This window comes from Pseudophryne corroboree, chromosome 3 (genome assembly GCF_028390025.1).
Source record: "Pseudophryne corroboree isolate aPseCor3 chromosome 3, aPseCor3.hap2, whole genome shotgun sequence".
NCBI classification, from domain to species: domain Eukaryota; kingdom Metazoa; phylum Chordata; class Amphibia; order Anura; family Myobatrachidae; genus Pseudophryne; species Pseudophryne corroboree.
Window position 1 is genome coordinate 76,023,610 of NC_086446.1, and position 72,089 is coordinate 76,095,698.

At 45.0% G+C, this 72,089-nt stretch overlaps 1 protein-coding gene and 1 pseudogene across 1 annotated transcript; both read left to right on the forward strand.

The window, feature by feature from the left end:
- The first annotated feature begins 4,921 nt into the window (after window positions 1-4,921).
- Window positions 4,922-37,652, forward strand: LOC135057179 (neoverrucotoxin subunit beta-like). Its single transcript, XM_063963078.1, has 5 exons — window positions 4,922-5,090; window positions 8,838-8,935; window positions 31,654-31,677; window positions 35,741-37,543; window positions 37,605-37,652. Exons 1-5 carry the CDS (start codon window positions 4,922-4,924, stop codon window positions 37,650-37,652), a joined length of 2,142 nt encoding a protein of 713 aa, XP_063819148.1.
- Window positions 37,653-38,225: 573 nt separating this feature from the next.
- LOC135057180 (uncharacterized) lies at window positions 38,226-39,596 on the forward strand (annotated as a pseudogene).
- Window positions 39,597-72,089: the final 32,493 nt, after the last annotated feature.

Below are 72,089 nucleotides of genomic sequence, written 5' to 3' on the forward strand. Positions count from 1 at the left end.
GGTACTGCCATGTAAGTCTAGTCCGGTGGTGCTGACACATAAGCTCAGTGGTGCTGTCCTGTGATGTATATTATTTACTCCAAATAATGGGATTATTAATATTAATTCCAAAAAAATTTCACAGCGTTTGCCCTGTGTGGTGTAGAGGTATGTTCTCCTGTACCGCATATTGTTATTTAACGCCAGAAAAATAATGGAGAACAAAAATTTGGAGGATAAAATAGGGAAAGATCAAGAACCACTTCCTCCGAGTGCTGAAGCTGCTGCCACTAGTCATGACATTGACGATGAAATGCCATCAACGTCGTCTGCCAAGGCCGATGTCCAATGTAATAGTAGAGGGCAAGTAAAATCCAGAAAGCCAAAGTTCAGTCAAAAGACACAAAAAAATACATTTAAATGGTCTGAGGAGAAACGTAAACTTGCCAGTATGCATTTACGACACGGAGTGGCAAGGAACAGTTAAGGCCCTGGCCTATATTCATGACTAGTGGTTCAGCTTCACAAGACGATGGGAGCCCTCATCCTACCGCTAGAAAAATGAGAAGAGTTAAGCTGGCAAAAGCACAGCAAAGAACTGTGCGTTCTAAGATGGTATCAAAATCCCCAAGGAGAGTCCAAAGGTGTTGGCGGTTGCGATGCCTGACCTTCCCAACACTGGACAGGAAGAGGTGGCTCCTTCCACCATTTGCACGCCCTCTGCAAGTACTGGAAGGAGCAACCATAGACCAGTTTCTGATATTCAAATTGAAGATGTCACTGTTGTAGTACACAAGGATGAGGATATGGCTGTTGCTGGCGCTGAGGAGGAAGTTGATGATGAGGATTCTGATGGTGATGTGGTTTGTTTAAATCATGCACCGGGGGAGACACCTGTTGTCCATGGGATGAATAAGCCCATTGTGATGCCTGGGCAAACTACCAAAAAATCCACCTCTTTCGTGTGGAATTTTTTCTCCACAAATCCGGACAACAGGACTTGCCATGTGTTGCCTCTGTCAATCTGTAATAAGTAGGGGTAAGAACGTTAACCACCTAGGAACATCCTCCCTTATACGTCACCTGGAGCGCATTCATCAGAAGTCAGTTTCAAGTTGTGAAACTTTGGGTAAGAGCGTAAGCAGTCCACTGACACCTAAATCCCTTCTTCCTCTTGTACCCAAGCTCCTGCAAGCTACACTAGCAACTCCCTCAACGTCAACTTCCTCCTAAGTCAGGAATGTCAGTAGTCCTGCAGGCCATGTCACTGGCAAGACTGAGGAGTCCTCTCCTAACCAGGATTCCTCCGGAGGATCCTTGAGTGGTACACCTACTGCTGCTGTTGCTGCTGCCGCTGCTGTTGTTGCTGCTGGGAGTCGATCGTCATCCCAGAGGAGAAGTCGGAAGACCACTTATACTACTTCCAGTAAGCAGTTGACTGTCCAACAGTCCTTTGTGAGGAAGATGAAATATGACAGCAGTCATCCTGTAGCAAAGCGTATAACTGAGACCTTGACAGCTATGTTTGTGTTAGACGTGCATCCAGTATCGACCATTAGTTCAGTGGGATTTAGAGAATAGTTTGAGGTAGTGTGTCCCCAGTACCAAATCCCATCTCGGTTCCAATTCACTAGGCAGGCGATACCGAGAATGTACAGAGACGTCTGAAAAAAGTCCTCAGTGTACTAAAAAATGCAGTTGTACCCACTGTCCACTTAAACACGGACATCTGGACAAGTGGAACAGGGCAGACTAAGGACTATATGACTGTGACAGCCCACTGGGTAGATGTATGGCCTCCCGCAGCAACAACAGCAGTGGCACCAGTAGCAGCATCTCACAACCGCCTATGTATCACCGCTTTCCGTAAGAGGCAGACCACTGACAACCTCTTACGGAAACTGAGGGACATAATCGCACAATGGCTTACCACAATTAGACTCTCCTGGGGATTTGTGATATCGGACAACGCCACCAATATTGTGCGTGCATTACAACTGGGCAAATTCCAGCACGTCCCATGTTTTGCACATACGATTAATTTGGTGGTGCAGAATCTTTTGAAAAATGACAGGGGCGTGCAGGAGATGCTGTTGGTGAGCTAAAAAATTGCAGGCCACTTTCGACATTCAGCCACCACGTGCCGAAGACTGGAGCACCATCAAACACTCCTGAACTTTCCCTGCCATCACCTGAAGCAAGAGGTGGTAACGAGGTGGAATTCAACACTCTATATGCTTCAGAGGATGGAGGAGCAACAAAGGCCATTCAAGCCTATACATCCACCTATGATTAAGGCAAAGGAGGGGGAATGCACCTGACTCAAGCGCAGTGGAGAATGATTTGCGTCTTCTGCAAGGTTCTCCAAACCTTCGAACTTGCCACACGTGAAGTCAGTTCAGACACTGCCAGCTTGAGTCAGGTCATTCCCCTCATCAGGCTTTTGCAGAAGCAGCTGGAGAAATTGAAGGAGGAGCTAAGACAGAGCAATTCTGCAAAGCATGTGGGACTTGTGTCCTTCCTTCGCTTTGCCAGTATTCAAGGGTGGTCAATCTGTTGTAATCAGAGCACTACATTTTGGCCACCGTGCTCGATCTTAGGTTTAAAGCCTACGTTGTATCTCTCTTTCCGACAGACACATGTCTGCAGAGGTTCAAAGACCTGCTGGTGAGAAAATTGTCAACTCAAGCGGTACGTGACCCATCAACAGCTCCTCCTTCTCTTTCTCCCGCAACTGGGGCTGTGAGGAAAAGGATAACATTTCCTAGCCCACCTGCTGGCAGTGATGCAGGGCAGTCAGGAGCGAATGCTGACATCTGGTCCGGACTTAAGGACCTGCCAACGATTACTGATATGTCTACTGTCACTGCATATGATTCTTTCACCATTGAAAGAATGGTGGAGGATTATATGAGTGACAGCATGCTAGTAGATATGTCAGACAGTACGTACGTATACTGGCAGGAAAAAGAGGCAATTTGGATGCCCTTGCACAAAATGGCTTTATTTTACCTAAGTTGCCCCCCCCCCCTCCAGTGTGTACTCTGAAAGAGTGTTTAGTGCAGCCGGTAACCTTGTCAGCGATCGGCGTAGGAGGTTACTTACACAAAATGTGGAGAAGGAGATCTTCATCAAAATTAATTATAAATTCCTCTGGGAAGACCTTGACCAGCAATTGCCTCCAGAAAGTACACAGGGACCTTTGATGGTGGATTCCAGTGGGGACAAATTAATACTCTGTGAGGAACGGAAGCCTCTGTGTTGGTTCCAGGTGGGATTTTGGTAGGTTCAGAATCCACCCATGATCCTGGAGTATTCAGGTTGAGATGGCAATGCTGTCCAACAACCTCTCCCTGGATGGTGCTTTTATCAGCAGGTCGTCCAGGTACGGTATTATGTTCACTCCCTTCTTGCGGAGGAGAAACATTATCTCTGCCATTACCTTGGTGAACACCCATGCTGCCGTGGAGAGGGCAAATGGCAGGGCCTGGAACTGGTAGTGACAGTCCTGCAGTGCAAACCGTAGATAAGCCTGATGAGGTGGCCAAATTGGAATATGAAGGTACGCATCCTTGATGTCCAGAGACACCAGAAATTCCCCCTCCTCCAGACCTGATATCACCACTCTCAGAGACTCCTTCTTGAACTTGAACACCCTTAAGTACGGGTTCAGTGACTTGAGGTTTAAAATGGGCCTTACCGAACTATCCGGCTTTGGTACCACAAACAGGTTGGAGTAATAACCTTTGTTTTGTAATTGAAGTGGAACTGGGACAATGACTTGAGTTTGCACCAGGTCTGAATTGCTGCCTGCAAAGTTATACCTGCTTCTGGAGAAGCTGGTAAGCCTGATTTGAAGAATCTGTGAGGTGGAAGTTCCTGAAACTCCAGTCTGTATGACTGGGCGATCAGGTCTTTGACCCAGGGACCCTAGCAGGATGTTGCCCAAATGTGACTGAAATAACGCAACCGGGCTCCCACCTTCCTGTCTTCCAGGCACTGCGGTCCACTGTCATGCTGAAAGCTTTGAGGAAGCAGACCCTGAGATCTGCTCCTGAGAACCTGCAGCAGCTGGTTTTCTGGGTTTACCTTTATTGCCTTTGAAGGCTGTAAAAGAACGGTTGGGTTTGCTTTTAAACTTCGCTGTCCGAAAGGAATGCAGAGTTGGAGCAGAGTAGGCTTTCCTAGCTGACGGTGCTGCGGAAGGAAGGTATGTAGACTTACCCACCGTAACCTTGGATATCCACGTATCCAGTTCATCACCAAAAAGGGCCACGCCTGTGAATGGTAGGCTTTCCACGCCTTTCCTGGAATCCGCATCCGCAGTCCACTGGCGCAGCCACAAGCCCCTGCATGCTGACACTGTTATGGCAGTGGTACGTGCGTTGAGCAAACCAATTTCCTTTATGACCTCCACCATAAAGTTAGCAGAGTCCTGAATATGCTGTAGGAGTAAAATGATCTCCCCCCTGGGCAAGGAATCTAATCCATTAATTAGGTTACCTGACCATTTAGCAATGGCCCTAGTGATCCATGCAAAAGCAACAGTGGGTCTCTGGGCCACCCCAGCAGCATTGTATAAGGGTGGTCATTCCGAGTTGATCGCAGCCAGCAACTTTTTGCTGCTGCTGCGATCAACTAGTACACGCCTATGGGGGAGTGTATTTTAGCTTAGCAGGGCTGCGATCGCTTGTGCAGCCCTGCTAAGCTAAAAAATTTCAAGTAAAACAAGACTAGCCCTGGACATACTTACCCTGTGCGACAATCTCAGCGATGCTAGGACCGGCTTTGACGTCAGACATCCGCCCTCCGTTCTCCTGAACACACCTGCATTTTCTTATCTACTCCCCGAAAATGGTTGCCAATGCTTCGTGATGCCCAGGTATGCCTTCTTTCTGTCAATCTTCTTGTGGTCGGCTCTGCGACCGCTATCTTCGTTGTCATGGACGTAACCCGGCGACAGGGGCTGCCTTGCAAGCACATTCCAGACTCGTTTGCACCGCTGCGACAAACCGCTGTGTGCGAATGGGTCAGAATGACGCCCAAAGATCTGAGCATGGTTTCAATCTTGAGGTCAGCCATGTCCTTTAAGGATGTTGCCCCAGGAACAGGTAAGACTATCTTACGTGACAATCTAGATAATGATGCGTCCACAATCGGCGGGTTTTCCCATTTATTCTATCTTCCAGAGGAAAGGGAAAGGATGTAATTAACCTTTTAGGAATCTGAAACTTTTTATCAGGATTAGCCCAAGTTTCTTCAAACAGGGCATTCAATTCCTTTGATGCAGAAAAAGTAGCTGAGGACTTCTTTTTTACATTAAATAAGATTCCTCTACCCCCGCCACCTTGTCAGGCATGTGCAGGACATTTCTGATTCTTCTACCAGGGCCTGTATTCCTCGTGACAGGACTGCATCCCCCCTACTCGCATCCACGTCACCCTCCTCTGGGTCTGATGTATTGTCCTCAGTATCAGCCTGCATGAGCTGGGCCAGAGTACGCTTTTGTGGGCAAATGGTAGGCGTCTGAGATCCTGGTATGGAAACTGAATCTCTATTCATCAGGTCATCCATAGACTGTCTTAAGTATTGCGTCTCTTTCTCAGTATGGGATAACTTAGTAGAAATATTAGATATCATCCCTTTAACGGAATCTAACCAGGGACGTGCAGTCAGGGGAGGCAGTGCCTCCCCTGTGATTATTTATTAAAATAATATAAAGAAGATACTTATGACACATTCTGTGTCATAAGTATATTCTTTATGTAATTCTAATAATTTTCCTGGTTTAAATGTGTTTGGGAGGCACTGATAGCAGTGCCTCCCAAACATAATGGAAACGGGACTGAGCTGGGGGGCGGGACCAAGCTTGGGCTGTTAAAGCCCATTCAAAAAGATAGGCAAAGCGGCACTTCTACAAGTGCCTCGCTGACAGGGACACCACCCCCATGTCAGCGAGGCACCTGTGATTGGACAGCGGATCCAGCGCTGGATCTGCTGTCCAATCCCACACATGCGGCGCTGGAGGCGTCGGGTCCCGGCGGTGAATGTCGCTGGAGGTAGGCGGTAGTGCGGCTCTCCCCCGACCTCCTCCGTCTTCATGCTGACCAAAGCACCGTGATGTGCGGCTCTCCCCCTCCTCCACCCTCCCGCTGACCGGAGCGGCTCTCCCCAGCAGCAGCAGAGGTACTGTTTGTGTGTGTGTGTGTGTCCAGCAGCAGCAGGTAGGGTGGGGTGGGGGGGTGTGGGGGTCGTCCAGCAGCAGCAGCAGCAGCAGAGGTAGTGTGTGTGTGTGTGTGTGTGTGTGTGTGTGTATGTGTCCAGCAGCAGCAGGTGTGTGTGTGTGGGGAGGGGGGGGGGGGGTGTCCAGCAGCAGCAGAGGTAGTGTTTATTTGTGTGTGTTGTGTGTGTCCAGCAGCAGCAGGTAGGGGTGGGGGGGGGGGTCGTCCAGCAGCAGCAGAGGTAGTGTGTTTGTGTGTGTCCAGCAGCAGCAGCAGGTGTGTGGGGGGGGAGGTGTCCAGCAGCAGCAGAGGTAGTGTTTGTGTGTGTTGTGTGTGTGTGTCCAGCAGCAGCCGGTAGGGGGGGGGGGGGGTCGTCCAGCAGCAGCAGCAGCAGAGGTAGTGTGTGTGTGTGTGTGTGTGTGTGTGTGTGTGTGTGTGTGTGTGTGTCCAGCAGCATCAGGTGTGTGTGTGTGGGGGGGGGGGGGTGTCCAGCAGCAGCAGGTAGGGGGGAGGAGGGGGGGTGCAGCAGCAGGTAGGGGTGAGTGTGTGTGTGTGTGTGTGTGTGTGTGTGTGTGTGTGTGTGTGTGTGTGTGTGTGTGTGTGTGTGTGTGTGTGTGTGTGCAGCAGCAGGTAGGGGTGTGTGTGTGTGTGTGTGTGTGTGTGTGTGTGTGTGTGTGTGTGTGTGTGTGTGTGTCGGTCTCGTGCGGCTCTCCCCAGCAGCAGGTGTGGGGGGGGGGGGGGTGTCCTACCAGCTCGATATCTTTTCCCCGAATTTAATTAAACCCCAGCCTGCCACGCTGTCACTTGCACATGTTACACATGACTTCTGCACGATACCTGCTCTCATAGGTAGCCTATTGGTCCACCGCGGGCACCGTATATACGAACGTACGGGACCCATCACCTCCGATCATTAAACGATGGCACATATGCCTGGAGGTGACAGGTCCCGTACGTTCGTACATACGGTGCCCGTGGTGGGACAATAGGCTACCTATGACAGCAGGTACCGTGCCGAAGAAGTCACGTGTAACAGGAGATGCAGAAGCAACTGACAGCGCAGCAGGCTGAGGATAAATAGAGCATACGGGGAAAAGACATCGGGCCGGTAACAGGTTTTAACGCTATATTACTGCTTAATACATCCCGCCCTCACACTCTCTCTCTCTCTCTCTCTCAGTTTGTAGGTATAATGTTCATTTTTACAGGTACCCCTACCCTATTGGATTCTACTGGACAAGTGGACGTGATCGGCGTGGGATGTAGGTAAGTAATCTGTCTCTCATTTTTACAGGTACCCCTATTGGATTCTACTGGACAAGTGGACGTGACCGGCGTGGGATGTAGGTAAGTATGTGTGAGTGTGTAAGTGTGTTTTAATAAATTTTTACTTTCACGGTGTGTGAGTTGTGTTTTTATTTGGGTATTTTTGTTGTTGTAGAACTACAGGTACCAGCGGGCCCGTTATTTCCCTGCATGCTGGTACTTGAGGTTCTCCAAGTACCAGCAAGCGGGGGAGGCTTGCTGGGCCTTGTAGTTCGACAACAAAAAACAATATTCTTTTTTTTACACACATAACCATCAGCCCGGCACCCACCGCCCAGGGGTGCTGGGGACAGCCTCAGGCTTCACCCCTGGCCAGGGAACCCCGGCCAGGGGTGACTAGTTGGGGGGGTAATGCCACAGCCGCAGGGACCTACATAAATGTGTCCCCCGGCTGTGGCATTATGTCCCTGGCTAGTGGAGCCCGGTGCTGGTTTTAAAAATACGGGGGACCCCTACATCTTTTGTTCCCCGTATTTTTGGATCCAGGACCGGACTAAGAGCCCGGTGCTGGTTGTCTAAATACGGGGAACCCCTGTCCAATTTTTCCCCCAGTATTTAAACAACCAGGACCGGCTCAAAGAGCCCGAGGTTGGTTATACTTAGGAGGGGGGACCTCACGCATTTTCTTTTTTAATTTTTTTAACCCATTCAGACCCTTCTCCATTAAGTTAATGGAAGCCCTGGATAAAAAAATTGCATTCGTGCCCTCCTCCCACTCCCTTCCCAGTCCCAAACACTATTTTTATTTTTTTTTCTATAAAAATGTACAATATACAACAAGTATGATGAGCAGGCAGGCAGCGGGCATTGGCGGCATTGGACTGAGATGCAAATTAGTGTCGGAGGGCTGGGTCAGTTGATGGTGGGCGAGTTTGTAAGCCATTGGCGGTGGCAGTGGGCATTGGCTCGGAGGCGGTAGGGGTCATCGGCAGGATGCGGCGTACATTATGGCTGTAGTGCCTCACCAGCCACTGACCTCACCGCACGCCACTGAATCTAACCATGGGGGTTCTGCCCCACTGGCCTGAGAATGTGTACGATTCTGGGTACATGGTATTGAGGACAGACACTCTGCTGTACAGGAAATACAGTCTCTGGGCATGGTAACATGAAGGGACACACACACACACACACACACACACACACACAAGGTGAAAACACAGTTTAACCCATACAGAGCCCTCAGGGAGACACAGAAAATAGAGCCAGCCACACTGCACCCTCTTAGCCAAGTAAAACTCAGCTGGGTTGCCACACTAAGTCCCTTAATAGGGCTTAGTATTCTACAACACTCCCCCCCCCCCTTCTAAGACCCCCAGGTACTGCTGAGGAAATGTGGAGTCTTTGTGAAGGAGCTGCGCTTCCCTGTGATTCCTGTCAGTGTAAGCTTCAGAGTGAAAATGACGCTGGTGAGCTGCTGGATCCGCTCATAGTGAAGCCCACCCCTGTAAAGGCGTGTGGCTTCCCATTTTATTTATACTGGCCTGAAGTCTTAGTGTGCTTAACAGAGGGTTAGAACCCCTGTTAAGTATGTTGGCCAGTGAGGGTAATCATTGGTGGCTCAGCGCGCCCCTCACAGCGGGACACACTTATGTGCATGTGCTTCTGAGCCCCTTGGAGCGCAGCCTGCACTCAGCGCTGCACTCCTACCATTGTGCTGCCATTCCCGCCGGCGACCCGCTAACCAGGATGCCGGAGTTGTACTCACCACTCTTCTATCTTCTGGCTCTGTTAGGGGTGGTGACATGCTGCGGGCGGGTACGTTCGCCGTGGTGGGGCTTACGAATGACTCCCTCAGGAGCTTAGTGTCTGGTCAGCGGAGAAACAGGACCATTAACTCTGTAGGAAGTTGGGCCGTTCTCCCCCAAAAAAATAATTTATTCAATAAATCTACTTTTTCCCTATCATCATTAATCAAGACAGCCAACTCGCCCTTTAATGGCCCAATATTCTCCTTTTTTAACCTTTTAGCGGTTATATACTTAAAACACTTTCTGGGGTTTGTTTTACTCTCCTTTGCGATTTGTTTTTAGTTTTCTATTTTAGCTGCTCTGATTTCTTTTTTGCATTTTTTGATACATTCCTTGTAGAACTGGAATGATTCCGCCTTCCCGTCAGACTTACATGCTTTGACAGCATGCCTCTTTTTATCCATTTGTTCCTTTACCTTTTTATTAAGCCACATTGGTTTGAATTTACTACTCCTGTTTTTGTTGACCTTGGGAATAAACAAATGAGTGTACTTATTGAGCGCAGTTGTAAAAGCATCCCATATTTCAGCTGTATTCTTACGATGAAATACAATTTCCCAATTGATTTCCTTCATTACTTGTTTCAGCAAGTTGAAATTAGCTTTTCAAAAGTTAAAAGTCTTAGTTAGACCTTTATAGTGTTGTTTTTGGAAGCTGATATCGAATATGATCATATTATGATCGCTATTTCCTAAGGTCTCCCCTACTTTAACATAGTAACATAGTATTTGAGGTTGAATAGAGGCAAATTGCCCATCGTGTTCAACCTGTTTTAAGTTGTGATGATTCTACATACTTGCTAAATAATGTTTTATGACTAGTTAGCTACTATAACTCATGTTACCCCCGGATTAACCACGTTGATATTTTAAGTATTATAACCTTGGATAGCTTTTTCATTCAGAAATTTATCCATTCCTTTTATAAATCCAATTACAGAGTCCACCATTACCACCTTCCCTGGCAGGGAATTCCACATCCTGATTGCCCTAACAGTGAAGAACCCTTTCCTCCATTGCATTCGGAACTTTCTCTCCTCCAGTCGCAGTGAGTGCCCACGTGTTCTAAACTGTGTTCTTTTAATAAATAATTCATCTGATAACTCTTTGTGATGTCCCTTTACATATTTGAAGATATTAATAATATCTCCTCTTAGACGCCTCTTTTCTAGTGTATACATATTCAGCCTAGTAAGTCTTTCCTTATAGTCCAGTCCTTCTAGGCCTTTAATCAATTTAGTAGCTCGCCTTTAAAACACTTTCGAGTTCACTGATGTCTTTTTTATACAATGGTGCCCAAAACTGAACACAATATTCCATGTGCGGACGTACCAATGCCTTATACAGCGGCATGATTACATCCAAGTCCCTTGTCTCAATTCCCCTTTTTATGCACGCTAGCACCTTACTTGCCTTCTTTACTGCGTTTTGACATTGTGTACGGTTATTAAGCCTATTATCAATGAATACCACCAAATCTTTTTCCAACTCTGTTTCCCCTAGGCGTTCCCCATTTAATATGTAGGATGCAAATTTGTTTTTAGTCCCAAAATGCATAACTTTGCATTTGTCTGTATTGAACCTCATTTTCCATTTAGACGCCCAGAGTTCAAGTTTAGATAGATCATTCTGCAAGGACTCCACATCCAATTCTGAATTAATTACCTTACACAGTTTAGTATCTGTTATGCACACCAGTGCCTGCAGGAAAGTACTGGTGTCAGAACTGTTATGCACTCCAGTGCCTGCAGGAATGTACTGGTGTTTGAACTGTTATGCAAAACAAATGGACTCACAGACAGACTGGGGAATATGACATAACGTACACAGAAGGTGATAGGGTAACAAAATACACACAAAGTGAACAGAGAAGCCCAGAGGCTAAGGAACTGGGTATCTCCCTTGTATTAGAACTGCTCAGATGGGAAAAGCAAGGTGTTGTGTTTTAATACGTAGAGAACCCGAAATGCTGTTGCTAAGGGCAACAGCAAAACCCTAAAGGGTTACCAACGGGTGTGGCAGTAAACTCCTTGGTCAGAGATGGAATGATAGACACAAGGAGAGTCTCCACAATCCTAATTCTCACTTGCAGTGCACAGGTTCAGCTTACTGCCACTAAACTGACCCCTGACACCTAGCACAGTGAGACAGGATTAGACAGGCAAGTCTTAGAATACAGCCACAAACTTGCTAAGTTCACAGAGTAGTAACAGAACCCCAGCAAGCTAAACGACTGACTCCAGTCTTACTGCTAGGTCTGGATTGGCAGAGTGTAATACCAAATCCCCAGGCCTATTTGCAGTAAGCAACAAATACAAAGCTACACAGTACTGGCTAACTTTCATGAACTGACTAACCAACAAAGATTCAGCAGCATCTGCTTACCCTGAGAAGAGGCCTTATAAAGCAGGTGCTGTCCACGCCCCACTCAGACCTCACAGACTGTGAGCACAAAAACCAGCACCGGATCCCCTGCCGTGCACAGAGCCTATAACCACTGCACAGCAAAAGACCCGAACCGGAGTATCAGCTGCGCTCAGGTTACTCCGCTAGCACTTGTCTCCCGGTTGCCATGACGACGTGGCAGCACAGGGCAGGAGACCCTAACAGTATCATCTGCAAAGATTGACACTGTGCTTTCCAGGCCTATTTCTAGGTCATTGATAAATATGTTGAACAGTAGTGGTCCGAGTATGGACCCTTGTGGTTTTCCGCTGACTACTGGGGACCAGGTTGAGGACTTCCCGTTGACCACTACTCGCTGTACCCTGCTATCCAACCAGCTGCTTATCAATGTGCAAATAGTTTTCCTAGGCCAATCTCTAATTTGATCATCAGTCTCCTGTGAGGAACTGTATCGAAGGCTTTTGCATAATCTAGGAAGACCACATCCACTGCTTTTCCTTGATCAAGATTATTGCTCACTTCCTCGTAGAAGCTAATTAAGTTAGTCTGACATGACCCATCCCTCACAAACCCATGCTGGTTCTTGCTAATAATCCTAGCGGACTTTAGATACTCCTGTATGACGTCCCTTAGAATTCCTTCCTATATTTTCCCCACTATAGATGTTAAACTAACTGGTCTGTAGTTTCCCGGAAGAGTTTTGGATCCCTTTTTAAATAATGGCACTACCTCAGCTATACGCCAATCCTTCGGTACCATGCCTGATCTAATTGAACTATTGAAAATAAAGTATTGGAGTCGTGCTAGTTGTGAACTAAGCTCCATAAGAACCCTCAGGTGAAGTCCATCAGGACCAGGTGATTTATTAATCTTAATTTTTCTTAGTCTCTCCCGGACTACTTCTTCGCTTAAACAAGTATCTAACCATGAATAATTACTGTCACAATTGTTATGCTCTACTCCCACCATCAGTTCTTCACTGGTGAATACTGATGAAAAGAATTTGTTCAGTATTTCCACTTTTATTTCATCATCATTTATCAATTCTCCTAATTCATCTTTTAATGGACCTATATTCTCCTTTTTTAACCTTTTACCGTTTATGTATTTTAAAAACTTTTTAGGATTGGTTTTACTCTCTATAGCAATTTGCTTTTCATTTTCCATTTTAGCTGCTCTTATTGCTTTTTGAATTTCTTATTGCACTCATTGTAATACTTGAAAGACTCCTCTTTTCCATTAGATTTAAATGCTTTGAAAGCCCACTTTTTTATCCATTTCTGCCTTAACCTTCTTGTTAAGCCACATCGGTTTGAGTTTAATAGTCCTGCGTTTTCTGCCCATGGGAATAAAGTTATGAATATTGCTATCCAGCAACCCTTTTAAAACATCCACATTTCTGAAGTGTTCTTGTTATTAAACTGAACCTCCCACTCTATGTCGTTAAGTGCACATCTAAGCATACTGAAATTATCCTTCCCAAAGTTAAAACTTTTGGTGGAACCCCTGTAGCTATGTTTCCTGAAACTGATGTCGAATGTGATCATATAGTGATCACTGTTACCCAAAGTCTCCCGAACTTTTTGTTTGATATAATGTCCACATTACATAGTAACATAGTATCTGAGGTTGAAAAAAGACAATTGTCCATCGAGTTCAACCTATTTGTGGTGTCCTATGCATGATGATTTGACTAAAATTTCTGACTGATGCTGCTGTCAGCCGTTACATTTTATCCCTATTTATAGTAACTATAATGCATGACTATGCACCATACCCCTGGATATCCTTATCCATTAGGAATTTATCTAACCCATTATTAAAGGTGTTGACAGATTCCGCCATTACAACTCCCTCGGGCAGGGAATTCCAAACACGTATTGTCCTTACCGTGAAAAAGCCTTTACGCCGTATTGTGATGAATCTCCTCTCCTCTAACCTGAGCGAGTGACCACGAGTCCTCTGTGTTGATCTAACCAAAAACAGGTCCTGCGCAAGCTCTGTGTATTGTCCCCTTATATATTTGTAGATGTTGATCATATCCCCTCTTAGACTCCACTTTTCCAATGTAAACATGCCTAGTCTTTCAAGCCTTTCCTTGTATTCCATCGTCTCCATGCCCTTAATTAGTTTGGTCGCCCTCCTCTGTACCTTTTCAAGCTCCAGGATATCCTTTTTGTAGTACGGTGCCCAGAATTGTACACAGTATTCAAGGTGTGGCCTCACTAGTGATTTATATAACGGGAGTATAATACTCTCGTCCCTAGCATCAATACCCCGTTTTATGCATGCTAATATCTTATTAGCCTTCTTTGCTGCAGTCTTACTTTGGGTACTACTGCTTAGCTTGCTATCTATGAGGACACCTAAGTCCTTTTCCAGTACAGAATCCCCTAATTTTACCCCATTTAGTAGGTAGGTGTAATTTTTGTTCTTGTTACCACAGTGCATTACCTTACACTTGTCTGTGTTGAAGCGCATTCTTCATTTGGCTGCCCATGCTTCTAATTTAACTAAGTCGTTCTGAAGAGACTCGGCATCCTCCTCTGTATTTATAGCCTTACACAATTTGGTATCATCTGCAAAAATTGACACCATGCTCTCCAGACCTTCTGTTAGGTCGTTAATGAAAATATTGAACAATAGCGGTCCTAATACTGAGCCTTGCGGCACACCACTTAGCACTTCAGTCCAAGTTGAAAAAGATCCATTAACCACAACGCGCTGCTCCCTATTATCTAACCAGTTTTTGACCCAAGTGCATATTGTGCTTCCTAGCCCTGATTCTTGTAGCTTGTAGATAAGTCTCATGTGTGGTACAGTATCGAACGCTTTGGCAAAGTCTAAAAAGATTACATCCACGTCTTTACCCTGATCTAGGTTTGCGCTTACTGTTTCATAAAAGCCAAGTAAGTTGGTTTGACAGGATCTGTCCTTCATAAACCCATGTTGATTCCTTTTAATGACCTTATTGACTTCAAGGAACTTCTGAATACTATCTCTTAGAATACCTTCCAATACTTTCCCCACTATAGATGTAAGACTAACTGGTCTATAATTACCTGGTTCAGCTTTACTTCCCTTTTTGAATATAGGCACTACTTCCGCTATACGCCAGTCTTTGGGAACCATACCTGATATAACTGAATCCTTAAAGATCAAAGATAGCGGTTTTGCCAGTTCAGAGTGAAGCTCCATTAGAACCCTTGGGTGAATATCATCGGGCCCTGGTGATTTATTAATCTTTAAATGTTTTAATCGGTCAAGGACTACTTCCTCGCCTAAATAAGTACCTATCAGTGGGATATTCTCATTATTGAGATTGTGTGTCAGTCCCTGAAATGGGTCCTCTCTAGTGAATACTGTTGAAAAAAACTAATTTAGTGTGTCCGCTATGTCATTATCATTTTTGCTTAAGACTCCCAACTTGTCTTTTAAAGGGCCTATACTCTCCTTCTTTAATCTCTTGCTATTAATGTATTTAAAGAATTTTTGGGGATTCGCTTTGCTTTCCTTTGCTACTAGTTTTTCAGTTTCTACTTTAGCCGCTCTTATTTCCTTTTTGCAAATTTTGTTACATTCCTTATAGTGCTGAAATGACTCTGCTTCCCCGTCAGATTTGTATTTTTTAAATGCTCGTCTTTTCTTGCCCATAAGTTCCTTAATCTTTTTGTTAAGCCACATCGGTTTATGATTTTTATTCCTTTTTTTGCTACTCATAGGAATAAACTTGAGTGTATTTTTAGCTAGCATGAATTTTAGTACCTCCCATTTCTCCATAGTATTTTTTCCTAAAAACAAACCTTTCCATTCAATATCCCAGAAAAATACCCTCATATTTTCAAAATTTGCTTTGCTAAAGTTTAGAGTCCTAGTTGAGCCAGTATAGGGCTGTTTATGGAAACTGATATTGAATGTGACCATATTATGGTCGCTGTTTCCTATGGGTTCCCCTACTATAATACCTGATACCAAATCCCCATTGTTTGTTAATACCAGGTCTAAAGGTGCATACACACGGAGCGATATAACTGAGCGATTTTGACTATATAGTCAAAATCGCTCAGAAAGTTAGTGCAGATCGCTCCGTGTGTACACAGCCAGCGATAGCGATGCGCGTCCCCGCTAGGTCGCTATCGCTGGGAAAAATAGTCAGTGCAGGCAAGTCAATTTTGGCTATGTCGCTGCAAAAGTTAGTCAAAATCGCTAACACTTTAAGAGGCCAGCGATTTTTCCCAGCGATAGCGATGTGCAGGCGGCGGTGGTGCGGGCGGCGGCGGGTTGTGGCGGCGGGTTGTGGCGGCGGTGCGGGCGGCGGCGGGTTGCGGTGGCGGTGTGGGCGACGGCGGGTTGCGGCAGCGGTGCGGGCGGGGGAAATTTACCTTTCTATTGCAGAGTTTGGCAGCGGAGCGGTACCAGTTTCAAAAATGGCGCCTCAGCGTCATTTTTGAAATTCAAGATGGCCGCCGCGAGCCAATCACGTCTCGCCGCGTCATCGCCCCGCCCCCTCCCGCTGACTTATATAAGTCAGCGCGAGGCAGCGGCTGTCAGTCCGACGGCGGAGGAGTAGCGGAGAAGAGCTCCTGAAGACGCCGTGGAAGTCCTGGATGGGCGGCGGCTATGCAAAAGAGCTTAGCAGCCGCCGCCCACCAGGTGAAGATGTTGGAAGTCCTGGGAAGGCGGCGGCCATGCAAAAGAGCTTAAAGGCCGCCGCCTCCCAGGTGAAGACGTCGTGGAAGTCCTGGATGGGCGGCGGCTATGCAAAAGAGCTTAGCAGCCGCCGCCCACCAGGTGAAGACGCCGGAGCAAGACCCCAGAAGCCCTGGGGAGATGGCGCCCCCCCAGGTGAAGACGCCGGAAGCCCTGGGAAGGCGGCGGCCATGCAAAAGAGCTTAAAGGCCGCCGCCCCCAGGTGAAGACCCAGTTTAATAAAGGATTTTTAAAAGAATGTGGTGTTTTTTTTTTTATATTTTCTTTACAGGTGGACTACAGGTGCCAGCGGGCCCTTTATGTCCGGGCATGCTGGCACTTGTGGTTCTCCAAGTGCCAACATGCTGGGGCAGGCTTGCTGGGACCTGTAGGCCTCCTGTAAAGAACAATATTACTATTGAAAGGCTATCAGCCTCCCATCCACCGGGCCACGGATGGGGGGGACAGCCTCGGGCTTCACCCCTGGCCCTTGGGTGGCTGGAGGGGGGGACTCCTTGATTTAAGGGGTCCTCACTCCTCCAGTGTACCCCGGCCAGGGGTGACTAGTTGGGGGGGTAATGGCACGGCCGCAGGGACCAATATAAAAGTGTCCCCCGGCTGTGGCATTATCTCCCTGGCTAGTGGAGCCCGGTGCTGGTTTGGAAAATACGGGGGACCCCTATGTCTTTTGTCCCCCGTATTTTTTAAACCAGGACCGGACGCAGAGCCCGGTGCTGGTTGTCTAAATATGGGGGAACCCTACTCATTTTTTCCTCTGTATTTTAACAACCAGGACTGACTCAAAGAGCCCGAGGCTGGTTTTACATAGGAGGGGGGACCCCACGCAAATTTTTTTTTTAACTTTCAGCTATTTAAATACCAGCCACCCTGTAAAATCGTCCTATATATGACACTCATCCCCTTATTTAAAGGAGATAGTCAAAATCTCCCATAGCCAAAATCTCCCATAGCCAAAATCTCTTGCATAGTTAGACAAAATCTCTGGTAAAGTTAGTCAAAATCTCCTACTGCCAGTTCAAGGGAAAAGTTAGTCAAAATCTCTCATAGCCAAAATCTCTCCGTGTGTATGCACCTTAAGATTGCATTGTACTGATAAAGCCCATTGATTTATCCTATATTAAACACTCTAAAAGGTTAAGAGACTCAGTACGCTATTGGAGTATGTGGTACCGTAACGGTACGCCCTTAGCGTAGCGGACGCTGTATCGGGAGCGAGCCGCTCGAGCGACACAAACGCTCGCGAGAATACGCTGTTGGTATCAAGCACACCATAGGCTGCCGATTACCGTAATGATACGCTACCAGCGTAGCGGACGCTCGAGACCATGAGGAGATCACAAGCGACGCTGACGCTCACAGAATTAAACCTTAATAACTATACCTTAAAGAATGTACTTATACTGTAAACCTTTATGCAGTGATAATATGTAGATGCAACGCAATGTAACCTTGTTAGTTTAAAAGCTGTATGAGCGTCCGTGACGCTCTGAGAACACTTAGCAATATAATAAACACTCAAATACCGGTCTAAGGTTCTAACACCTTTAAGAGAGAGAATGAACGTTCAATTGCAAAAGAATATACAGTACAGTTTATACACTACCAGGCTAACATAAATATCTAACAGAATTACTACACGTTAAAATACAATAGTGACACAATTACATTTAAGGGGAAAGAGAGAGAGAATGGCTTACAACATTAATAGGAGGTAAAATGGCTGCAGAGAACTTACGCACAAGGGGAAACAATCGCAAGCGCCTTCCTGGATATCCAGCTCCCGATTATCAGTGATGAGAACCGTTGAGAAGAGTAGAGTGGAGCTGGCCCAGGTCAGCTTGTCTTTATATACACTTACACACAGTACAGTACAATGGTCCCTACATTCTTATTGTTCATTGGACACGGGAATCCGTCTCCGCATTATAACAACAGGTCATAGGTTGGTTCATACAGGTGGGCTGTGACTATTTCAAACTGCTCAGGTGGGTGGGAATCTCCGGGTTACCGCCGCATGGATAATGAACTGCAAATATAGAATATGTCCAGAAACTACTAATGGTCATAACTACACGCAGGAGCGATTAATCTTTACCTAACCAACACCGGATTATAGCTATTAAAATACTCTTCAGTTAGGTACCAGACACAGCTGTTCAACCTTAATCAGACCCTTTGTACCACGTAAAGAGGGATTCCCAAGTCCGTGAACAAGTCACATTATCCAAACTTACAGTTATCATGAAGGGGAACATTATCTATAAAACGAGCTATTTGGTTCTATTATTAAACGATTGAGTCGCCCGCTAGACGCACACAAAGTCTACCGTAAATGCACACACCACGCGCTCGAGCGCATGGCCGAGGCGCCATCACGCGGCTGCGTATATCCACACGCACGGGAGAGAATGTGCACGTGCAGCAGGCACGCGCATGAGGTGCATATATGGCAACGTGCAGCGTCATATTTTTCTGACTTTGACAGTCCACCCTTTGGCAGTCACCAATAACTGCCACTTCCTGAAAACAGTTCAAAAAGAGAAAAATATATGTCATGTAAAAATACATTTCTATGATTGGGTAAGGGAGAAGAGAAGAAGGTGGGAAAAAGGTATGACCTAGTGAGATAGTAGAAGCATGTATGTATGAGTCCATGTTTTGAGGGGTCATGTATCATCGTGCCGTACGTGTTTTAAATCAAGCTTCAAGGTATTGCGAAGTATACATTTGAATTCCTTCTCATCCCGTGGTACGGGTCTGTGGATGGGCTGTCAAACTTTACCGAGCTCTTTTCGGCTTTTGGTTGCAACAAAATGGGGGAGCACATTTTAGTTGATGATACATGAATGGGGGGGTATGTGAGTGCTGATATCTGTGCCTATATTCCCTATCGACTATGTGTGTCATTACCTGAAGGTTGTAGAGATGAAGATAAGGAGCAATTATGGTAAATGCAGTCATAAACTATGTGAGTTTAATATACATTTGTTGATTGAAGTCTTGTCTGGTGTCTTGTCTTGATGTACATGTTGACTGTAGTCTCCCGATGCTTTTGTTATAATTACTTGAGCAAAAAGCTTTCTCAATGTCCATAGACTTACAAAAGTGTTGGGCTATCGTAAAATTTTAAAATCGCTAGGGATATTGGGGGTCTATGGCATTGTCCATCAATGGTCTGTGTAAAAGGTTGTCAAATTCTTCTTCCAAGCGGATGTCTTTTTACCTTGGAGGAAAACAAAGGAGAAACGGGTGAAAGAAACGGACCGTGGAATCACATTTTCATCACAACATTGTCTCTATTGTTGGGTCATACATCAAATTAATCGTTGTTAATACAGTGTCCTCGCTTCTTAAACTCATCACTCGGGCATTACGTTTACACTTCGTTAAAACCCGAACGCATCTAAATATCAGACCGACCAATATGATGACACCCAGAATACACAAAAGAAATTTCCCTACATCCATGATAATACCTTGGTCCCATTCTCCTAAACCAGGGAACCAATTTCGTGGGTTCAACCATGACACCCAACCGGTCAGTTCATTACCCACAGCAGTAAGGGTGAGATTGTGTTTCCTTCGGAACTCCCATTTTAATTGCAAAATGTCATCCATCTTTTGGTCTATGACCTCGGCTGGGTCCTCAGTGCTGTTGGTAATATACGTGCAGCACTTTATTCCATACTGAGTCGCTAGGGTAACACAATACCCGCCTGTCACAGCCGTGAGATAATTGAGAATCATCCTATGCTGAACCAGTTCTGTTTTGTAGGCTTGTAACTCTCTCCCAGTATACCTGAATGTGTCATCATACATTTCAGTGATATTGTCTAATAAATTTGCAAGTGCAGATATATATTTATAATTTATCACTCCTCTGGCGGTACGAGTGATATCTAACGCGATTAGGAATTGAATCCCGGTGGATTCATGGATCAGGTCAGAAGCCGGATGCTCTGTTCTTTCTATCAGGTGCCGTTTAACGATGTGCTCGTAATGAGTGTGAGTATAAGGAGCTTGGGCACTGCGGTGAATATCTTTCATTTTAGTGTGGGATACAGTCATTACCTCAGGCAGTACTTTTCCAATATAACATAACCCTTCTGAGTTTGGGGCAAGCCACTTATACACCTTCCTCCCGCATATGAAGTATGCATCATCGGGGAGAACATATGGGACGGAGTGTGACATAACCATATTACAAATTTTCCATGTGAACTCTCCTAGCCCTAATTCTTCCATCTGTTTAGTACACGTATCAGTTTGTACGATCTGTGCACAGTATCCTGGTGATACTTCTCCAACTCGCATGATCCTACTTCCTAAGGTGTACCTATACCGAAAGAATTTCCTATGGTCGGCTATCTGGCGTATAAGTTCTGTGTCTATGGGCAATCTGTCGGCTCTATGTGAGAATGTCATGGTTTGATTACTCCATGACACTTCCCAATTTCCCGGCTTTCGGGGATTGGAAATGTTAAAGCACACTAAGGACCTATCCACATGGTATTGGTGGAGCTTCAAACTAGGAGGACTAGAGATATTAAACCTCTTGTCCACCGGCCTCCCACCACTTAGCTCAAGTACCTCTCCTACCGTTAAAGGGAATGGTACTAGTCCTGATTTGCTATGGCCTTGAGGTACTTGAGAGCATACCCAACAGTCTGTCTGATTTAACACTTTACCCACTAAGGAGTGATAGTCACTCAATGGATGCCGGTCCATGTTAATGTAAAAACTGGACTGACATTTCTTGATGCACCCATCCTCAACTAAGTTATCACAATGCCTACAGATGGAATTCTCTTTAGCTAACAATCCTTTACAATGTTTACAAATAACATGGCTGCTAGATCGTTTTCCGGTACTCGCCTTTGCTTGGTGATTGTGTTGTTATTGGAAATTTACACCTCCGTCTCAGTCATCAGAAACTCATTCTGGATCCTTTCTCGACCTCACTGGTACTCTCACTGAAACAGACTGCTCTGGTCAACATCATGGTCAACAGGAAAATCCATATCACAGTCTCTTGGGGCAAGTCCATCTTACAGGAGGAGAAAAGGAGAAATTTGTAATGGGGGTACAGAAAAACAGTTTGAGGGGGAGAGAAACTTGTTACGATAATTAGTTCTCTAGTCTTGTTGTTCTTCTTGTTCTGCTGTCATCTCAAAGATGCTGTCTCTCAGTCTTCTAATCATTCTGGTGATACAATATTCCTTCTAGCTCAGTGCTCTTTCTGTAAGGAGAATAAATCTTGCATTACCATTTATCCAACTGATGTGTGACATACCATCTATAACGTTATGAGAACATGAGAAAGAAGAGAGAGAGAAAAAAAAACAACAAGAGAGAATCGTTCATATATATATATATATATATATATGCGTCACATAAATCAACAATAAACAACAACAGGAAAAAAAATCATTTTTCAGGAGAGAAAAAAAAACATTGTCAGATCTTCCGTTCATCATCAGGCTGTCACATCTACATGTCCTATGGTATCCTTGCGCAGTCCCTCCCACCAGCATTTCCATACTCCACCCTTTGTATCTGGCCAGGATACATTGATGCGGGTAGGTCATGCTGGGGTTTGGTAGACTTCTGCAAAGACCAAGTAGCTATGTAATGTTTGAGTCCTGCCGATGACCGTCAGAGATGGGGAAAAAAAACATTTTACAGATACATTACAAATTTTACCCGGTCATTCCTGTGTCTTCAAGGAATGACCTCCCAATTTATTAACAATAACCTCAGGCTTACCATCAGTCCTAATGATCACCTTTCCTGACTACATATCATGGGTGTGGCCCAAAATTCTTCCTATATGATCCCTGATTATAATTTGGTGTGTCATAACTCTGTTCGTGTTTCTGTCTAGGGGGTCTGATTTTATGTGGGTTGTTACAGTTGTTGGCATAATGCCCTTCTCTTTTACAAAGATAACAAACCCTTGGCTTCCTCCATGTGCCAGCGGCCTGGGGTTTTGGTTGATTTGATGCCTCCTCTACTGCTTGGATGCTCATCACCATCAACCGCTCTCCCTGTGCTTCCCTGGTTCTTTGACTATTATGGTCATGTCGTTGTCTAGGGGGTGTATATACCTTGTGTGTGTTTTTAGACCTACAATCTCGTGCAACATGACCTTCCCTTAAGCAGTTTTAACACCTTCTTACTTTTGACCTATTCACAGGGGTTTGTGGCTTGCTTTTGATGTTCCGGTCATGATTAATAGCGGACTCTTTCAAATCGGCCACTGAGATATCTCTCCAGTTAGGTAGAGAGGCTTGTATATTCGTTCTTAATACTTTCTTTAAACCATTTATTAACACATAAACTGCTACTTTCCTGTAGTGTACATTTGTCTTAATATCTTCTATACCAGTGTATCTAGCCATTTCCTGCAGTGCCCGATGAAAGTAATTAGAAGTGATTTCCCCCTCTCTTTGTCTTATGGAGAAGATTTCTTCCCATTCCACAATGGATGGGAAATATACTTCCAACTGTCAGTTGATCTGCTTAATACATTCCTGATTGTGTACCTCCGTACAAGGTACCTCTGTGTCTAATTTACAATCAGCAATAAATTTCGCAGGGTCAACACTGGAGGGCAAACATGCCCTCAGCACTGTCCGCCAATCTTTGTTGGTGGGTTCTGTGGAGTTTCCTAGTTCTTTAATAAATCTCTGACATAAAGCTAGATCTTCCCTAGGATCAGGGAATTCAGACATGATTGATCTCAATTCTGTCCGGGACCAGGGACGGCGCATTGCACTGTCTTTGACGAGAATGACTCCCTGATCGTCAGTCTTCCCATTGGGGACTGTGATCACCCTGACAGGACTAAGTTCAATTACATCATCTTGTGTTGGTTCTTCTTTATGAGGTACATTTGTTTGTGCGTGATATATAACACCGTACGTAGCTGTGGACACGACCTCACCTGACCCTCCGTTAGGGGGTTTGATTATTGCCTTTACCGATTTGGTCGCATCCACCTGGATGTCTTGTAGGATGGCTACTGGAAACGGTGCCGACATCGTGCTGGTTTCACTTTCTCGCTGGTAATCCTGAGGGGAGTTTAACATGGGGTGCAACTTGCACAGGTTAACATTTGTAATTTTGACACTTTCATTTTTATAAACATTATTACATTTGTTACTTTCAGTCTTAATACAGTTACTAAGTGCATTTTTATCGTACACCATCGTGCCATTCTCTGCAGCCATAATCCTCTCCATTGCCATGTCTCTCTTCCCAAGATGAGAGCCAGATATGTAAGTTAAATTTCTTTGCATTTCACTTTCCTGTTGCCACAATTTTAAATAGTCATAATGTCTAATATGCCTTTTTGAAGATTTAATCAGGCAAACTCTTCTCTTTACATTCTGTAACACTTCTGGGTTAAAAGTACCTACCCGGGGAAACTTCTCCCCGTCATGCACAGTCATCCTTTCCCATTCATTACACAACATTTACCTTGCCGACCCGATTGGTCGGTTTACCAAATCAACCTGAACCTCGGTTGATCGCCCCTTACCTGAACAACTGGCCCCCATCTTTGCAGGTGCTGCTTTCACTACCTCTGACTTCAAATCAGGGTCTTCGGCAACCTTTACAAAAACCAAGATGCCCGGGGTAAGGCTGCGGTGGGGGTTTTGCCTCGAGGTCCGCCCACTTAACTCCGCCCACGCTGGCCAATACGGCGACCAAAGTTCCCAGAGGTTCCGTACCCAACCTAGGGCCCCTATGAACGTCTACTTGCTCGGGCGTGTGGGAGTATGTTACCCTCCCCAGCAAGTATCAGTCGTTGGAATGTCCCTGAGTGATCAGGCTTCTTCCCTTGAAATAAAAAAATTACACAAATCACGTTAACAATGTGCAAGTAGCGTTCTTATGAATATTCAAGACACTCACATGCGGTACAATCGTATCTGCACACAAGCAACTAATCTTATGTGCGGAACGATCAGTGGAATCGAAAATTTCGGCTGCAAATTCCTTCAGCAATGAGCTTTGTTGGCCTATATGGGTCTCGCACCAACCCTCTTCGGTTGTGCTCTCTACTTCTAGTCTGCTGTACCTGAACCTCCTGGTCCTTGACCTCCTGGTCTGTTATGTACAGCAGACTCTACTGCTCATAATATGTCGAGACTAACAAGGGACGCCTCCCAAGCCACCCCACGCTATCACTCTCGCTGGTGTACCTCTTTCTAATGGCCTATGGTTCCCACGTCCGTAAAAAAAGAGAAATCTTATATATACACACTCTTACATTCTAACACTCTTATTTCTGTACAGAATTCCTTTCATACAGTATTAGCCTAACCCAGAAGAATTGCAACAGAGAAGGTTTTTTTTTTTTTCTTTTAACTTTAACTTTTGGATTTGAGATAGATTTGCGTTATTATCGCGTTACTTCCTTATCGCCTACTAAAAACAATACCATCGTGCGGTTTGTATTATGTGGGCGTATCCGTACGCTCCGTTGTGTAATATACGCTCCGTGCGTCGACTCTTGCGTCGTGTACGCCCCGCCCTTGTAAGGACACGTGTACACAAACCAAGTACGTCCACAGTAACACAACTACACGTTTATCAATGTAAATGATCTTTAACTGTAATCATTCACTGAACACCACCCAAATCTCCCTTGTATTTCTAGGCGAGACTGTGTGCGTGCCTTTTACAATTATTCCCTTAAATATTACTTTTTATCTTTTAACTATTAATAACAACAAATCTCTCAGCACGTTATCACTGGTATGTGGCAATCAGGAGAATGATATACGGACAAACACTACTAAACAAGAAATACAGGTGTGTGTGCTTATGCGTACGTACGTAAAACAGAAACCAAACAGTTTTAAAAAAAACAATAACGTACTGTTCCTACCTTCCGGTTCCGGATTCCCTCAGCACTCCTTACTAAGCGAAGCAGACGCTTATCTGGTCAGCACTGCGAGGGATACCACCTTCCTGCCCTTTGCTGACCGATAATGTCTGCTAAAGTTACCTAGTGCAGATATGTGAAGAGCGGAGGAGCCCCCAATTGATAAAGCCCATTGATTTATCCTATATTAAACACTCTAAAAGGTTAAGAGACTCAGTACGCTATTGGAGTATGTGGTACCGTAAGGGTACGCCCTTAGCGTAGCGGACGCTGTATCGGGAGCGAGCCACTCGAGCGACACAAACGCTCGCGAGAATACGCTGTTGGTATCAAGCACACCATAGGCTGCCGATTACCGTAATGATACGCTACCAGCGTAGCGGACGCTCGAGACCACGAGGAGATCACAAGCGGCGCTGACGCTCACAGAATTAAACCTTAATAACTATACCTTAAAGAATGTACTTATACTGTAAACCTTTATGCAGTGATAATATGTAGATGCAACGCAATGTAACCTTGTTAGTTTAAAAGCAGTATGAGCGTCCGTGACGCTCTGAGAACACTTAGCAATATAATAAACACTCAAATACCGGTCTAAGGTTCTAACACCTTTAAGAGAGAGAATGAACGTTCAATTGCAAAAGAATATACAGTACAGTTTATACACTACCAGGCTAACATAAATATCTAACAGAATTACTACACGTTAAAATACAATAGTGACACAATTACATTTAAGGGGAAAGAGAGAGAGAATGGCTTACAACATTAATAGGAGGTAAAATGGCTGCAGAGAACTTACGCACAAGGGGAAACAATCGCAAGCGCCTTCCTGGATATCCAGCTCCCGATTATCAGTGATGAGAACCGTTGAGAAGAGTAGAGTGGAGCTGGCCCAGGTCGGCTTGTCTTTATATACACTTACACACAGTACAGTACAATGGTCCCTACATTCTTATTGTTCATTGGACACGGGAATCCGTCTCCGCATTATAACAACAGGTCATAGGTTGGTTCATACAGGTGGGCTGTGACTATTTCAAACTGCTCAGGTGGGTGGGAATCTCCGGATTACCGCCGCATGGATAATGAACTGCAAATATAGAATATGTCCAGAAACTACTAATGGTCATAACTACACGCAGGAGCGATTAATCTTTACCTAACCAACACCGGATTATAGCTATTAAAATACTCTTCAGTTAGGTACCAGACACAGCTGTTCAACCTTAAACTGACCCTTTGTACCACATAAAGAGGGATTCCCAAGTCCGTGAACAAGTCACATTATCAAAACTTACAGTTATCATTAAGAGGAACATTATCTATAAAACGAGCTATTTGGTTCTATTATTAAACGATTGAGTCGCCCGCTAGACGCACACAAAGTCTACCGTAAATGCACACACCACGCGCTCGAGCGCATGGCCGAGGCGCCATCACTCGGCTGCGTATATCCACACGCACGGGAGAGAATGTGCACGTGCAGCAGGCACGCGCATGAGGTGCATATATGGCAACGTGCAGCGTGATATTTTTCTGACTTTGACAGTACCTAGTTGGTTCCTCAATTAGTTGGACTAAGTAGTTATCATTAAGTGTGTTTATAAACATATTTTCCCTAGCAGTATCACATGAATCGTTTTTCCAGTTTATCTCTGGATAGCTAAAATCTCCCATCACTACTTTGTCTCCTACTCCTGCTGCTCTTTCAATTTGCTTTAGTAACAATTCCTCATCAGATGCATTGTTACCAGGCGGCCTATAGCATACACCCAATACTAACTTTTTTATTCCTTTTCCCCCGCATGCAATTTCTACCCATAATGTCTCGACAGTGTCTACAGTCCCCTCCTGAATATCTTCCCGTATATCAGGTTTTAAAAACGGCTTTACGTAAAGACACACCCCTCCACCCTTTTTATTTAGTCTGTCTCTCCTAAACAGTGTATAGCCCTCCAGATTGACTGTCCAATCATGAGATTCATCCCACCAAGTTTCAGTAATGCCTATAATATCATACTGTTTGCTTGCTGCAAGTATTTCTAGTTCACCCTTTTTACCAGTAATGCTTCTGGCGTTTTCCCTTGCGTTAGGGACATCTTTCACCTTATGTAGCAATGATGACCTGTAATCGTCATTGGTTAGTGCTTTGGTAAAATCCCTTTTAGTACCCATGTTAGTAACCTTACCGCCTGCTCTTACCCTCCCCCCAACTTCTCCCCCATTTCGTTTACTACCACCATCCCCACTATTCTCACTGCATGACCCGTAGTTTCTAGCTAAACCCTCCCCCCAGGCTCCTAGTTTAAAATCTCCTCCAACCTTCTAACCATCCTTCCCCCCAGCACCGCTGCCCCCTCCTCATTCAGGTGCAATCCGTCACGACAAAAGAGATGGCGTCTGACTGAGAAGTCCGCCCAGTGTTCCAGGAACACAAACCCCTCTTTCCTGCACCAATCCCTAAGCCACACATTTACCTCCCTAATCTCCCTCTGCCTCCCTGGACTAGCGCGTGGCATGGGTAATAATTCAGAGAATATTACCTTAGATGTCCTTGCCTTCAGTTTCTTTCCTAAGTCCCTATAGTCTTTCTTAAGGGCATCCCACCTTCCGCTAACTTTGTCATTGGTGCCAACGTTTACCAAGACCGCCGGGTCCTTCCCAGCCCCTCCCAACAATCTATCTACCCGGTCCGCGATGTGCCGTACCCGAGCACCCGGGAGACAACAGACTGTACGGCGATCACGGTCCCGGTAGCAGATTGCCCTATCTGCCTTCCTGATGATAGAATCCCCTACCACCACCATCTGACTAGGTACCTCTCTATCTTTTATCCCAACCGCGCCAGAGGGACCGCTCCTCTGGATGCTAGAGGGAGCAGTCTCCTCCGGCACCGTCATTTCTTCACTATCATCCTCCGATTCCTCGTCCAATCGGGCAAATTTGTTCGGGTTTGATAGTTCAGAGATGTCGAGCCTCCCCCTCTTTTTCTTCCTTCTAACTGTGACCCAACTGGCTACCTGATCATCATCCTCTTCTACCAGTGACCCCTCCCGCAACTCCTCCACCGTTCTGTCTAAACTACGCTCGAGATTGTGAAACTCCCTCAGTCGTGTAACGGTTTGCTCTAGATCAGTTACCTGGGCTTCCAGGGCAACAGTTCGCACACACCTCGTGCAGATGTAATCACACTGGGCTGGTAGCTCCAGGTGTGCATACATCTTGCACGACATGCACTGAGTGAGGTCCCCAATCACAGCCCCTCCCATATTGTTTGTAAGGTCTAACTCCCTGTTACTCTCAAAGAAAAAGCAGAAAAAATAAAAAGTAGACGACAAGCAATCTCACTTATACAATAATTAAGCTGGCTTATACTTATCTATCTTTGTGCGGTTCTTGGTCCTTCACTTTTATGCAGCCGTAGTACTCTCTCCTGCAGCACCTATACTCCACTTAGCAGTTGCAGTTGTTCCAGCTCACTGCACCTCCTTTTCACTCGGCTTCCAGCTCCTGCTAAAAAAAACACCACACGCACACGCACAATCACAGCCCCTCTGCTACTCCAAGTAAGAGACCCTCTCACTCACTCACAAGGTCAGCCCCTTGCAGCCTCACCAGAAGTTTAATGGTACTGCAAATGTGTGTTCCTGATTGTGTATATAAAACTCACCTTTTTCTGTATTCTAACTCACCTTTTTGCTGTTTAAAACTCACACTTAGAAATCCAAGCAGCACTTAAAAGAGACAAGCCTTTCCACAGAGCAAGCTCCAAAGAGTCTAATCACTGCTTATATAGGCTCAGCCAGCTGCTTTAATCAGCCCCTCCTCCTCCTGATTACTCACACCTGAGTTAACCCCTCTGGCTTTTCACCTCACACTTTTTGTTTTCCCCTCCAAAAAAAAACCCAGTACAGATATATTAAAACAAAAAAGAAACAGTATAGATACAAACAATCAGATTCAGATTAACTTTCTCTCACAATATTACTAGCCCTATATGGATAGACAGAGATTAATCAGAGTTCACCTTTTTGCTGTTTAAAACTCACACTTAGAAATCCAAGCAGCACTTAAAAGAGACAAGCCTTTCCACAGAGCAAGCTCCAAAGAGTCTAATCACTGCTTATATAGGCTCAGCCAGCTGCTTTAATCAGCCCCTCCTCCTCCTGATTACTCACACCTGAGTTAACCCCTCTGGCTTTTCACCTCACACTTTTTTTTTTCCCCTCCAAAAAAAAACCCAGTACAGATATATTAAAACAAAAAAGAAACAGTATAGATACAAACAATCAGATTCAGATTCATTATTAGTAATTACTAGATCCAGGGTAGTTTTACCCCTAGTTGGGTCCTCGACTAATTGAGACAAGTAGTGATCCCTAAACATATTTAAGAACCTGCTGCCCCTCGCTTTAGCACATGAATCGTTACTCCAGTTTATATCCGGGTAATTCAAATCCCCAATGACAAGGATGTCCCCCAATCCCACAGCCGTTTTGATGTGCTGCAATAGTTGTTCTTCCTCATGTATGCTAATATCTAGCTGTTTGTAGCACGTGCCTATGACTATTTTTTTTTGCATCAATTCCCCCACTTGAGATTTCTACCCATAGTGACTCCACATTATCGCCAGTCTCCTCATAAATAACCTCCTTTAGGTATGGTTTAAGTGATGGTTTAACATAAAGACATACACCTCCTCCTCTTTTGTTAGCCCTGTCCCTCCTAAAAAGAGAATACCCCTCCAAGTTAGCAACCCAGTCGTGAGAGTCGTCCCACCATGTTTCTGTAATACATATAATGTCATACTGAGCCTTTGATGCTAACAATTCCAATTCCTCCATTTTACCTGCTAGACTTCTTGCGTTTGCAAGCATACATTTTAGTTTATCGGTTCCTTTATTTGTTTGTTTTCCTAAATATTTCCCATCCTGGTTAGCTAGTGCATCCGTAGAGTTACTGATACAGACAGTCCTTCTCGCTCCCTCTCCAACCCCACCGTACTTAGTTTTGCCCACCTTACTTTTCTCTTTGGTCAACCCAATGTTCCCATCTAAAATCACCGCCCTGACATAAGTATTTTCCCTTAAGTCCCGTACAACATTTTCTATAGTCTGTAATGATGACACATAATTGTTATTATTTAATGCTTTAGCAATACCTTTATTAACACCCTTAATAGAACCCATGTAAATACCCTTACCGGCTGCACTTTCCCTCCCCTCTTCTCCACCCCCATTTATCTCACTACCACCATCCTTACTATACTCGCTGCATGTCCCATAGTTTCTAGCTAAACCGTTCCCCCAGGCTCCTAGTTTAAAAGCTCCTCCAACCTACTAACCATCCTACCCCCCAGAAATCTGACGGTTTATAGCATTTCCCTATTAAGAGCTTTTTTGTATCTTTACACCCACTCGAAATCTCAACCCATAATGACTCCACATTATCTCCAGTCCCCTCGTAAATGACCTCTTTTATAAACGATTTTAAGAATGGCTTAACATAAAAACAAACACCCCCTCCATTTTATTAGTTCTATCTCTCCAGAAGAGGGTGTACCCCTCCATGTTTGCTGCCCAGTCATGAGAATCATCCCACCATGTCCCTGTAATGCCTATTACTGTATATCATATTGGTCATTACGTGCAATTGTTTCTAATTCCCCCATTTTACTTGTTAGGCTTCTTGCATTTGCAATCATACATTTAAGTTTAGTAGTTCCCTGATCCGTAAGTTTTGTTGTAAATAACTTTTCCTTAGGAACTTGAGTTTTCCTTAAATTACCATCGCTGACTATTTTTCTCCTTCCCCCTCTCCACCCCCATTATACGTTATACATTCCGCTTTTCTTCGCTCTCTAGATGTCCCACTAATTCTTACTAATCCTTCCCCCCAGGCATCTAGTTTAAAATCTCCTCCAACCTTCTAACCATTCTTCCCCCCAGCACTGCTGCCCCCTCCTCATTCAGGTGCAATCCATCGCGACAAAAAAGATGGCACCTGACTAAGAAGTCCACCCAGTGTTCCAAGAACAGAAACCCCCCTTTCCTACACCAGTCTCTAAGCCACACATTTACCTCCCTAGTCTCCCTCTACCTCCCTGGACTAGCACGTGGCACAGGTAATATATTATTTCTAGAGATGAGCGGGTTCGGTTCTCAGAGAACCGAACCCTACCACACCTCACGTCATGAGCCCGGATCCGAGTCAGGCTCGGGTTTTCCTGCCTGACTCAGAAACCAGAATGAGGCAACACGTCATCATCCCACTGTTGGATTCTAGCGGGGTTTGGATTCCATACAAACAGCCGCGCGTAGCCGCCATTTTCACTCTGGCATTGGAGAGTGTAGAGAGAGGACGTGTCTCCATCCTCAGTGTCCGTGTGTTGTGCTGCATCAGTCCAGTCCAGTCACAGTGGTTCGGAGATGTCCTGTCTCCCCCTCTTCTACTTCCTTCTAACCGTGACCCAGCTAGCTACCTGATTGTCCTCGTCCTCTTCTACCTGTGTACCCCCTGCAACTCCTCCACTGTTCTATCAAAGCTCTGCTTGAGATTGTGAATACCCCTCAGCCATGTAACGGTTTGCAGATGGCATATAATTCCACACATTAAAAAATGGAGAACAAAAATGTGTAGGGTAAAATAGGGAAAGATCAAGATCCACTTCCCTGAACTTCCCAACACTGGACGGGAACAGGTAGCTTCTTCCACCATTTGCACGCCCCCTGCAATTCTGCGAAGGAGCACCCACAGTACAGTTCCTGATATTCAAATTGAAGATGTCACTGTTGAAGTACACCAGGATGAGGATATGGGTGTTGCTGGTGCTGAGGGGAAATTGACCAGGAGGATTCTGATGGAGAGGTGGTTTGTTTAAGTCAGGCACCCGGGGAGACACCTGTTGTCCGTGGGATGAATAAGGCCATTGACATGCCTGGTCAAAATACAAAAAAAATCACCTCTTCATTGTGGAATTATTTAAACGGAAATGCGGACAACTGGTGTCAAGCCATGTGTTGCCTTTGTCAAGCCATAATAAGTAGGGGTAAGGACGTTAACCACCTAGGAACATCCTCCCTTATACATCACCTGGAGCGCATTCATCAGAAGTCATTGACAAGTTCAAAAACTTTGGGTGACAGTGGAAGCAGTCCACTGACAACTAAATCCCTTCTTCCTCTTGTACACAAGCTTCTGCAAACCACACCACCAACTCCCTCAGTGTCAATTTCCTCCTTAGACAGGAACGCCAGTAGTCCTGCAGGCCATGTCACTGGCAAGTCTAACGAGTCCTCTCCTGACTGGGAATTCTCCGATGGATCCTTGAGTGTAACGCCTACTGCTGCTGGCACTGCTGTTGTTGCTGCTGGGAGTCAATCGTCATCCCAGAGGGGAAATCGGAAGACCACTTGTACTACTTCGAGTAAGCAATTGACTGTCCAACAGTCCTTTGCGAGGAAGATGAAATATCACAGCAGTCATCCTGTTGCAAAGCGGATAACTCAGGCCTTGGCAGCTGTGTTGGTGTTAGACGTGCGTCCGGTATCCGGCGTTAGTTCACAGGGACTTAGAGAATTTCTTGAGGTAGTGTGTCTCCGGTACCAAATACCATCTAGGTTCCACTTCTCTAGGCAGGCGATACCGAGAATGTACACAGACGTCAGAAAAATAGTCACCAGTGTCCTAAAAAATGCAGTTGTACTCAATGTCCACTTAACCATGGACATGTGGACAAGTGGAGCAGGGCAGACTAAGGACTATATGACTGTGACAGCCCACTTGGTAGATGTATTGCCTCCCGCAGCAACAAAAGCAGCGGCGGCACCAGTAGCAGCATCTCGCAAACGCCAACTCGTTCCTAGGCAGGCTACGCTTTGTATCACCGCTTTCCATTAGAGGCACACAGCTGACAACCTCTTACGGAAACTGAGGAACATCATCGTAGATTGGCTTACCCCAATTGGACTCTCCTGGGGATTTGTGACATCGGACAATGCCACCAATATTGTGCGTGTATTACATGTGGGCAAATTCCAGCACGTCCCATGTTTTGCACATACAAATAATTTGGTGGTGCAGAATTTTTTTAAAAATGACAGGGGCATGCAAGGTGGCCCGAAGAATTGCGCACCACTTTCGGCATTCAGCCACTGTGTGCGAAGACTGGAGCACCAGCAAACACTCCTGAACATTCCCCGCCATCAGCTGAAGCAAGAGGTGGCAACCAAATGGAATTCAACCCTCTATATGCTTCAGAGGATGGAAGAGCAGCAAAAGGCCATTCAAGCCTATACATCTGCCTACGATATAGGCAAAGGAGGGGGAATGCACTTTGGTCACCGTGCTCGATCCTAGGTTTTAAAGCCTACGTTGTATCTCTCTTTCCGGCAGACACAAGTCTGCAGATGTTCAAAGACCTGCTAGTGAGACAATTGTCAAGGCAAGTGGAACGTGACCCGCCAACAGCTCCCCCTTCATTTTCTACTGCCACTGGAGCTGCCAGGAAAAGGATCAAATTTCTAAAACCACCCGCTGGCGGTGATGCAGATATTGCTGGATGCCTTGAAAAAGACCCAATGTAAAGGGTAGAAACGCGTTGGCTGAATCCAAACATTGATTGAACCGGCAGATCCAGTGCGGAGGATCAGTGGATGTGGTGCAGGAGGTGCTGTGGTTGCTGTGGACTCACAGACTTATATGCTCTTTTTCACCTGGTAATTGGTATTGACTCCATATTCTTTTTGCAATTGTTCCCAACTTGTTTGGGGTGGAGGTATTTTTTGAGAGTTGCCTCTGTGTGTCTTGCACTTTATCAAGCTGCTAATTAGTGCGCACTCTATACAGATTCTACACCTTTGTCTATTTCAAATGCTTATTTTTCTTATAGTTAGTGGAGAAGAATTAAGGACCAAAACTCTTTGATTTTATTTTCTAGTGAATGAGTTGAATACATTAGGAAATGCTCCGTCTCACTATGCAACTGATTCTGACTTGGGAGTAAAGCAAAAAGGAGAGGGTCATTTGTCACCTGCACAAACGGTGTTGCACTGCAACGGCTGCAAATACATTTATTTATGTTACATGCAGCCCACAAATACTGGGCAGCTTTATTTGTACAACAAAATTTCATTTCCTTTTGGACTCTCCCCTCTCATATCTACAGCTCTACACATTTTTCATCTGCCCACCTGCAGTGTAGCATGGTTTTACCAAGGTGCACAGTTACCGTACTGGCTTTTTTTCTTTACTCCAATCTAAAAATAAGTCCCTATACTGTATGCCTGGAATATAAGGGTTTCCTGTTACTATCTTTATTTAAGTATCTAGAACTCTATCATAATAGTTTACTGACTGACCTATCAATGCATTAGAAAACAGGTTCTCAAACTCAGTCCTCAGGACCCCCAACAATTCTCATTTTACAGGTCTCCTTGAAGAATCACAAGTGAAATAATCAGCTCCACCTGTGGATCTTTTCAAATGTATCAGTGAGTAATGACTGCACCTGCTGGGGTGCTGAGGACTAACTTTGGGAACCACTACCATAGGGAAATTAGCAGGAGGTGGCTGTGCAATTCTGTGTGATTAAATACATGACCTCTATGTGTCATGTGTTTGAGCTCTGCTCAGGCATTTTATATGTTTAGACTTTTCCACAGTCACATTTCAACAATTTGTCTTATAGTTATGAAATATGGAACTCTACAAAAGGTTAAAAAAATTATATTGGATTTCTCATGCTTCCTGCATTTCTTTCTCTCATCTCATTTTACCTGTCTCATCTTTTCTCCACCTCCATCAAACCTCACATTTCTCCATTCTGGTATTCCATTAAATGATGTACTGTATGTAGCTTCCAGCTTGGTCTTCCCCTTCATCTGTTTACTCCTCTAAAGACTCTGACAGCTGTATCACCAACTACTACTCCCCCAATCCTTCCCCCTTATTCTCCATGACTTCATCACTACTGCAAGTGACACTCTAAGGCATCTCCACTTCTACCACTGCAATGGATGACTGTGCTGACTATTCCAAAGCTGAGGAGGAAGCTATTCACCAAGTCACACCTTCTGTATCTTCTAATGTCACACATCTTCTTCCTATTTCTGCTTCTGCCTTCCATGACCCATTCTTCTGTCACAGAGGATGATTACTGCAGCTCTTCTTCTCTAAAATCATTCCCTAAACTGCCATTCAGCTTGCCCTGATCTACTACTGGACATCTACCACTAACATGCAGTGTTCTTTATATTGTATCTTTATTTCACTTCTACTACTTCATCTTTGTGTCTCTTATTTTTACTCTTATGTAGCACACTGGTAATGTCACAATTTGTTCTTACTAGTACAGAAGCTGTTTCTGCTCAACACGTTGTTATATAAAACACATGTATAAAATAGAAAGGTTACAATAGATACAGGGTGGAATTTGTTATGGCACAGCTGACTCAAGAGAACACATCGTTTGACATTATAGCCTCAGACACAGTGTCTGATAAATCATCAGCCCTAGATGTCTCAGTATCTATAAAAGCCAGTTTACTCTCTGGTCTAATAGAAGTTGGTGGATCTGCGCTTTATCTAAATGACAAGAAGACCTCTAAGAACCAAGCCAGAGTCACCCTAAAGTACTCTAGGACCACAAGGTTTGAGTATTTGAGCATGGACCATTTAGGTATACAGAACATGACTTTTCGTGATGTGTTTGACAAAGGGATGGCCACCCATGTAGTCACTGGTATTATATATGGTGCTCAAGCTTTCTTTATATTTGACCGTGAGGTGTCTACATCAGAGAGCACTAAACAAATACAAGAAAATCTCCAGGTTATGGTTAGAAATATTCCCTCAATTACAACTAAAGGACAAGCAATGAATGATAAAGATAAGGAAGAAGTTAAAAAATTTAGCTGTACAGTTCATGGAGACTTTGCCCTGGAGAGAAATCCGGTCACATATGAAGATGCCATAAACAGTTATACTGACCTCCCAAAGTTACTAGGAGAGAAAGGGGAAAAGGCTGTACCTGTGATAATATGGCTGTATCCACTGGGGGAACTGGACAGTAAAGCTGCCCGGTTGGTTAGAGACATCAGTGAAGATCTTGTTTACAGGACAGAAAAGGTGATACAGCAAATGATAGACGTTACCATACACTGTAATGATCTGATGAAACATCCAGCTGCAGAGACCTTTCCAGACATCAAGAGTAACATAATTCAGTTCAGAGAGCAGTGTGATCTATTTACCCTCACATTTAAGAAGCAGCTTGAACAGATCTTACCCGCTATACGTGATGGGAGATTAGAAGAAGCTGCACTTGCTGATATTTTACTTAGTATACAACAATCTCCATTTGAAATCTTCCACATTACACAGTTTTTGAGCAGAAAAGAACAGGAGATGGATACTGTGAGCTCCTACGTTAAAATGCTGTCCAACATCAAAGTATTCCCATCTGAGACTGAAAGAAACAAACTAATATCTGACCCTTTGATTGAATATGTTGTGTGTTTTAATTTTGCTTCATTAAACAAGGAGACATATCTTTCTGATATGTGTAATTGTCTCCAATCACCTGGATATAATGTCTATGAGAATAAAATCATCTCACCGTGGTTCAAGGACAATGATGCCAGAAGATGTTTGAGAGCATTTCAGGAATTTGCTGGTACCAATGCATTCATTGAGGAAACTCAATTTATTATCTCATCTGTCCCAGACCAGAGAAATCGTGGAGTCTCCATTTATCTGTATGATTGTGGAGATTTGCTAAGTGAAAAGTTTGAGCCTCCAGCTAAACCTAATCTCCCAGTCATCAGTGGTAGAACCCATGATAGTATGGATCTCACCCTCAGTCCTGCAGACTTTGGGAAAGAGTTCATAGAGGGATACAGCATAGAGTATAGATCTGCTGAGGAGGAGAACTGGTCCCATTTTATAACAAATAAAGACCAGAAGATCACAGTTACAGGACTAATGCCTAATACAAAATATCAGCTGAGATACTCTGCAATGTGTAAACCAGGACTCAGTATTGCCAGTGATGTTACAGAAGAGAGAACCCTTCCCACTAGTCCACCTGAAGCCATATACGTCACTGCAAAACCATCATACATTACATTACAATTTAAGAAACCGACTATAATCGGAGATGGAGCCACAATAACTGAGTACAAAGTTGAATATAAGGTGGAGACTGAAAATCTAGATGAGAGATGGCTGGAATATAAATCAGGAAAAAAGGTAAAAACTTGTAATATTGAGGGTCTAATGCCAATGACATCCTACATAATACTTTTGTCAGCCATATGTGGTGATTCTGGAGAGAGTGCTCCCAGTGATGAGATTGTAGTGATGACAGCAAAGGAAACATGTTATGGCAAACATCAACATATTGAAGAAAATATGGGGGGTCATTCCGAGTTGTTTGCTCGCAAGCTGCTTTTAGCAGCATTGCACACGCTAAGCCGCCGCCTACTGGGAGTGAATCTTAGCTTATCAAAATTGCGAACGAAAGATTAGCAGAATTGCGAATAGACACTTCTTAGCAGTTTCTGAGTAGCTCCAGACTTACTCGGCATCTGCGATCAGTTCAGTCAGTTTCGTTCCTGGTTTGACGTCACAAACACACCCAGCTTTCGCCCAGACACTCCTCAGTTTTTCCAGCCATTCCCGCGTTTTTCCCAGAAACAGTAGCGTTTTTTCGCACACACCCATAAAACGGCCTGTTTCCGCCCAGAAACACCCACTTCCTGTCAATCACATTACGATCACCAGTACGAAGAAAAAACCTCGTAATGCCGTGAGTAAAATACCTAACTGCATAGCAAATTTACTTGGCGCAGTCGCACTGCGGACATTGCGCATGCGTATTAGCGACTAATCGCTCCGTTGCGAGAAAAAAATACAGAGCGAACAACTCGGAATGACCCCCATGATGCTAACAAAGGGACAGGAAGAAGAAGAAACCACCACATATCTACTGAAAACAGATCTTTGTGACTCTAAATATCTTAAGTACAACCTGGGAAAAGAAAACCTTCAGAAACCTAATAAAGTGATTCTATTAGTAGGAGCTACAGGATCAGGAAAAACAACCCTGATCAATGGTATGGCCAACTACATCTTGGGTGTGGAATGGAAAGATGACTTTAGGTTCAAACTTGTAGACGAGGTTACAGGTAAATCTGAATCTCACAGCCAAACCTCTGTAGTTAGAGCCTACAAGATGAACCATGAAAGTGGCTACAGAATCCCTTATTCCCTCACCATTATAGACACACCAGGGTTTGGAGACACACGAGGAATAGAGCAGGACAAGAAGATCACAGATGACATAGATGCATTTTTTACAGCAGACAATGGCATTGATCAGATAGACGCTGTGTGCTTTGTAGTTCAGGCATCTTTGGCTCGGTTGACTCCCACCCAAAAATATATATTTAATGCTGTGTTTTCTATCTTTGGGAAAGATATCAGAGACAACATAATAATCCTGATCAACTTCTCAGATGGTGCAAAACCTCCAGTACTAGAGGCCATAAAAGCAGCTGACATCCCCTGCCCTGTGGACAGTAATGGTGACCCCGTTCACTTCAAGTTCAACAATTCAGCTCTATTTGCCAACAATCAGACCAGTGATATGAACTTTAATGAAATGTTCTGGAAGATGGGGGAGAAAAGCATGAGCTAATTTTTCAGCTATCTGAGTAAAATAGAAACCAAGAGTCTGACACTGCCCAAGGAAGTCCTCATGGAAAGGAAACAGCTTGAGATTACGATGCAGGCCGTACAGCCACAGATTAAGGCTGGACTAATGAATTTGGATGCAATAAAGAAACCCCAGGAAGCTCTGCAGCAGAACAAGGACCGTATGGATGCCAATAAAAACTTTGAATATGAAGTAGAGGTAACTGTTCCTGTACAGGAAGAGGTAACAAGCGGCTATTTAACAAACTGCCAGCAATGTCACTTTACCTGCCACAATTCCTGTGGAATTGCTTGGGATAAAAGAAAATATAAATGTTCTGTAATGAAAAAAGGATACTGTACCCAATGTCCGGGAAAATGTTACTGGAATGTTCACTACAATCAAAAGTATAAGTGGGATTATGAATATAAGAAAGAGAAAAGAACCTACGAGGAGCTGAAGCAAAAATACGAAGAAGCCTACGGAGATGTGATCAATGAAGAAAAGTTGTTCCAAGAGCTAAATAAAGAATATGATGATTTGAAAAAACAAGTGTGTGGCCTTATTAACAAGTCCTCCCAAAGTCTGAAGCGCCTCCATGAGTGAAAAACAAGAAGCTAAAGCAGGTTATCAGGAAAGAATCAATGCTTTGATGGAGATCAGAGATCAGGCGGATTTAATACACAGAATTGAACATGGATTAGAAGTACTGCCTAATGAACAAAGACACCTTCAGAAAAAATCTCCTGTAGAATGAGCAAGGAAGCGATGGCATGCTTTCTTTAGAACCAAAATGGCTCTGTTAAAAAGTGATCCTATTGTGGTGCAGTACAAAACCAGTACATCCTAATTTACAGGGAAGAAGGATTTCTATCATCTGCGGCGGGTTGTAATGACATCCAAGATTTGCTGGAGGTGCGGGATGCTGTCCGTACTAGGCCATTTTTTTAAGCAGCAGTCATTTACAAGGTAAAAGCATGACTTGTAAGTTACTGCCGCTTTAAAAAAAATGTCAGAGTTCAACAAGCAAACTCAGCACCTCCAGCACACTCGGACACCATTATATCCCACCACATATGTACAGTTTGACTCATTTTTATAGAAAATGTAATCTTCACATTTCTTTCTCACATTTCTTTCAGATTTATTTTCCTGTAACAAAGAAATTGCAAATTGTTACATAGTTTATAAAGTTTAGATTTTTCTGATTTTAAAGGTATTATTTAAATGCCCTTACCTGTCTTCTTTATTGCATGCAGTGATATTCATCAGTATATATTGCATCCAATGATGTTCATCATTATATTGACTTCATTAAACATTTTATGGACATTATACATTGGTAAACTTTCTTTTCACATCAAAAAATCTTTTCCTTTTTTGTAAGAAGTATATTGCAGGATTTTCTTTTTGGGATTTGTGGGTGGTGGGAGATACAGTAGTCGATAGCAAACAGGAAATTCTGTATTGGGTATTGCGCATGAAGTTTACATTATCAGTAGTGGTGCACTCAAGGGGGGGTTTCTGAGTATCCTGAAACCCCCCTGATCGTCCAAATAATTTTTTCAGAGACAGTAGTGTCTCAATACAAAGCGCAACCGCAACCACGATTGCAATAAGTGTAGTTTCTAATGATAGATATCGTAGACATTAATCCAGTGGATAGATATTGGTAACACCATAGCAGTTGATCCAGTAGAGGGGAATAGGTAAACTCTATAAAAATATATACAGACATTGCTAATCACAGTATTATCAGGAGTCATTGGGCCACTGTAGTCATGTAATCATTTCTGATGACCAATTATCACTCTATCATGATGTATCTCACATTGATAATTTTATGTAAATTTTGAAAACACTTCATTGTGATGTCTCACAAAGTGATATTCTCATGGAGTTTTTAAAATTGGATGTGTTTCATGTTAATACTAGACTAGGAGTTAAAAATCTCCACAAGTGTAGTGGATTTTTCTGCTTAATTCTAAACTTTGAATTACTACCTATTGGTATGTATCATTAAGGTTGTCCATCTGTTATTCAACTGATTATTGTATATAAAAATATTTTTTTCTATAATAAGAGATGATATTATGTACCATTGTGACTTTGTAGATTTTTCCATCAATTAAAAATTCATTATCTTGCAAAATGACATTGTGAACAGTCTGTAAAACTTGTACATGAATTTCCATTCTTCTGCTGGTAGTTGTACAACTACAATTAGCGAGTGATTTATGTGTACCCACAATGTTCTTCTATTAGTTTGTTTTCTCTAGCACTCATATTTTACTCCTGACGAAGCCCTTGTGATGAAACGCGTTGGTTTGGAATTCAACATCCACTTCATTAACAGACATCGTCTACTTGTGGATTTATACCAAATGCCTATTGGTATGGACTCGTCAAGAATACTGTGTTCAATTTTGGGGGCCATATCTTCAAAAGGATATTAATACATTAGAGACTATACAAAGAAGGGCAACTAAAATGCTGCATGGCCTACATCACAAAACATACCCAGAAAGACTAAAAAATCTCAATATGTATAGTTTGGAGCAGACAAGGGAAAGGGGGTCATGATAGAAACTTTCAAATATATCAAAGGTTTTAACAAAGTCCAGGAGGGAAACATTCTCCAAATGAAGAGAAGCAATAGGACACGAGGACATGCACTGAGACTGGAGGGGGGGAGGTTCAGGAGAAATATGAGAAAAAATTACTTCACATAAAGGGTAGTGGACAAGTGGAATAGCCTCCCATCAAAGGTGGTAGAGGCTAAGACAGTAGAGCAATTTAAACATGCGTGGGATAGACATAAGGATATCCTTACAAAGAAATAAGGATCAAATAAGTTTTGAGATAAAAATATGGTTAAAAAAAAGGGCAAACTAGATGGGCCAAGTGGTTGTTATCTGCCGGCAAATTCTATGTTTCTATGGAAACATATTGTGTATCACATTGTGTGGAATCACATTGTGATTATTCCTCATAATATGTACTGTTCAATGTGGATGGCAAAAATATTTTTATGTAATTTTATGGCAAATTAAATATTTGAATTTTAAGATTGTATATCTGAATAATTGTTCTAAGTGGTAGAATATTGCTTTTTAAGAAAGAGGCAAGCATAGCCCTATACTTTAAACTAATAGCGTCCTGTGATTTTGTAATGGTGTGTTTTAGGTTAGGACTTAAACTAACAGTGAGTTCATCAAGAGGCGCAGCTTCCCCTCTAGCGCAAATTAGAGGCATTTATTGTTTTTTGGTGCATATTGTCTGTTAGTTGCCTTGAACTGCTGCTTACAGAGATACCGTTGTTTAAAGATAGAACTAAGAGGTCTCAAAAAATTAAAAACATTTCTGTGGAAGATGAACAGGTGATCCAGATGGATGATGATTAGGATGACCATTTTGGGTATTTGAACTCTCTAAAAAAGTTAGCCACTAAGGAATTAAAAGGGTGATATGACATTGTCACTTTGGAGAAGTATCTAGAAGTAATAAAGCACCAACCCTTTGGGGGTGATAATGAGGCTTTTTTTTGAGCAGTTTGAATTCTATTTTGGAGGAATGTTCTGCTAAACTCATAGGGCTGATTACTAAAGAACAAAAAACAAAGCTTGCAAAATTGGAAGATGAGATGGGTACATTAGAATCCAAATTAACTAAGTGTGAGGAAAGTAAAGAATTTAAAAGGGATGTAAAAGAGATTCAGTATAAACTAGATAACCTGGAGAATTAGATAATCTTGAGAAAGCAATATACATTTTATGCGAGATATAAGAGACTACATTAGTGGTTAAATCCATAAGTGGCCAAACCCAGAGAATAGGATAAAGAATAATGTAAAATTCCCTTCAAAATATAACAAATACACCAATCAAGACAGATACCAGTGTCCAAACAACCGTGAGTATAGAGAACAGGATTGGCAACAAGTCAGAACAGACATGGAAAAAAATATGATTTTAATACCTACCGATAAATCCTTTTCTTCTAGTCCGTAGAGGATGCTGGGGACTCCAAAAGGACCATGGGGTATAGACGGGATCTGCAGGAGACATGGGCACACTATAAGACTTTGAATGGGTGTGAACTGGCTCCTCCCTCTATGCCCCTCCTCCAGACCTCAGTTATAGGAACTGTGCCCAGGGAGTCGGACATTTTGAGGAAAAGGATTTTTGTTAAACCAAGGGCGAGATACACACCAGCTCACACCACACCACACCACACCGTACAACTGGATTACCAGGAATGCCAGATAACAGTATGAACTAAAGACAGCAACAAGCTGAATATAACCAATACACAACCTTCGTGTAACTGAAAACAACAACTAACAATACAACTGCAAGCAACAGTCCGCACTGGGATGGGCGCCCAGCATCCTCTACGTACTAGGAGAAAAGGATTTACCGGTAGGTATTAAAATCCTATTTTCTCTTACGTCCTAGAGTATGCTGGGGACTCCAAAAGTACCATGGGGTCTATATCAAAGCTCCAGACTGGGCGGGAGAGTGCGGACGACGCTGCAGCCCCGATTGAGCAAACATGAGGTCCTCATCAGCCAGGGTATCAAACTTGTAGAACTTAGCAAACGTGTTTGAACCCGACCACGTAGCTGCTCATCAAAATTGAAGTGCCGAGACCCCTCGGGCAACCGCCCAAGATGAGCCCACCTTCCTGGTAGAATGGGCCTTCACTGACTTCGGCAACGGCAATCCAGCCGTAGAATGAGCATGCTGAATCGTATTACAAATCCAGCGTGCAATAGTCTGCTTGGAAGCAGGATTTCCAATCTTGTTGGAAGCATACAGGACAAATATAGCCTCTGTTTTCCTAACACGAGCCGTTCTGTTGACATAAATCTTCAAAGCTCTTACGACATCGAGAGATTTTGGCACCGTCACGGTATCCGTAGCCACAGGCACAACAATAGGTTGATTTATGTGAAACGAAGAAACCACCTTCGGCAGAAATTGTCGACGAGTCCTCAATTCCGCTCTATCCACATGGAAAATCAAATATGGGCTCTTGTGAGACAAAGCCGCCAATTCCGACACCGGTCTGGCGGACGCCAAGGCCAAAAGCATGACCACCGTCCAAGTGAGAAATTTCAACTCAACCTTTCGCAAAGGTTCAAACTAGTGAGACATAAGAAATTGTAACACCACGTCAAGATCCCACGGTGCCACGGGTGGCACAAACGGAGGATGGATATGCAGCACTCCTTTCACGAAAGTCTGAACCTCTGGAAGGGCGGCCAACTCTATTTGAAAGAAAATAGATAAAGCTGAAATCTGCACTTTAATGGAACCCAATTTCAGGCCTGCGTCCACGCCTGCCTGCAAAAAATGGAGGAAACGACCTAGCTGAAACTCCTCCGTAGGAGCTTTCTTGGCTTCACACCACGATACATATTTTCTCCAAATACGGGGATAATGCTTCGCGGTGACCTCTTTTCTAGCCTTAAGGAGAGTGGGGATGACTTCCCCGGGAATACCCTTTCGAGCTAGGATTTGGTGTTCAACCTCCACGCCGTCAAACGCAGCCGCGGTAAGTCTTGAAATACGCATGGCCCCTACAGTAACAGATCCTCTCTGAGAGGAAGTGACCAAGGATCTTCTATGAGCAATTCCTGAAGATCCGGATACCAGGCCCTCTGTGGCCAAACTGGAACGACAAGTACTGTCGGAACCCTTGTTCGTCTTATGATCCTCAACACTTTCGGAATGAGAGGAAGTGGAGGGAACACATATATCGACTGAAAAACCCACGGAGTTACCAGGGCGTCCACTGCACTGGCTTGGGAGTCCCTCGACCTGGAACAATACCTCGGAAGCTTCTTGTTGAGGCGAGACGCCATCATGTCTATTTGAGGAATTCCCCAATGCCTTGTCACTTCTGCAAATACCTCTTGATGAAGAGCCCACTCTCCTGGATGGAGATCGTGTCTGCTGAGGAAGTCTGCTTCCCAGTTGTCCAGCAGGGACGTGCAGTCAGGGGAGGCAGGGGAGGCAGTGCCTCCCCTCTCCTTAATGATTAAAATAATACAAATAAGATACTTATGACACATATTCTGTGTCATAAGTATCTGCTTTAGCCTTTATAATATTTTAATCATTATTAACTTTGGAGAAAGCTGTTTTCAAAGTGTTTCGGAGGCACCGCTCTCGGTGCCTCCTGCTGTTAGAGTGAAAGGGCCGGAAGCGGGGGGCAGGGCCAAGCAGTAGGCATCAGAAACCCATTGAAAAAAGCCCTTTAAGCGGCACCTAGTACAAGTGCCGCTTTGACAGGGGAGTGCTTTCAGCCCATATGAAAGCACGCCCCTGTCACTTTGTCAGAAATTATTGGTCAGTGGTCGATTCGGGGAGGGGAGCACCAAGAAACATGCCCCCCCTGTCATCTAGTACATTTTTAGATTAACTTTACATTACTAGATGTAGCCACTAGCCGATCGCAATGAGCCCCGCAGCCGCAGTACCCGCACGGCTGTCAGTGTTCAGGGAAAGGAAGCAGGGAGCGGGTCACATGTGGAGCTTGATGAGCGGTCACTGTCTCCATACAGCGGGCGTGGTGTAGGCGGAGCGGCACCCGCTATGCCCACAGTGCGCCGCTAGTATGGAGACACTAATCCTAGGACTTGTAAACTTCGGGCTCATCCACTGATCTTCCCCGCAGCGGAAATAAGATCAGCAACGGTAAGCACTCTCAGGGAATACCAGTGTGTGGTGGGAGGTGCGGATCTGTGTGCTTGAGGGGAGGGAAGCTGGAGGGGGGGAGCTGTCTTTGGGGATCTGTGATATGAGCGAGGGTGGTATACTGTGTGTGTTTGGGAGGAGGGGAATTGAGTGATGGAGGACAGCTATGTTTGTGGTGGTGGAGATCCTGTGTGAGTCAGGGACAGCTATGTGGGGGGGGGGCTCTGAGTGAGGGTGGTGCGCTAGATGCCTTTGGCATCACCCGCTGCTGTCACCCTCTCCCTGGCGTCACTACCTGTCACCCGCTGCTGTCATCCTTTCCCTGACGTCACTCCGTCACCCGCTGCTGTCATCCTTTCCCTGGCATCACTTCCTGTCACCCGCTGCTGTCACCCTCTCCCTGGCGTCACTACCTGTCTCCCGCTGCTGTCATCCTTTCCCTGGCGTCACTCCCTGTCACCCGCTGCTGTCACCCTCTCCCTGGCGTCACTCCCTGTCACCCGCTGCTGTCACCCTCTCCCTGGCGTCACTACCTGTCACCCGCTGCTGTCATCCTTTCCCTGGCGTCACTCCCTGTCACCTGCTGCTGTCACCCTCTCTCTGGCGTCACTCCCTGTCACCCGCTGCTTTCACCCTCTCCCTGGCGTCACTCCCTGTCACCCGCTACTGTCACCTTCTCCCTGGCGTCACTTCCTGTCACCCGCTGTCACCCTCTCCCTGGCATCACTCCCTGTTACCCGCTGCTGTCACCCTCTCCCTGGCGTCACTCCCTGTCACCCGCTGCTGTCACCCTCTCCATGGCGTCACACTCTTTCTGTCATCTTCTCGCTGGTGTCACCCACTACTAGTCACCTGCTGCTGTCACCCTCTTCCTGGCGTCACTCTCTGTCACCCGCTGCTGTCACCCTCTCCCTGGCGTCACTTCCTGACACTTGCTGCTGTCACCCTCTCCCTGGCGTCACACTCTTCCTGTCATCTTCTTGCTGGTGTCACCCTCTCCCTGTTACTGAGTGCTGTCACCCTCTCCCTGACATCACCATCTCCCTGTCACCCACTGCTGTCACCCTCTCCCTCTCACCCACTGCTGTCATCTTCTACCTGGCGTCATCCTCTCTCTGTCACCCACTGCTGGCTATTTTGTTGTCCAGGAGTTCCATTAACTTAATAGCGTCGCACCCACGCCGCAAGCCCTGGACAACAAAATTGCATTCATGTCCTCCTCCCACTCCCTCCCTAGTCCCAAACACTAATAATTATTTAATAAAAATGTACAATATATTAGCCGCCTGCCCATCACAAGTTTTATGAGCAGGCAGGCTGCAGGCATTGACAGCGACGGTATTGGACCGAGATGCGAATTAGTGGCGGGGGGCCTGGGCAGTTGATGATGGACAAATTTGTAAGCTATTGGCGGGGGTGGTGGCCATTAGTGGCGGGGGTAGCAGGTATAAGGGATGGCGGTGGTAGCGGGCATTGGTTCGCGGTGGTAGGGGTCATTGGCAGTAATCGGCGGATATTTTACGGCTGCAGTGCCTCACCAGCCACTGACCTCACCGCACGCCACTGTTGTCCACGCCCGGAAGGAAGACTGCTGACAGAGCGCTCATGTGCTTTTCCTCCCAGCGGAGAACTCTTGTGGCCTCCGCCATCGCCACTCTACTCTTTGTTCCGCCCTGGCGGTTTACGTACGCCACTGCTGTTACGTTGTCCGACTGAATCAGGACAGGTAGACCTCGAAGAAGGTGTTCCACTTGTAGAAGGCCGTTGTAAATGGCTCTTAACTCCAGAACGTTGATGTGGAGACAAGTTTCCTGGCTTGACCATTTTCCCTGGAAACTTCTTCCTTGTGTGACTGCTCCCCAGCCTTGGAGACTTGCATCCGTGGTTAGCAGGACCCAATCCTGGATCCTGAACCTGCGTCCCTCTAGAAGGTAAGAACTTTGCAGCCACCACAAGAGGCATATTCTGGTCCTGGAAGATAGAATTATTTTCCGGTGCATGTGTAGGTGAGACCCGGACCATTGGTCCAGCAGGTCCCACTGAAACACCCGGGCATGAAACCTGCCAAACGGAATGGCTTCGTAAGCCGCAACCATCTTCCCTAGCACTCGAGTGCATTGATGAATCGACACTCTTTTGCCGGTTTCAGAATCTCCTTGACCATGCATTGGATTTCCAGAGCTTTTTCCGCTGGAAGAAACACTCTCTGCAGTTCCGTGTCCAGGATCATGCCTAAGAAAGGCAGCCGAGATGTCAGAATCAACTGAGACTTTGGCAAATTTAGAATCCAACCATGATGTTGCAGAACCGTCAGGGAGAGTTCCACATTTCTTAGCAACTGCTCCTTTGATCTCGCCTTTATCAGGAGATCGTCCAAGTACGGGATAATTGTGACACCCTGCTTGCGTAGGAGTACCATAATTTTGGCCATCACTTTGGTGAAGACCCTCGGGGCCGTGGAAAGGCCAAACGGCAACGTCTGAAATTGGTAATGACAATCCTGCACTGCAAATCTTAGGAAAGCTTGATGTGGAGGATATATTGGGACGTGTAAATAGGCATCTTTTATGTCGACTGGCGCCATAAAATCCCCCCTTCTAGACTGGAGATCACTGCTCGAAGAGATTCCATCATGAACTTGAAAGTTTTCAAATACAGATTGAGGGCAGCAGTGTCGGGAGACGTAAGCGCCACCTTCCTGGACAGCCGTGACAGAGCTTTGTCCACATTGGGCGATGACTCCCACTTTTCCCTATCATCAGAGGGGAAAGGATAGGCCATAAAAATTCTCTTGGGAATCTGCCACCTTTTATCAGGAGATTCCCAAGTCTTTTCACAAAGAGCATTCAGTTCATGAGAGGGGGGAAACGTCACCTCAAGCTTCTTTCCCTTATACAAACAAACCCTTGTATCAGGAACCGCAGGTACCTCAGAAATATGTAAAACATCTTTAATAACCACAATCATGTACTGAATACTCTTAACCAATTTTGGATGTAAACTGGCCTCACTATAGTCGACACTGGAGTCAGAGTCCATGTCGGTATCCATATCAGCTATTTGTGTAAATGAACGCTTTTGTGACCCTGAGGGGACCTGTACCTGGGACAAGGCGTCCTCCACGTTTGTGTCTGAGAATCAGATTTATCCAGCCTTTTAGACAATAACGCCACATTTGCATTCAACGTATTCAACATATTCAACCAAACAGCAGTCGGCGGTGCCGACAGAGTCACTCCCAAATCCTTCTCTGCACCCCCAGTAACTTCCTCCGGGGAGGAGCACTCAGCCTCAGACATGTCGACACACCGTACTGACACGCACACACTCACACTGGCTATAGGGGACAGACCCACAGGGAAACCTGTTAGAGAAACACAGAGGGAGATACCAGCTCACACCCCAGCACCTATTACAATACTGAGAAAGAATATCAGATGTCTGCGCTGTAATAATAGCACCAAATTACTGTGCCCCCCCCCCCCCCGTTTTACTCCCAGTACTCGATCAGGAGAGTGGAGGTCCGGGCCAGCGTCTCTGCAAGTCTGTGAAGAGAGAAAATGGCGCTGGTAAGCTGTGAGGGCTAAGCCACGCCCCCACCTCGGCGCGCTCTAGTCCCGCTCAATTTTGAATTTTTATACATGGATCCCCGTTAGTTGCATGGTTTGGGTTTTTTATGGGGTTTCTTTTTATCCCTGTGGATGCCTACTTGGAAAGAAGTGGACCGATCTACACCGGATTTTAGGCGAGTATAAATCTTTTTTTTTTTTACAAGTACCCCACGGATTCTACGGGACAAGTGAATAGTGGTGTTGGTATATGTAACTGTGTTTAAGTGTGATTTAATAAAATTATACTGTCACAGGGTGTGTTTATTTAAATATTTATTTTGTTGTGGAACTACAGGTACCAGTGGGCCCTTTAATGCCCCACATGCTGGTACTTGTGGTTCTCCAAGTACCAGCATTCGGGGGAGGTTTGGGACCTGTTGTTCCACAGCAAAAGACAATATTTATTTATTTTACACTTTTTATGGCTATCAGCCCGCCATCCACAGCCCACAAATTGCGGGGACAGCATTGTGCTTCATCCCTGGCCCTTGGGTTCCTGGAGGGGGGACCCCTTTATTACATCGGTTCCCACTCTCCCAGGGAACCCTGGCCATGAGTGACTAGTTGGGGTGTGTGATGCTTCGACTGCAGGGTCCTATATAAAAGTGTCCCCCAACTGTGGCATTACCTCCCTGGGTCGTGGAGCCTAGTGCTGGTTTTAAAAATATGGAGGACCCCCTACTTCTTTTGTCCCCCATATTTCTGGAACCAGGACCAGTCTAAGAGCCTGATGCTGGTTGTTTAAACATGAGGAGCCCTACTCAATTTTTTCCCCGTATTTTTGCAACCAGAACCAGCTCAAAAATCCCGGGGCTGGTTATGCTTTAGCGGAGGAAGGGGGGACTGCATGTCTTTTTTTTTTTTTTTAACTCTTTCTTTACTTTTCCATACAGAAGCATGCCCGGATCTCACTGATCTGTGCATGCATCGTTCAGTCTTGCCAGCCAGAAGTTGGTCTATTTAGGTGTGGTATGGAGGGTCGACCACATTTAGGTCAACAGTGTCTAGGTCGACCACTATTGGTCGACAGTAACTAGGTCGACAGGGTTTCTAGGTCGACAGGGTTTCTAGGTTGACAGGTCAAAAGGTTGATATGAGTTTTTTATTTTTGTTTTTGTTGTTTTGTCCGTACAATAACCGGGAACCCCAGTTAGTGCACCGTGTCCCCTCACATGGCTCGCTTTGTCCCCTCACATGGCTCTGCTACTGCTGCACTCAGCACTGGTTACTGTTTCCAACTGTAGTCCACGTGGATCGTTAAGTATGAAAAAGTTAAAAAAAAGAAAAAAAAGAAAAACTCATGTCGACCTTTTGACCTGTCGACCTAGAACATGTCGACCTAGAGACCCTGTCGTCCTAGAAACCCTGTTGACCTAGTAACTGTTGACCAATAATGTCTATTCGACCTAGACATTGTCGACCTAAGTGTGGTTGACCTAGAGACCGGATAACGGTCTATTTATTGTCGATTTTTTGGTAATGTTTTAAATGTGAGAATCCTACTACATTGCTTGAGTTGTATGTTTGCAATGGGTAAACATTTGGATGTAAGTTTTGCCATTGCGATTTTTTGGACTGCAGGAAACATGCGATTTTGGAGGTTTCCTCACCCCATTACAATGGTCAACTTTGAAAAATGTGCGAGTTAAGCGCTAAACTCACACATTTGTGCAAAATCGCACTTCATTACATCAGCCCATGACCTTTATTTTGGTTGAACTGTTTTTGAAGTTAATGGGGATTTCTGCCTTCAAAAACAGGAAACTGCAATGGGGAAAATATTGCCCCATCAAATGCCAACCTCTTGATGGGGGTATGGGAAGGACAATTTTTTTACGGTACTAGATTTGAAATAACATCAAATTTTACAGAGATATATAGATGATATACTGTTTATATGGCAAGTGGATGATGTTAGCAATCTCTTATAGTCATGAAAATAATTACAACTTAAAATTCACCCATAAAAGTAGAAGAAAAATTTATTTATTTTCTTGATCTTTTGCTTACCAGTATACCGGGTAAACTGATTAATACTCAGAAATATTGGCGTGTTTATACTGGAATCTGGGAAGTTAGTTATGTCTAGATAACAGGAATTACAGTACTGTATGGTACAACAGGATCATATACTGGCAGCAGTATTATCATATTAAGAAAGTTGTATTGTACTTAAGCTGTAATATGTCAGAGACTAGAGGTTATTAACCTTCGGATGCCCAAAATATTTTCTTGTGTACTTTAGCCCAAAATGGGGTCAAAGCTGATGCCAGGTTAAAATTAGTTATTATGGTGAGGCAGTCTCATACCTACTATTTTCAATAATTATACGCAATATCATTAATCCAATTAACGAAATTTAATGAACATGTAATACAATTCCTACATTGCAGAGACAATTAAATCAAAATGTGCTTGTAATAGTTTGGAAGTGTGTGCGATTGACAATACACTAAATGAACTCATTGCAGTCATGACATCGCATATGAATCTCTATTTCTCTAACGTCCTAGTGGATGCTGGGGACTCCGTTAGGACCATGGGGAATAGACGGGCTCCGCAGGAGACTGGGCACTCTAAGAAAGATTTAGTACTACTGGTGTGCACTGGCTCCTCCCTCTATGCCCCTCCTCCAGACCTCAGTTAGAATCTGTGCCCGGCCAGAGCTGGGTGCTTTTAGTGAGCTCTCCTGGGCTTGCTAATAAGAAAGTATTTTAGTTAGGTTTTTTATTTTCAGAGAGCTTCTGCTGGCAACAGACTCTCTGCTACGTGGGACTGAGGGGAGAGAAGCAAACCTACTAACTGCGGCTAGGTTACGCTTCTTAGGCTACTGGACACCATTAGCTCCAGAGGGATCAAACACAGGACCTGACCTTGTCGTCCGTTCCCGGAGCCGCACCGCCGTCCCCCTCGCAGAGCCAGAAGACAGAAGCCGGCGGGTTGAAGCAAGAAGACGTCAAAATCGGCGGCAGAAGACTCCTGTCTTCATATGAGGTAGCGCACACCACTGCAGCTGTGCGCCATTGCGCCCACACTAACCCACACACTCCGGTCACTGAGGGTGCAGGGCGCAGGGGGGGGGGGGCGCCCTGGGCAGCAATTGATTACCTCCTGGCAAAAAGCAGCATATATACAGTTGGACGCTGTTATATGCATGAGCCCCCGCCATTATTTTACACAAAATCGCGGGAGAAGCCCGCCGCTGAGGGGGCGGGGCCTTCTTCCTCAGCACTCACCAGCGCCATTTTCTCTCCACAGCTCCGCTGAGAGGAAGCTCCCCAGGCTCTCCCCTGCACGATAGAGAGGGTGAAAAAGAGAGGGGGGGCACATAAATTTGGCGTAAAAACAATATATACAGCAGCTACTGGGTTAACACTAAGTTACTGTGTGATTCCTGGGTCATATAGCGCTGGGGTGTGTGCTGGCATACTCTCTCTCTGTTTCTCCAAAGGGCCTTGTGGGGGAACTGTCTTCAAATAGAGCATCCCCTGTGTGTGTAGTGTGTCGGTGCGTGTGTGTTGACATGTCTGAGGTAAAAGGCTCCCCTAAGGAGGAGATAGAGCAAATATGTGTGTGAGAGGGTGTCTCCGTCGACAACGCCGACACCTGTTTGGATATGTGCAAGTGCTGAGGTGAATTTATTGCACAAAAGATTAGAGAACAGACAGGACATCTACCCATGTCTGTCTCTATGTCACAGAGACCTTCAGAGTCTCACAATGCTCACTATCCAAAATAATAAACACTGATATCGACACGGAGTTTGACTCCAGTGTCGACTACGATAATGCAAAGTTACAGCAAAAATGGCTGAAAGGTATTCAATATATGATTATTGTAATAAAAGATGATTTGCATATCACTGATGACTCATTTGTCCCTGACACAAGGGTACACATGTTAAGGGGAAGAAAGCTGAGGTAAATTTCCCTCCTCTCATGAGGAAAAAGAGCGTGAATCTCCAGACAAGAGACTGCAGCTTCCCACAAAAGATTCTCAGGCAGTATCCTTTCCCCACTAGGGCCAGGATGTGATGGGAATCTTCCCCTAGGGTGTCACGTTTGCACAGAAGGTAGCACTAGCTATTCTCAGGGATCCTGCAGATAGCGTGCACATTCTAGTACACTACTCAGACCGGCGATTGTGTCGGCATGGGTTTATAGCGCTGTGGCAGCGTGGACAGGTACTTTATCAGCAGAGATTGAGACCCTAGTATGCATATAGATATATAGATATATATATATATGTATATATAGAGATATATATATATTAAAGATGCTGTCTTAAGAGATGGGTATATATATAACACATGCCCAAAGAGACATGGGTATATTGGGTCCTAGAGTCAAAGCTATGTCGATTTCTGCTTGACGTGTCCTGTAGAATATGCAATGGACAGATGATGCCGACTTAAGAGGCATATGGAAGGCTGAGGATTGTGTGGAGAAGGGTTCTCGGACCTGGTCTCCACAGCTATAGCTGGTAATTCTGATATTTTGCCTTATATTCCTGCACAGCCTAGGAAAGTACGACGTTATTAAATGCAGCCTTTCGAATAAAGAAACAAGAAAGTCCGAGGTGCGTCCTTTCTTGCCAGAGGCGGGGGCAGAGAAAAGAAGCTGCAAATCACAGCTAGTTCCCAGGAACAGAAGTCCTCCCCGGCCTCTACAAAAATCCACCGCATGTCGCTGGGGCTCCACAGGCGGAGCTAGGCCCGGTGGGAGCACGCCTTCGTAAGTTCAGCCACAAGTGGGTTCACTCCCTGTTAGATCCCTGGGCAATAGATATTGTGTCTCAGGTGATAAAGCTAAATATTTATCGTATATAAAACACCTTAAGAGGTCTAAGAACACTGTACGCTATCTACGTAAGAAGTACCGTAAGGGTACGCAAGTTGTGTAGCGATCGCTCAACCGTAGTCGAGGCGCTCAAGCGTCACGTTCGCTTACGGCCCAGTGATCACAGGCAGGCACGCTATTGGCTGCCGACTAACGTAATGATTCGCTATAGCGTAGCGTACGCTCGGGACTACGAGGAGATCACCAGCGGTGCAGACGCTTACAACGTTAAAACCTTTATATCTATACCTTTAACAATGAGATACACAGTATACCTTAGTGTAGAGACAGAGTGTAAGTGCAACCTGGTGTAACCTGATTAACTACAAAGCTGCTTGAGCGTCACCGACGCTCAGAGAATACTTAACCCTATAAAGAATGCACAGATACCTGGGCTTAGGGTCCAAAACCTATTATATGTATTATAACTATTATACTTGCAAAAGGAATCACAGTACAAATGATACACTACAATATAACATAAACCAACTAACCAGATAACTACACAGGAAATACAATACAATACAACAAAGGGAAAATACGAGAGAAAGAGTAGTGAGAGAGAGAGATGGCTCACAGTAAGACAATATGATTACGGAGAAAACTTACGCACAAGGGGAAACGATCGCATGCGCCTCGATATCCAGCTCCCGATTATCAGCAATGAGAACCGTTGAAGAGAGTGAACTGGATACGGTCGGCCTGCCTATTTATGCCCCACACACAATACAATTCAATGGTCCCTACAATCTCATTGTTCATTGGACATAGGAATTCGGCTTCGCATTATAACAAAAGGTCATAGGTTGATTCATACAGGTGGGCTGTGACTATTTCCAACTGCTCAGGTGGGAGGGAAACTGGGTTTCCCGCCGCATGGGTAATAAAGTGCAAATAAAGTAAATGTTCATAAACTTCTTATGTCCATAACTATTCGCACGAGCGATTGATCTGCTTCAAACCAACACCGGAATATTTCTAATTAAATATTCTTCCGATGGATACTAAACACCACTGTATTACTCCTGTCTGACCCTTCGTATCAAACAAAGAGGGATTTCTCTGTTCATGAACACTCTATATTAACCAAACTTTCAGAATCTATCAAAGGGACCATGATCTACAAAATACATTATTAGTGAAAATATGTAATGATTGAGTCGCACGCTACGATCGCATAAACTCTACCGTAAATACGCATACCATGTGCCTGCGGGTGCCCGCGACTGTGAGTATGCGCACGTACGGGAGAGCGTACGCATGCGCAGCACGGACCTGTGTGAGGTGCAAATATGGTAGTGTGCATAGAGATATTTTTCTGACTTTGACAGTCCACCCTTTGGCAGTCAATAATAACTGCCACCTTCTAAAACATTTCAAAAGGAGAAAAATATATGTCAGGGGTTAATTCATTTCCATGGTTGGGTAAGGGAGGAGAGAGGAGTAGGTGGGAAGAGGGTATGACCTAGTGAGATAGCAGAAGCATGTGTGTATGAGTCCATGTTTGGGGGGTCATGTATCATCGTGCCGTACGTGTTGTAAATCAAGCTTCGAGGTATTGCGAAGTATACATTTGAATTCCTTCTTATCCCGTGGTACGGGTCTGTGGATGGGCTGTCAAACTTTACCGAGCTCTTTTCGGATTTGAACAAAAATAAGAATTTACTTACCGATAATTCTATTTCTCGGAGTCCGTAGTGGATGCTGGGGTTCCTGAAAGGACCATGGGGAATAGCGGCTCCGCAGGAGACAGGGCACAAAAGTAAAGCTTTTCCGATCAGGTGGTGTGCACTGGCTCCTCCCCCTATGACCCTCCTCCAGACTCCAGTTAGGTACTGTGCCCGGACGAGCGTACACAATAAGGGAGGAATTTTGAATCCCGGGTAAGACTCATACCAGCCACACCAATCACACCGTACAACTTGTGATCTAAACCCAGTTAACAGTATGATAACAAAAGGAGCCTCTGAAATACGGCTTCCTACAACAATAACCCGATTTTTGTAACAATAACTATGTACAAGTATTGCAGAATAATCCGCACTTGGGATGGGCGCCCAGCATCCACTACGGACTCCGAGAAATAGAATTATCGGTAAGTAAATTCTTATTTTCTCTATCGTCCTAGTGGATGCTGGGGTTCCTGAAAGGACCATGGGGATTATACCAAAGCTCCCAAACGGGCGGGAGAGTGCGGATGACTCTGCAGCACCGAATGAGAGAACTCCAGGTCCTCTTTTTGCCAGGGTATCAAATTTGTAGAATTTTACAAACGTGTTCTCCCCCGACCACGTAGCTGCTCGGCAGAGTTGTAATGCCGAGACCCCTCGGGCAGCCGCCCAAGATGAGCCCACCTTCCTTGTGGAATGGGCATTTACATATTTTTTGCTGTGGCAAGCCTGCCACAGAATGTGCAAGCTGAATTGTACTACAAATCCAACGAGCAATAGTCTGCTTAGAAGCAGGAGCACCCAGTTTGTTGGGTGCATACAGGATAAACAGCAAGTCAGATTTCCTGACTCCAGCCGACCTGGAAACTATATTTTCAGGGCCCTGACAACATCCAGCAACTTGGAGTCCTCCAAGTCCCTAGTAGCCGCAGGTACCACAATAAGCTGGTTCAGGTGAAACGCTGACACCACCTTAGGGAGAAACTGGGGACGAGTCCACAGCTTTGCTCTGTCCGAATGGACAATCAGATATGGCTTTGTGAGATAAAGCCGCCAATTCTGACACTCGCCTGGCCGAGGCCAGGACCAACAGCATGGTCGCTTTCCATGTGAGATATATCAAATCCACAGATTTGAGTTGTTTAAACCAATGTGATTTTAGGAATCCCAAACTACGTTGAGATCGCCCAGTGCCACTGGAGACATCAAAAGGGGGTTGTATATGCAGTACTCCCTTAACAACTTCTGGACTTCAGGAACTGAAGCCAATTTCTTTCTGGAAGAAAATCGACCGGTCGAAATTTGAACCTTAATGGACCCCAATTTGAGACCCATATACACTCCTGTTTGCAGGAAATGTAGGAATTAACCTAGTTGAAATTCTTCCGTGGAGCCTTCCTGGCCTCACACCATGGAACACATTTTCACCTAAGCAGTGATAATGTTGTGCGGTCACCTCCTTCCTGGCTCTGACCAGGGTAGGGATGACCTCTTCCGGAATGCCTTTTTCCCTTAGGATCCGGCGTTCACCCGTCAACGCGGCTGCGGTAAGTCATGGAACAGACATGATTCTTGCTGAATCAAGATCCTTTCTAGTATCTCTTGAAGTTCCGGGTACCAAGTTCTTCTTGGCCAAACCGGAGCCACGAGTATAGTTCTTACTCCTCTCCTTCCTATCATTCTCCATACACTGGGTATGAAAGGCAGATGGAGGGAACACATACACCGACTGGTACACCCACGGTGTTACCAGAGCGTCCCAGCTATTGCCTGAGGGTCTCTAGACCTGGCGCTTCATGTGGGACGCCATCATAACCACCTTTGGTCTTTCCCAACGGTTTACAAACATGTGGAAACTTCCAGATGAAGTTCCCACTTTTCCGGGTGGAATTCATTCATGCTGAGGAAATCTTCCTAGTTGTCCACTCCCGGAATGAACACTGCTGACAGTGTTATCACATGATTTTTCGCCCAGCGAAGAATCCTTGCTGTCATTGCCCTCCTGCTTCTTGTGCCGCCCCGTCTGTTTACGTGGGCGACTGCCATGATGATGTCCTACTGGATCAGCACCGGTTGACTTTGAAGCAGAGGTCTTCCTAGGCTCAGAGCATCGTAAATTGCCCTTAGCTCCAGTATATTCATGTGGAGAGAAATCTCCAGACTTGACCACACTTCCTTGGAAATTTCTTCCCTGTGTGACTGTTCCCCAGCCTCTCAGACTGGCATCCGTGGTCACCAGAACACAGTCCTGAATGCTGAATGTGCTGCCCTCTAGAAGATGAGCACTCTGCAGCCCCCACAGAAGAGACACCCTTGTCCTTGGAGACAGGGTTATCCGCTGATGCATCTGAAGATGCGATCCGGACCATTCGTCCCGCAAATCCCCCTGAAAAGTTTTTGCGTGAGATCTGCCGAATGGAATCGCTTCGTAAGAAGCCACCATTTTTCCCAGGACTCCTGTGCATTGATGCACTGATACTTGGCCTGGTTTTAGGAGGTTTCTGACTAGGTCGGATAACTCCCTGGCTTTCCCCTCCAGGAGAAATACCTCTTTCTGGACTATGCCCAGAATCATTCCTAGGAACAGCAGACGTATCATCGGAAAACAGCTGCGATTTTTGGAATATTTAGAATCCACTCGTGCTGTCGTAGAACTACTTTAGATAGTTCTTTTCCGACCTCCAACTGTTCTCTGGAAACTTGCCCCTTTCCGGATATCGTCCAAGTAAGGGATAATTAAGATGCCTTTCTTCTTTTAAGAATCATCTTTTCGGCCATTACCTTGGTAAAGGCCCGGGGTGCCGTGGATAATTCAACGGCAGCGTCTGAAACTGATATTGACAGTTCTGTATCACGAACCAGAGGTACCCTTGTTGAGAAGGGCAAATTTGGACATGGAGGTAATCCTTGATGTCCAGGGACACCATATAGTCCCCTTTTTTCCGGTTCTCTATCACTGCTCTGAGTGACTCCATCTTGATTTGAACCTTTTTATGTAAGTGTTCAAAGATTTCAGATTTAGACTATGTCTCACCAAGCCGTCTGGCTTCAGTACCACAATATAGTGTGGAAGACTAATACCCTTTTCCTTGTTGTAGGAGGGGTACTTTGATTATCACCTGCTGGAAATACAGCTTGTGAATTTTTTTCCCAATACTGCCTCCCTGTCGGAGGGAGCCGTTGGTAAAGCAGGCTTCAGGAACCTGCGAGGAAAAAATGTCTCGACTCTCCAATCTGTACCCCTGGGATAATACTTGTACGATCTAGGGGTCAACTTGCGAGTGATCCCACTGCGCGCTGAGACTCTTGAGACTACCCCCCCACCTCACCTGAGTCCGCTCGCACAGCCCCAGCGTCACGCTGAGGACTTGGCAGACGTGGTGGAGGGCTTCTTTTCCTGGGAAGAGGCTGCCTGCTGCAGTCTACTTCCCTTTCCTCTATGTCTGGGCAGATATGACTGGCCTTTTGCCCGCTTGCCCACATGGGAAACGGAAGGATTGAGGCTGAAAAGACAGTGTCTTTTTCTGCTGAGATGTAACTTGGGGTAAAAAGGTTGGATTTCCCAGCTGTAGCCGTGGCCCCCAGGTCCGATGGACCGACCCCAAATAACTCCTTCCCTTTATACGGCAATACTTCCATGTGCCGTATGGGATCTGTATCACCTGACCACTGTCGTGTCCATGACATCTTCTGGGAGATATGGACAACGCACTTATCTTGATGCCAGAGTGCAAATATCCCTCTGTGCATCTCGCATACATATATATAGAATGCATCCTATTAAATGCTCTATATCAATAAAATATTTTTAGTCAGGGAATTCGACCAAGCCAACCCAGCACTGCATCTCCAGGCTGATGGCGATCGCTGGTCGCAGTATAACCACCGTATGTGTGTATATACTTTTTAGGATATTTTTCCAGCTGCCTATCAGCTGGCTCCTTGAGGGCGGCCGTATCCGGAGACGGTAACGCCACTTGATAAGCGTGTGAGCGCCTTATCCACCCTAAGGGGTGTTTCCCAACGCGCCCTAACTTCTGGCGGGAAAGGGTATAACGCCAATATTTGCTATCGGGGTAAACCCACGCATCATCACACACTTCATTTTATTTTATCTGATTCAGGAAAAACTACAGGTAGTTTTTTCACTCCCACATAATACCCTTTTTTGTGGTACTTGTAGTATCAGAAATATGTAACACCTCCTTCATTGCCCTTAACGTGTGGCCCTAATGAGGAATACGTTTGTTTATTCACCGTCGACACTGGATTCAGTGTCCGTGTCTGTGTCTGTGACGACCGACTGAGGTAAATGGGCGTTTTTTTTTTTTTAAAAACCCCTGACGGTGTTTCTGAGACGCCTGGACCGGTACTAATTGTTTGTCGGCCGTCTCATGTCGTCAACCGACCTTGCAGCGTGTTGACATTTTCACGTAATTCCCTAAATAAGCCATCCATTCCGGTGTCGACTCCCTAGAGAGTGACATCACCATTACAGGCAATTTCTCCGCCTCCTCCAACATCGTCCTCATACATGTCGACACACACGTACCGACACACAGCACACACACCTGGAATGCTCTGACAGAGGACAGGACCCCACTAGCCCTTTGGAGAGACAGAGGGAGAGTTTGCCAGCACACACCAAAAAACGCTATAATTACATAGGGACAACCTTATATAAGTGTTTCTCCCTAATAGCATCTTTATATATATATTTATATCGCCAATTTGTGCCCCCCTCTCTGTTTAAACCCTGTTTCTGTAGTGCAGTGCAGGGGAGAGCCTGGGAGCCTTCTCTCCAGCCTTTCTGTGAGAGAAAAAATGGCGCTGTGTGCTGAGGAGATAGGCCCCGCCCCTTTTCCGGCGGGCTCGTCTCCCGCTCTTTAGTGAAGTTTGGCAGGGGTTAAATATCTCCATATAGCCTCTGGGGGCTATATGTGAGGTATTTTTAGCCAGTATATAGGTTTACATTTGCCTCCCAGGGCGCCCCCCCCCAGCGCCCTGCACCCTCAGTGACAGCGTGTGAAGTGTGCTGAGAGGAAAATGGCGCACAGCTGCAGTGCTGTGCGCTACCTTTAGAAGACTGTCAGAGTCTTCAGCCGCCGATTCTGGACCTCTTCTAACTTCAGCATCTGCAAGGGGGCCGGCGGCGCGGCTCCGGTGACCATCCAGGCTGTACCTGTGATCGTCCCTCTGGAGCTGATGTCCAGTAGCCAAGAAGCCAATCCATCCTGCACGCAGGTGAGTTCACTTCTTCTCCCCTCAGTCCCTCGTTGCAGTGATCCTGTTGCCAGCAGGACTCACTGTAAAATAAAAAACCTAAGCTAAACTTTCTCTAAGCAGCTCTTTAGGAGAGCCACCTAGAATTGCACCCTTCTCGGCCGGGCACAAAAATCTAACTGGAGTCTGGAGGAGGGTCATAGGGGGAGGAGCCAGTGCACACCACCTGATCGGAAAAGCTTTACTTTTGTGCCCTGTCTCCTGCGGAGCCGCTATTCCCCATGGTCCTTTCAGGAACCCCAGCATCCACTAGGACGATAGAGAAATGGGGAGCACATTTTAGTTGATGATACATGAATGGGGGAATATGTGATTGCTGATATCTGTGCCTGTATTCCCTATACTATGTGTGTCATTACCTGAGGGTTGTAGAAATGAAGATAAAGAACACTTATGGAAAATGCAGTGGTATTCTATGTCAGGTTAATGTACATCTGTCGGTTGAAGTTTTGTTCGGTATCAGTTGAAAGTCGTCTTCTTTGCGCTGTGTTGCCCATTAGGTGTGAGCAAAAAGCTTTGTCAATGCCATTAGATTTACAAAAAATGTTGGGCTAGCGTAAGTTTAAGAATTCTAGGGAAACTGGGGATCCATGGCAAAGTTCATCAAATGTCCATATCTCAAGTGGTCAAAACTTCTTCTTTGGTCTATCCGTTGTCTGTATAGCGTCTCGTCAACTTCCTCGTCCAAGTGGGTCTTTTTATCTTGGAGAAAAACCAGAAAAACAGGTGAAAGAAACGGACCGTATAATCGCATTTTCATTACATCATTGTTTCTATCATTGGGTCATAAATCAAATCCAGGTTAATTACAGTTTCCTCACTCCTCAAACTCATTACCCTGGTACGATGTTTGCACTTCATTAAAGCCTGACCGCATTTAAATATCAAGCCAATTGATATGACAACACCTAAGATACATAGGAGAAACTTTCCAACATCCATTATGACTCCTTGAGCCCAGTCTCCCAAACCGGAGAACCAATTTCGCGGGTTCAACCATGACACCCAACCAGTCAGCTCATTACCTACAGCAGCAAGAGTGAGATTGTGTTTTCGGCGAAATTCCCACTTCAATTGAAGAATATCGTCCATCTTTTGGTCTATGACCTCGACCGGATCCTCGGTGTTATTCGTGATATACGTGCAACATTTCACGCCGTACTGTGTTGCCAATGTAACACAATATCCGCCTGTCACTGCTGTGAGGTAATTAAGAACCATTCTATGCTGCACCAGTTCTGTTTTATAAGCTTGAAGTTCCCTTCCAGTATACCTAAATGTGTCATCATACATTTCAGTGATATTATCTAACAAATTTGCGAGCGCCGATATGTATTTATAATTTAGCACTCCTCTAGCGGTGCGGGTGAAATCTAACGCGATTAAGAATTGAATCCCGGTGGATTCACTTATCAGATCAGAGGCCGGATGCTCTGTCTTCTCTATCAGGTGTCTTTTAACAACGTGCTCGTAGTGGGTGTGAGTATAAGGAGCTTGGGCACCACGATGTATGTCCTTCATTTTGTCATGTGTTACAGTCATCACTTCAGGCAATACTTTTCCAATATAACACAATCCTTCAGAGTTTGGGGCAAGCCACTTGTACGCCTTTCTCCCGCATATGAAATATGCATCATCGGGGAGAACATATGGGACGGAGAAGGACATAACCATATTACACACCTTCCAGGTGAAATCTCCTAACCCTAATTCTTCCATCTGCTTAGTACACGTATCAGGTTGTACGATATGTGCACAGTATCCTTGTGATACTTCTCCAACTCTCGTAATCCTATTTCCTAAGGTGTACCTATACCGGAAAGATTTTCCTCTACTGGCTATGTGGCGTACAAGCTCTGTATCTGTGGGCATTCTATCTGCTCTATGCGAAAAGGTCATGGTGTGGTTACTCCATGACACTTCCCAATTTCCCGGCTTTCTGGGATTGGAGATGTTGAAACATAATAGGGACCTATCCACATGGTATTGGTGGAGCTTCAAACTAGGAGGGCTGGAGATATTAAACCTCCTGTCCACCGGTCTCCCACCATTTAACTCAAGTACCTCCCCTATCGTTAAAGGAAATGGTACTAGCCCTGATTTGCTATGACCTTGAGGTACTTGAGAGCATACCCAACAATCTGTTTTGTTTAACACATTACCCACTAAGGAGTGATAGTCACTCAATGGATGTCGGTCCATATGGATATTAAAACTGGATTGGCATTTCTTAATGCACCCATCTTCAATGACATTGTTACAGAGCCTACAGATACAGTTTTCCTCAGCTAACAATCCGTCACAATTCCTTCTATGGTCAATGCTATTGGATCGTTTTCTGATACTCGCCTTTGCTTGTTGGTTAGGTTGATCTTGGAAAACTACGCCTCCATCTTTATCATCAGAACCCATTCCAGAACCTCTATCGACCTCCATGGTACTCTCGCCGGAACAGACTGCTCTGGTCAACATCATGGTCAACAGGAAAATCCGGATCACAGTCTCTTGGGGCAAGTCCATCTTATAGGAGGAAACGGAGAAGAATGAGAAGGAGGAAAAGAAATTTGAGGGAGAGCGGATGGGAAGTGGAGAAAAACAATAAAAGGGAGTGGGGAGTCGACAACAGCTCTCGGTCTTCAAGGCTCAGGTGCCGCCTCAGTCCTCCTGGAACAGACACTCCAGTGATACAACCTCTACCGTCTGTTCCTTATCACGGGACTTCTCTGGATCAGCAACCTTCTTGCAGTGGGATGAATGGACCCAAGTCTCTCTCTCAGCAACCTTTAATGCTGTAGTGCTAGTCAATATGACTTGGTATGGTCCTTCCCATCTGTCAATAAGGCAACCTGAGCGTAGAAAATTCCGTATCATTACATAATCCCCAGGTTCAATGTCATGACAATTACTATCAGGTAGATCAGGAATCACCAACTTCAGATTATCATTTTGATTCCTTAACTGTTTACTCATGTTAATCAAGTACTTTACAGTCACTTCATTGTTACATTTCAAATCATCCTGAGGGTTAATCATGACATGCGGTTGTCGACCAAACAAGATTTCAAAAGGGGACAGATTAAGAGGGGACCTGGGAGTGGTTCTGATGCTGTACAGTACAATGGGTAAAGCTTCTGGCCATGTCAATCCTGTCTCTGCCATCACTTTACTCAATTTATTTTTAATAGTGCTGTTCACTCTTTCGACCTTCGCACTCGCCTGTGGACGGTACGGAGTGTGCAGCTTGCTATCAATTCCCATCAACTTACACATTCCTTGAAAGACATCACCTGTAAAATGGGTACCCCTATCACTTTCGATTATTCTAGGGATACCATATCTACATACAAATTCCTGCACAATTTTCTTAGCACCCAATTTGAGAAAACATCTATACAAACAAGTACATATTTCAAATTCCGACAAGGGGGTAATTGTATAAAGTCAATTTGTATTACCTGGAAAGGGCCGCCGGCAGGTGGGATATGGGATGGTTCTGTAGGTATTGCCTTTCCAATATTCTTTCTCAAACAGGTAAGGCATGACATTGCTCTTTTACTCGCATGAGAGGAGAATCCTGGGGCGCACCAATATGCTCTCACCAATTTGCACATCCCTTCCTTGCCTAGATGAGTCAGCCCGTGAGCTGCTTCAGCCAGACATGGAAGATATGCTCTGGGGGCCACTGGTTTACCATGTCCATCCGTCCAGAGTCCTGAGGACTCCTGGCCACATCCCTTTGCCTTCCAGACTGCCTTTTCCTGTGTGGAACACAAATTTTGCATTTCACACAACTTCTGTGTGTTAATGGTATTAAATACCATCAATTGTGTGGTGTCTGTCTGTATGGGGGTAGCAGCTGCTAACTTAGCAGCTTCGTCTGCTCGGCTGTTACCAAGTGATACCGGGTCTTGGCTATATGTGTGTGCTTTACATTTGATAACAGCCACTCTGTCGGGTTCCTGTATCGCTGTTAGAAGCCTTTTTATGTGAGCTGCATGCGCTACCGGTGTACCAGCGGCCGTCATGAAATTTCTGAGACGCCATAGGGCTCCGAAATCATGGACTACCCCGAATGCGTATCTAGAATCGGTGTAGATATTGGCTGACTTACCCTTAGCCAATTCACATGCTCTGGTTAGGGCGACCAGTTCAGCAACCTGGGCTGAGTGAGGTGGGCCTAGCGGTTCCGCTTCTATGGTGTCTTGGTCATCTACGACTGCGTATCCAGTACACAAGTCTCCCGAGTCTGACTGTCTATGACAACTACCGTCCGTGTAGAACGTGAGTTCTGCATCTTCCAGTGGGTTGTCACTGATGTCAGGCCTTGCGGTAAAATTTTGGGTCAAATATTCCATACAATCATGTGTATCTTCCTTTGTATTAAATCCTCCTTCCCCATCACTCTCACCTTCCACCCTTTGTGCCTGACCAGGCACACCTTGGAGATACGTTGCAGGATTTAATGCACTGCATCTCCTTATGGTGATGTTTACGGGGGCCATTAGTGCCAATTCCCATCTTGTAAACCTCGCTGATGAGACGTGTCTGGTTTGGGCAGAATTCAGTAAGGCTGATACTGCATGTGGCGTATGGATTGTGAGGTTGTGGCCTAGCACGACGTCTTCGCTTTTTGTCACTAGCAATGCTATCGCAGCAACGCTTCGCAAGCATGTGGGGAGGGATCGCGCTACCGTGTCTAGTTGAGCGCTGTAGTATGCAACTGGCCTGCTGGCATCACCGTGTTTTTGGGTTAGTACACCTGCCGCGCAACCAGCACTTTCTGTTCCGTATAGTTCAAAGGGTTTCCCATAGTCTGGCATACCTAGTGCTGGTGCCTGCGTTAGGCACTGTTTGAGTCTCTCAAATGCTGTTTCGGACTCGTCTGTATGCGAAATCCTATCAGGTTTGTTTGAGGAGACCATTTCCTGCAAAGGTAACGCCAAAATGGAAAACCCTGGGATCCAATTACGGCAATACCCACACATTCCTAAAAACGTTCTGATCTGTTGCTGGGTTTGTGGCAGAGTCATGTCTCTAATTGCTTGGATTCTATCAGCGGTCAGGTGTCTCAGTCCTTGTGTTAGACAGTGTCCCAAATATTTTACCTTAGTTTGGCATAATTGTAACTTGTCTTTGGACACCTTGTGTCCTGTGTCTGAAAGATGAAACAGGAGCTGTTTCGTATCCTTCAGAGATGCTTCCAGTGAATCTGAACACAGTAGTAAATCGTCCACATACTGTATCAATACTGATCCACTGTCTGGTTGGAAAGACTGTAAACAATCATGCAAAGCCTGAGAAAATATACTTGGACTATCTATGAAACCTTGGGGTAATCGAGTCCACGTGTATTGGACTCCTCTGTATGTAAATGCAAACAAATATTGGCTGTCAGGGTGCAGAGGTACCGAAAAGAAAGCGGAGCAGAGGTCAATAACAGTGAAAAATTTGGCAGTGGGAGGGATTTGCATTAGGATGACAGCTGGATTTGGCACTACGGGGAACTGACTCTCAACTATTTTGTTAATCCCCCTTAGATCCTGCACTAGTCTGTAACCCCTCCCCCCACTCTTTTTAACAGGGAAGATGGGACTATTGGCAGTGCTGGACGTTCTTACCAGAATGCCCTGTTGTAGCAAGCGCTCTATTACTGGGTAAACTCCTAACTCCACCTCTGGCTTCAGAGGGTACTGTGGGATTTTTGGAGCTATCCTACCATCTTTTACTTGTACAACTACTGGAGCTACGTTTGCCATTAATCCAGTGTCTTGTCCGTCTTTTGTCCAAAGTGACTCTGGTATCTGAGATGTCATCTCTTCTATTTGGGATGGATTCCTATTTGTCATAATGGTATGTGACATTAATTTTGATGGGGAGTCTAACATGTCTCGCACTTCCTGAGCGTGTTTCTCAGGTATGTCCAAGAATACACCTTCAGGAGTACAATAAATGACGCACCCCATTTTACACAGTAAGTCTCTTCCCAGGAGATTAGTTGGTGCCGATGCAGCCAGCAAAAAGGAATGCTTGGTATGCAAAGGCCCTATTGTAATCTCGGCTGGTTTGCTAACAGGGTAGTGCTGGACTACTCCTGTTACTCCCATGGCTGGAATTGTCCTACCAGTGGTTCTCATGCCCACTGTCGAATTTATCACTGACTTGGCCGCCCCTGTGTCTACAAGAAAGTTTAAAGTTTTACCAGCTACATTAATTGCGATCTCGGGTTCACTTCCAAGGTTGGCAATTAATTTTACTGGCTGCAGATTACAGGTATGGCCACACCCCTATTGGGTATGGTGACCTTCCTGAATCCCGCTGGCAGCAACTACTTGTGAGGGAGTTAGCTGGGAACTACCAGAGGCATGCCAGTCTCTGTTCGGGGGATATCTTTTTGTTTCCCCTGTATGTGGCTCATAACTCCGTTTCTGTGGACCCCGATCCCAATGTCGTGTGTCGTGTCGTTGTCTAGGGGGTTGGTATGAGTTTCGTGGATTCTTTACTCTACAATCTCGTGCCATGTGTCCCTGTTTGTGACAAGAATAACAAGTAACCATACTTGACTTACCCACAGGATTTGGTGATACAAACAAAGGCTGCCTTGTGGTCAGAGCCTGTATACTTACTGACATTAATTTATCACCTTGTTGTTCCCTGTGTCTGGTGATGTTTCTATCGTGATCAATAGCAGCCTCTCTCAAAGTAGCCACAGACAGACCTCGCCAACATGGTTGTGTGGTCTGTACCCTAGTCTTCAATGACTCTTTTAAACCATCCATCAGTACCGATACTGCTACTTCCCGATGGTTTGTGTCTGTTTTAATGTCCTCTATGCCTGTGTATTTTGCCATTTCTAATAATGCTCTGTGAAAATACTCTGCAGCTGTCTCTGACTCCTTCTGTTTAATGGAGAATATCTTATTCCATTTAGCTACTGCTGGGAAATACTCTTTTAGCTGCAAGTTTATTCTTTTCACATTATCTTGGTTGTACACATCTGTAAGAGGTACATCATGATCTAGTCCGCAATCAGCTAAAAATTGAGTTGCGTCGACATTTGAGGGTAAACATGCTCTCAGCAATATCTGCCAGTCTTTATTGTTGGGCTCTGCAGTGTTACCTAAGTCTCTGATGTATTTTTGACTGGCAACTAAGTCTTTTCTAGGGTCAGGAAATTCAGACACTATGGTCCTTAATTCCATTCGGGAAAATGGAGTGTACATGGCAATGTTCCTAATGGGAGTGGCTCCTGATGGGTCTGTTTTCCCATTTGGCACTGCTATTACTCTAACAGGTGTAATTCTAACAACCTCATTCTGTGTAGATTCTACAGGCTGTGGTGAAATAGTCTCAGCATAATGCATGGTGCCGTACTTACCAGTTGATACGACCTCACCTATCCCTCCGCTAGGGGCCTTTACTAATCTCGTGGGTGGAGCTGTGCCTACTGTGGTCTCTGCTATGGTGGCTGCTAGAGAGAGCGCTGAAATCGTTGCCGATTCGTCCTCTTGATCACACTCCTGAGGAAAGTTCAAAACAGGGTACAACTTGCACGGGTTAATACTTGCATGGGTTAATGGGTTAACATTATCATTAACATTTACACAGTTACTAAGTGATTTTGTGTTACACCTTAGTGCGTCTTTCTCCGCAATCAACTTCTCTCCTGATATATATGGTGGCGGTGGGGCCGCGGCAATCAGTTTTCTGTTAGAGCCAGATCCCGCCGCCTGAGCCAAACCTCTCTGTATCTCACCTTCCTGTTGCCACAACTGTAAATAATCATAATGCTGGATTCGTCTCTTTGTTGATTTTATGAGACATATCCTCCTCCTTAAATTTTGTAACACTTCTGAGCTGAAGCTACCTACTCTTGGGAATTTCTCCCCGTCATGTACAGTCATTCTCTCCCATTCATCACATAAAGTTTCTGTGTGACTTCCATATTTCTCACACATTATATACCTGGCCGACCCAATTGGTCGGACCACTGAATCAACCCGAACCGAGGTTGATCGCCCCCTACCTGAACAAGTGGCCCCCATAGTTCGAAAGTGTTGCTTTATTTAGCCAACCCTTACGCAAAACCAAATGTCCACAATAGGCTGACGGTGGCGGTTTACCGAGTACCCCACTCACTCGCCCACGCCGACCAATACGACCTGATCACACCGATATGGTGCTGGCGTACTCGACCTAGGGCCCCTGCGACCTGAACCTCTATTTACTGGAACCTGCGAGGGTTATCCGAAGAACACTTACTCTTTCCAGTAACTATTGGTTGCTGGATAGTTCCTGAGTGAGCAGCAAACTTCCCTTAAAATAAAAAAATTACACAAATCACGTTAGAGTGTACAAATAGCGTTTGTGACCCCTTTACTCTAATGGTATTAGGTCAGATTACTAACTAATGTACACAATTACGTGCGGTCCAGTCGTTCAGTACACAAACAACTAAGCTTATGTACGGAAAGACCAATGGAATCGAAACTTACGACTGCGAATTCCTTCAGCCAGAGCTTATATGGCCTATATGGGTGTTGCACCAACCCTTTTCGGTGTTGTGCCTGTGAACTGTATAGCGGACTTCCTTGTCGGCTGTACCTGGACCTCCTGGTCTGTTATGACCTCCTGGTCTTGTTACAGTATGACCTCCTGGTCTTGTTACAGTATGACCTCCTGGTCTGCTATACTCTAATGCTCAAAATTGTATATTTAACCAGAGATGCCTCCCTAGCCACCGTGCACGTCACATACACGCATGTACCTCACGAGTACTCGACTTTTCTTGTGGTTCAACCTTTAAAAATTGTAAAAACACTCACTCATCACATGTACACTTTTGTTTCTATTTCTATTTCTGCGCAGAAATTTTTCTTTAGATCAGGTGTGTTACCAATTAGGAGCAGGATCTGTTAATTAAATTTCGGACACCCAAAAATAGACTTGCGTTATTTCTCACCTCGCGTTATTTATCGCTTTGCGTTATTTATCGCTTTGCGTTAAAAATCAACTTATCGTGACTTGAGCTACGTGGGCGTAACCGGACGCTCCGTTGCGTAACGTACGCTGCGTGCGTCGGCCTTTGGATTGCGTACGCAAGTCTTTGTTAGAGACACGTATACGCAAAGCAAAGATCCACCGTAACACAATTTATACTTTTATCAATGTAGATGATCCTTGATCATCTACCACACAACACACTGACTTCGCCTTATCTCCCAGGCAAAACTGTGTGTTTTGTCTATCTTTTAACTATATTACCTTTACTCTTAAACTATGAAATAACGGCAAATCTCTTTTAGCACTTCTATCGACTATAAAACTGGCAGACAGGAGAGTGATATACGAAAATGAAAAAGAAAAAGAAATGCAGATATATATATGTGTGCGTGCGTGTGTACGCAAGACAGAAAAATAAACAGTTTTAAAAGACACTAGCGTTTTGTTCTTACCTCCGGTTCCCGGATTCCTTCAGCACTCTTTACCTAAGCGAAGCAGACGCTTATCCTGTCAGCACTACGAGGGATACAACCTCCCGCCCTTTGCTGAGGGATAATGTCTGCTGATCTACCTAGTGCAGATATGTGAAGGACGGGCGAGCCGCCAATTGATAAAGCTAAATATTTATCGTATATAAAACACCTTAAGAGGTCTAAGAACACTGTACGCTATCTACGTAAGAAGTACCGTAAGGGTACGCAAGTTGTGTAGCGATCGCTCAGCCGTAGTCGAGACGCTCAAGCGTCACGTTCGCTTACGGCCCAGTGATCACAGGCAGGCACGCTATTGGCTGCCGACTAACGTAATGATTCGCTATAGCGTAGCGTACGCTCGGGACCACGAGGAGATCACCAGCGGTGCAGACGCTTACAACGTTAAAACCTTTATATCTATACCTTTAACAATGAGATACACAGTATACCTTAGTGTAGAGACAGAGTGTAAGTGCAACCTGGTGTAACCTGATTAACTACAAAGCTGCTTGAGCGTCACCGACGCTCAGAGAATACTTAACCCTATAAAGAATGCACAGATACCTGGGCTTAGGGTCCAAAACCTATTATATGTATTATAACTATTATACTTGCAAAAGGAATCACAGTACAAATGATACACTACAATATAACATAAACCAACTAACCAGATAACTACACAGGAAATACAATACAATACAACAAAGGGAAAATACGAGAGAAAGAGTAGTGAGAGAGAGAGATGGCTCACAGTAAGACAATATGATTACGGAGAAAACTTACGCACAAGGGGAAACGATCGCATGCGCCTCGATATCCAGCTCCCGATTATCAGCAATGAGAACCGTTGAAGAGAGTGAACTGGATACGGTCGGCCTGCCTATTTATGCCCCACACACAATACAATTCAATGGTCCCTACAATCTCATTGTTCATTGGACATAGGAATTCGGCTTCGCATTATAACAAAAGGTCATAGGTTGATTCATACAGGTGGGCTGTGACTATTTCCAACTGCTCAGGTGGGAGGGAAACTGGGTTTCCCGCCGCATGGGTAATAAAGTGCAAATAAAGTAAATGTTCATAAACTTCTTATGTCCATAACTATTCGCACGAGCGATTGATCTGCTTCAAACCAACACCGGAATATTTCTAATTAAATATTCTTCCGATGGATACTAAACACCACTGTATTACTCCTGTCTGACCCTTCGTATCAAACAAAGAGGGATTTCTCTGTTCATGAACATTCTATATTAACCAAACTTTCAGAATCTATCAAAGGGACCATGATCTACAAAATACATTATTAGTGAAAATATGTAATGATTGAGTCGCACGCTACGATCGCATAAACTCTACCGTAAATACGCATACCATGTGCCTGCGGGTGCCCGCGACTGTGAGTATGCGCACGTACGGGAGAGCGTACGCATGCGCAGCACGGACCTGTGTGAGGTGCAAATATGGTAGTGTGCATAGAGATATTTTTCTGACTTTGACACAGGGATACAAGCTGG

What these genes read in the sequence shown, in the direction of transcription:
- LOC135057179 (XM_063963078.1), top strand. Translation starts at nt 4,922, where the DNA reads ATGGACGTAACCCGGCGACAGGGGCTGCCTTGCAAGCACATTCCAGAC. An exon ending in GGATGTTGCCCCAGGAACAG is followed by an intron (nt 5,091 to 8,837) that starts GTAAGACTATCT and finishes CCCCCTTCTAAG; the next exon opens with ACCCCCAGGTACTGCTGAGG. An exon ending in TGTCTCCATCCTCAGTGTCC is followed by an intron (nt 31,678 to 35,740) that starts GTGTGTTGTGCT and finishes GTTATGGCACAG; the next exon opens with CTGACTCAAGAGAACACATC.